At 49.2% G+C, this 60,948-nt stretch overlaps 2 protein-coding genes and 2 long non-coding RNA genes across 4 annotated transcripts; 3 read left to right on the top strand and 1 right to left on the bottom strand.

Annotated features, from left to right (window-relative positions):
• The first annotated feature begins 760 nt into the window (after positions 1 to 760).
• Positions 761 to 2,554, top strand: LOC136467994 (uncharacterized). Its single transcript, XR_010761663.1, has 3 exons — positions 761 to 1,360; positions 1,453 to 2,150; positions 2,304 to 2,554. It is a non-coding gene; the product is annotated as an uncharacterized lncRNA (long non-coding RNA).
• Positions 2,555 to 2,916: 362 nt separating this feature from the next.
• Positions 2,917 to 4,330, top strand: LOC136467995 (uncharacterized). The gene is made up of 3 exons (XR_010761664.1): positions 2,917 to 3,553; positions 3,705 to 3,790; positions 4,165 to 4,330. It is a non-coding gene; the product is annotated as an uncharacterized lncRNA (long non-coding RNA).
• A 9,190-nt stretch (positions 4,331 to 13,520) lies between these two features.
• LOC136466287 (methionine aminopeptidase 1A-like) lies at positions 13,521 to 32,850 on the top strand. Its single transcript, XM_066464679.1, has 10 exons — positions 13,521 to 13,603; positions 17,120 to 17,158; positions 30,486 to 30,641; positions 31,071 to 31,146; positions 31,277 to 31,324; positions 31,410 to 31,454; positions 31,550 to 31,649; positions 31,789 to 31,840; positions 32,391 to 32,448; positions 32,608 to 32,850. Exons 1-10 carry the CDS (start codon positions 13,521 to 13,523, stop codon positions 32,848 to 32,850), a joined length of 900 nt encoding a protein of 299 aa, XP_066320776.1.
• A 20,718-nt stretch (positions 32,851 to 53,568) lies between these two features.
• LOC136464812 (NAC domain-containing protein 92-like) lies at positions 53,569 to 57,111 on the bottom strand. The gene is made up of 2 exons (XM_066463763.1): positions 56,415 to 57,111; positions 53,569 to 54,694 (listed from the first exon to the last, which is right to left on the bottom strand). Exons 1-2 carry the CDS (start codon positions 56,587 to 56,589, stop codon positions 53,949 to 53,951), a joined length of 921 nt encoding a protein of 306 aa, XP_066319860.1. The 5' UTR covers positions 56,590 to 57,111; the 3' UTR covers positions 53,569 to 53,948.
• Positions 57,112 to 60,948: the final 3,837 nt, after the last annotated feature.

Below are 60,948 nucleotides of genomic sequence, written 5' to 3'. Positions count from 1 at the left end.
AAATTGTTTCACGCGTGATGAGACTCAAATTTCAAAAAATAGAAAACCCTTCAGTACGATGTCGGATGAAGATAATTTTTATATGTAAATTGTAGACCTCGATGAGATCTACAACTTTGTAGTTTTGAGTTTTTTCATTTGATGATAGTAAGATGCTCGAAAAAATAATATAAATTTCAGCACCATATTTTATCGCGTGATGAGACTTAAATTTCAAAAAATAGAAAACCCTTCAATACGATGTCGGATGAAGATAATTTTAAATGTAAATTGTAGACCTCGATGAGATCTACAACTTTGTAGTTTTGAGTTTTTTCATTTAAGGACGTTAAGATGCTCGAAAAAATAATATAAAATTTCGGCGCTCCTGAAAATATCAAAAGTTACTGTTCACCCACAAAATCGCCCAGAAGGTTGAAAGCTGAACTTTTTCGAGAGTTGGAGGGCCAAAGTTGTCCGGTTTTAAAGTTCGAGGTGAAATCTGAACTTTGCTGCAAGTTAGAGAGTGTAAATTGAACTTAATCCTCTATATATATATATATATATATATATATATATATATATATATATATATATATATATATATTGAAATCCTGCTTCCAAAAGCGGGCTAGGGCCGTGTCACCCGTGAGCCCCCTGGCCGTCCGATCCGGTGAATAAGCGATACTATCCGTCCGATTGTGGATTGGCTCGGGCGTCGACCCAGGAAGGCGCGCAAACCGCTCGACTTGGCCTCCGCGTCCGTGTTCGAGTACCGCCGCCTCTCGCCATCGCTCCGGCGGCCAGCGCACCCGCAGGTGCGCCTCCCGTCGCCCTACGGCAAGATGCCCGCGCCCAGTGTCGACGGGGCCCACCACGCTCGCTCGCTCTTCCAACAGCTCTTGGAGCCGGCCGCGCCCGCACTAGGGAGTAGCCACGCCGATGGCCAAGGGCGTCTCGCACTGCCATGGCCAGGGGCCTGTGCCACCGCGCCGCCGCGCCGGGGGTGGGTCTGCCCCGCCATGGCCGAGGCCTGTGCCACCTCGCCCCAGTACTACTCGCCAGGGCTGCCTCGCCTTTGTGCCAGAGCCTCCGCGCCGCCGCCGTGAGAGAGAGGGAGCGTGGCCCACCATTGAAACAGCACGGGCGAGCTGACCACTGGCATGGCCTTGGCCCTCGGCCCACCGAACGTCGTGCCACGCGCCGCCATGGCGGGGGCAACTGGTGCGAGCATTGCTGGGGGCCATCTCAGCACACGTCAGTGGCTCTCCGTTGTCGCCATCTACGCTTGCTGCAGCCGTTGGAAGAACGTCCCTAGGGTGTTCGATCAAATGTCAGTTCGGAACTCGGTCACACAATACCCCCAGGTGCCACTGCCCAGGTGTGCCTTCGTTCCTTCCTCGTTTGCTTGTCTACTAACTTGCTTCTGAAACAACATAGGTTGTAGTGTTATGAACATCTTCGTGTTTGCAGATCCTGGGAGATTCAAGGTTGTGCAAATGCTGCTTAACACTTGCATGCATATGCAGGTGCGTTTTTGGCCTAGGTTTGCTGCTTATAGACAATGCTTAAACCTTGCAGACTAATGTTACAGGTAGTGCAGCAAAATTAAATCTTATTCGTCTAAGATAACTGTGTTAGATGTAGAGAAGGCTTAGAAAATGAGCTTAGCATATTACTTTTCAACCATCTCGTGGAGTCCTCCAAGTTTCTTCAGAATCACCTTTTTCAATAACAACACATAGCATGACCAAATAAACAGCTGAAAAATAAAGTGAAGTAATGTTTTGCATAAAAAATACTGCATAACTCTCAGTCTGGTTGTTTTATCATTGCCTACCACTATATTTCTATCTGAGATTATGTCTCTGGACTGCATACAACTGTCCATGAGCAAAAAGTCGTTCCATTTGGAGCAGCTGGCCTCTGCCGATGCCATTCATGTTTCATGGGGCGTGTGCATGTTGTGCCACCGTGCACACCATGTGCTTTCGTCATTGCCTCACCCACCAGGACACAACCTAGGTTGGTCCATTCCTGTTTGGTTTATGTTGGTTAGTTTTTGGTGCATTCCAATGTTTTACCTTAATTTCGGTAGCAATGCAGGGTGGACGCTAAGTTACATTGCAATAATGAAATGGGCATTCAAAGGACCAGGGATTGCTTGAAAGGTAGATTAATATCCTTCAATCATAGTCTCTTATAAGTTATACCTACTTCTTTGTGAATTTTCTGATGCTCCTGCAACTTTTCTAGCATAGTTTCTCATATTATGGTGCTCATCTTTAGGTGCATGGTTTTAAATCTTCGGTATTTGTTACCAGGTGTCATGCCAATACAAGCATGTGCATACACATCAATTAGCAGCTTCTGTATGTTTCATGTAGTTATAAATTTGCCGGATGATCAAGGGAGCCTCCAAGGATGGCTTAAAGAACTTCATGATTGTATAAGTATTAACTTTCAGTATCATGCTTTGTACTTTCAGAATCTCAAACCTATTTTTTCATTTGAAATTAAATTTATAGGTACAATATTCTAATTCTACAATTGTACTGTTAGATTTGATATACAACAGCTGCTCGTTCACGTTGTCTGCGATCAGCACCGCCGCCGCGCCCGCGCGCTGCGTGTTCCACACATCGATCGGGGAGTAGCATTCTGAAAAATGTGACGGTAGCCAGGCGGACGTGCATCAAACGATGACCCAAACCCCAGAAGTCAGCTATGGGGTGGTCCGTGGTCGACAAATAAAATACTGCTAAGTCCTAACAAACAAAGCAATTCATCATTATATTTTAAACTCTTTGAAACCAACATAACATCAACAATGGCCTACTCAAAGATGGCGCGGCAACGCCGCGCCCTGGGTTTTCTAGTATATATACCATTTACGGCTCCCTCGTTGAGCCACGTCGACACATTCTCCCGGCTGCACGATCCCGCCTCCCTGCCATCCGACGAGTCCCTCCCGGGCCTACACGTCTACTCTGCCGTAGCCTCCACGCCCATCGGGACCAAACGGAAAAAAGCATCGCCGCCTCTACGCCTCTCTCTCTCTCTCCCCGAGCCGCTCTCTCGCTCTCTCCCGAACCTTCTCCTCCCGTCCCGCACCCTCGGGCCTCAGCCGCTCCGCCCCAGCCCGGGCAGCGCACCTGCCTCCGCCATCGCCCCTCCTCCGGCGCCGCCACCGGCAGTGACGCGCTGTCGGCCGCTGTTCGCTCGACTCCGACCTTCAGGGCCTCCTGCATGCATCGCTCGCTGCCTCCGGTCAGCGCCGCGCCCGGCGCGGACCTAGAAGAAGCCCCCGGCGCGACAACCCTGGGTAGGGCGGACCGGTGCCCCTGCCCCCGCCCGACGCGGAAGCCCCAGCATCGGCGAGGCTCTGCCTCCATCGAATCAATCCGTTGGCGACGTCGGCGAGCGCAGGAGACGCAACAAGGTACGCACGCTCCTCACCTTTTCTCGATTCCTCTTCCTCTTCAGCCTCCCCCCTGCGCAGAAGCCACGCAGAAGGTACGCATGGATTTGGAGGTCCTGTTGTTTCCAGTTGCTACACATTTCCTTCTTCGAGGCAAGTTCTTCAGCTACGGTTCCAGATCAATTTTGTTCTACCTTTGTGTGTTCCATTACTCCCTACTTTTTGTTTGTTATTAGATTTTTAAGCTGCTTCTCAATTTGCTTACACCAATTGTCTGATCGTGCTTGACTTTGAATGAATCCAGAGTTGCATACCATGTGCTCGATGGATTGCCCCTATGAGATATGGTCAGCGCCAATTGTTTTGCTAACTTGCGTTTCGACTGCAAAGGTACCTGCGTTTCTTGGCAGTTTCTCTCCTCAATCCATCGGTATGCTGAACCTGAGGTTACTAGACTCCCTAATGCAGATGTGTGTTCATGACAACCATTCCTTCACCTCCCTAAAATATTAATGATAGCCCTTTAATCACTTGCTAAGCTGTATATCCACGCAATTCGTGGGTTCTGTATGTATTTCCTACTTTTAGCCCTGCTTGGTAGCTCTAAATCATTTGTTTGCCCTTCTATCCCTGTGTACCGTTATATGATTCCGGCAATAAACCAACATCCAATAGCACTTCCTTTTGTTTTTATGATCCCATTCTGAGTACAATTAAATATTGACTCCAGGTTCTTTTCTGGTTGTGTTTTGCTTATTTTGCAGCATATGTTGTTGATATGCTGAAGTGCTATACTACTATTGGTTATGTGTGTTCAAGACAAGCTAAGCTGCTAAGGAGCTTGGAAAGAAAGCTATATATCTTGCTGTTCCGTTTATTGCTGAATGGTCCACAAACAAAGGACATTTTATTAAATCCCAACTAACAGTTGCAACAGGTAAACTTATTTTGTTCACTAAATTCTTTGATGCTAGCATAGATCTGTAATTTTCTCATGAGATTTGATTTTCTTATGTATCCACACGTGCAATAGCTCTTATGCAGCTGCTGGAAGACTTGAGAAACCATCTCATTGCTGAGTGCCACTAAAGAGAAGGTGAACCGGAAGATTTGAGAAACCATCTCCACTAAAGCGAAGATGAACTGGAGGCTTACATGGTGACACGTAAGGCTATCTCCAACAACAACACCCAAAATACAAGACTCATTCGTCCTTTGGGTAGCGCTACAGGCAAAAAGTTCAATACCTATTCGACATCTTCTTCAACAACAAGACCAAAAAGAGAACCCTTTCTGTAAATGGGATTCCAGGAGAGAGGATACTCATATTTGGGTTGTGTCTCTCAGGCAACCTAAAATAGGTCTCCCGCATAGGTAGTATGTTGGAGGCTGATTTTAGATATCTCGCTACCCATTTTGGATTTGATTTTAGATACCTCGCTACCCATTTTGGGTTTAGGTCTCCTTATTGGAGACAGTCTAAGAGTGTTATGTTGGATTCCTTATGGAAGCTTAATGTTGCTGATATAGAGGCGACCCTGTCACATGTTTTAAAATGGTCTGTTTTCATATCGTGTCTATATTTCCAGGTTTTCCAAAAGATATCTTACATCTGATATTTCGGCGTTGTTAGTCTGACACTGGTTTTAATTGTCTTTATCAATATCAGGTGCTTCAAGACAGCAGTGTCAGGAAAGACGAACTGCGAGCCCGAGCTAAAGGATTGAAATTTTTTGACAAAATATTGCAGGTACCATTCTCCATATATTTTTCTATGCATTTTTTAAGTTAAACAATGTATTCCATGATCTAATTATACCTACGCACGCACCAGCAACTGACAAGAGATATTCATCCACAAGACGTTGCCTGACAAGAGATTGGGATGGATTTCATTACCTCCTGATTTCTCTGTTGCCAAAAGGAACATGTATCAAGTTCTTTGTTCTAACTTTCAAATGGAATTAAATTGTCTAATTCTATGTTTAAATTGTTTCAGCACGTGGATTGACAGTCAAAAGATGAGTGCCACAGTATTAGTGGTGTTGGATCGAACATGTACTGTCCCTTTGGCAGGATTCGCAAATAAAAGTGCTAAGGTCTTTACCATCTTTTTCTTATATACAGATATAAATCCTACATGATCCAAATATCGAGCAGATGGCATAGAGCAACCTTTGGGGGTTAATATCATGACATTACTTGAACAGTATGATAGTTTAATGTCTTTTCCTGATCCAATACATATGTGTGCTTCGAAATTACTTTGCCTCTATAATGTCAGGTGTAACACCCTAGGTGTTTAGGCTTCCACTAAATTGCATGTCATTTCATAAACATGTGCATTATCCATGTCATCATGCCATTATCATTGAAACATACATATGCAACATTTTAAATTGTATGTGTTTCATGCTTGATTGCTTAGAGTGGTAGTAGTGCAACATGTGAATGCAACATGAAACTCTCATACCTTGAAACATGGCAATATGGTAGTAATGTGCCAAGTATGAAATAATCACAAAGTCATGAAACATGCGAAACATTTCATTGCAACATTGGGTAAATTGCTTGTTTTGATTGTTTCATCACAGGTGATCAATTGAAATGGTATAACAATTGTGTAAAGTGGTTGATCATGATCTAATACACCTTAACTACACTTAGAGTAATTGTTTGGACATTGTTCATGTAGGTCAAAATGACAAAATTGCCCTTGAATGGAGGTTTGACTTGAAATGAACCCTAGAGTGCCACTGTTTGACTGATTCAAAAGTCCAACTTAGAGACTTTGCATGGCTGTGCACTCTTTACAAAAGTTGTAGCTAATTTATCAAGGAACAAAAGTTGTTTTATGACCAACCCATGAAAATGTGTGGAACATGGTCAAACATGGCCCACAAGTCAGAATTTCAGACTGATTTCATACTTAGAAATTTTCCTAAGTCTTTATGTGTTGTGCAGTTTCGTGTACCCAACTGTTTCACCTTGTATCTCCCTAACAGAGCCAAACCAGCTCAAGCTCCAATAACAAGAGTTGTAGTTCACATATAGATGATCAACTTTGTTAACTATGGCATAGTCTAGAACGTCACGGTTTAGGAGCAATTAGCCGTCCAACTCGCTCTGTCAGTCACCTTCGATGATCACTGAATCGCTGTTTTCAGAAATCGGTCAGTGACTGTCATGGCCGACCGGCTCAGGCGACGTTCGCCGCGTGGCGTTCATGCACTGCCAAGGTCACCACGTCGCGTGTCCATGCTCCAGAAGAGGGCCAGCGCCTGCTGAACGCGCTCGCCGCTCCATTTCTCCCTCTCGCCTTCCCCGTGCGCAGCGCCGTGTTCACAGCAGCCGCCCGCCATTGCTGACCAAGCATCGCCGCCACCGTGCGCGCACGCCACCGCGAAAACGCGTTACCCCGTCCGCCTGTAGCCTCACCGTGGTCTCCTCTACCTTCTCCACCCCACCGTCGGTTCAATCGAGCCTCGGTAAGGGCGAATCGCCGATTTCCTTCCACCGCCGCCGTGGTTGTTCTCGCCGGAGATGACGCTCCGCGCGGCCAGCTCTCCTCGCGCCATTGCTATCCCTCCTCTGCCTTGAGCTAGGTCCGGTGAACCCTACTAAAGCCCGTAGAGCCACCCGTTAGGGCTGCGACGCCGTAGCGTCGTCGGAGCCGGCCGTGCCGTGGCCGAGCGCCGCCGTGGCCATCGCCACCCCCCTAGTTGCGTCAATAGCTGCGAATAAGGGTTCCCCTAGGTCCGCTAGGATGAGGCGAGCATGTAGACACCCTTGCCTTCGCCGGAGAAGCTACCGGCGATGAGCTTCGCCGCCGTCTCCTTCTCCTCCCCTGCCTGTCTCGCTATCACGCGGGACCCGGCTGTCAGCCGCCGAGGCTGAGGCAGGAGCCCAGCGTGGGCCGCGCTGCGTCTTGGGCCACGCCTGTACGCTTCGTGGGCCGCTGTTCCTTTGGGCCGGCCCAACTGTGGCTGAGTTTTGTTTCCTTATTTGTTTTGTTTTATTATTTCACATATTTGTATTGATATTCAAAAATCTGTATTTCTTAGTATATAGATCCAAATGCTATGGTTCTAATTTTGTTGAGTTCCTAGTATTGTCTAGTATTTAATAAAAATATTATATGAGCACATGTTTTAGAAATTCGGGATGAATTAAATAGGACTTTGAAATGTGTTTTTGGATACATGCAAACTTGTTTGAATTTTATCTTGAGTTTCTTTTGTCAAAAAATTATGAAATTTTGTGGGTAATCTGTTATTGCTTAGTAGAAGCTCTGGTTAAAATTTCAGAGCTAGTGCATGTGTAGTTTTTAAGTTATAGAAATTCCTTTTATTAATGGATGGATCTTGTGTGAATTTTCATAATTTTTCTATAGATCCAGTACAGGTAAAATTTGGTGAGTAAGGTTCTTATGCTAGAATGATGCTAGGAAAAATGTGAAATCTGTTGCTTGACACTTTTCATTAGGGTTTCCTAATTATGCTCAAATTAGACATGTCATCTGTTATTTTGGATACAGCAAGTTATGTTTGCCCAATGGCTTTGAAATTTTTATGGTAGTCTATGTGCAGCATGAGATAGCTACTGTAAATTTTGTAGATTTTTATGAATAGTTTTACTATATATTGCTTAAATCACCTAATTAAATAAATAAATTGGAAAAGGATATTAAATAATTTATTTAGAAGTTGGCACTATACTTTCTGATGTTTCTTAGGTATGAAAAACAAGTTGGTAAACTTGGTTTGATCAAAGTATGCTTTTGCACAATCATTAAATAATTAAGTTAGTAACCCTGTCATTCTGGACAGATTCTAGGTTTGCTGGAAATTGATTTGGTTAACATTAGAATTATGCTTTGTTGTTTACCATTGATTTGTAGAACATTTCATAAGCTTTCCAGAATGTCCTCATACAAGTCATTTGGATTTGTATAACTCTTGTTGTGATTTAATTACGGGAATACTTGTATGCATATGAAACTTTAAATGTTAAATTATGTATACCGTTACTATTTCTAAGTTGTGGTAATGTTCCTAGGTGTTAGGCCTTTAACCGAAGATGAGCATCTTTATCTTAGGTTATGCAAGTTAGGTAAGTTGATCTTGTTCTTTAAGTTAAGTTAGATACATGCTTAAAGTGATTTAAATAGGGCTAGTCTTACTCGGTAAACGAGTGTCCAGTGATGTTTTCGGTAAACACTTACTGTGATTCATTCATCATGAGCATCATGTCATTCCTTATGCATCCATGGTATTTATCTTTTGCATCGGCATGCAATAGGTGTACCGGAAGGAGTGACCCTGCTGGAATTCGAGGAACTGAGCGAGCAGCAGCAGCCGGCACCGGAGATTCAGAAGGAGCAGCCTTCAGGAGAAGTGCCAGACGAGGTCGCCGTTGAGTGCCCAGATCACCGTCCTTGCAACTTTGTGAAAGGCAAGCCCCGGAGCATATTAAGCCTCCTAATTTCTGAAATGCAGTTACATTATTATTATTATATATCTATATCTATATTGTTGCATTAAGTTTAGGTGTTGGATGCAAACAATTGCTGCATTGGTTACCCAATCCTTGTCCAGATATTGTTACCCTGACTCCTATGTAGCTCAGGCTCGTATAGTGCTTAGCCCTGCTTAAACACGGTAGAAGTCGGGTGATTTCATGTCACCTGCGAGATATAGGAAGATGCATGTGGCACGGTTGGCTATATTTGCTATCGTGGAAAAGAACCAGTCTTAATTTGAAATGAAGACCGGACAGAGGCTTGCCGGTTTGCAGTGACTCTGTTTGTGTCGCTTAAGGACTGATTCTTGGAGCCTTTCCTGTTCATGTTGAACGCATGCCTCTCTCTTAGTTGGCCATGTCCGATGACCGACCGCGAAGCCGAGTAGCTCAACTCAGGCCGGGAGTCGATAAGTATAAAGTACGCCTCGGAAGGGAGCCATAGGCGTGAGTCCAAGGGCAGGTGATTTAAAAGTCCTGATCGTCCTGGCAGAAGGGTAATCCCTGAGAGCGCTGGCGCTGATCGAACCCGCGAATTTGGTTCCTGAGTTGTACCAAAGGTAACCCACGGCTACCCTTGCTAAGTATGCCAGGGTGAGAGTTAGGAATACCCCCTCAGCTAAGTTGTAATTCGATTCGAGTCGCCGTCTCTCCCGGTTAGTGAGAACTTGACGGGCTTATCTCCAATGTAGATACACTCAATAACATAATGGTTCGGAAATGATGATGACAACCTTATTATACCTGCTATGGTTAATATTGTTTGCTCCTAATAAGTGAGTGCTCTAGTACAGGTGCTAATCTAGTGGACAGGTAAATAACGATAAGCTTGATGCTAAGTTTAAATTGGTTACTATAATCATAAGCTCTTTTATGCAACTGTGTCGAGCTAGCCCACCTGAAAAGCCTTGCATGATCCTTGGTGTTCTTTATTTCTGATTTTGTCGGGTAAGTCTAGCTGAGTACCTTCTCGTACTCAGGGTTTATCTCCCACCTGTTGCAGATGACCAGTTCTACTTTGGTTGCTGCAAGTACTGCCTTCTCCCAGCTGGGGATGAAGACTAGACCGTTGGGCACGGTCTCTACTAGTTCTCGTACCTGATAATGCTTTTGTGGGACATGACTCAGACTTGGCAATGTAATTGAAAACTATGATGTTTGTACCAAACTATGTTGCTTCCGCACACTCAAACTTGGTTTGTAATATTCTATTTCAACTCTGATGGATGTAATCCGAATGCTACTTGTGAAATGTTGTAACGGATGATGTGTTGTGTTGAATCACTACGATCTTGGTTTGTATGTCGAAAGTTGGTTGAAATCCTTCGCGATTTCCGGACTACCGGGATTATGGGAGCTTAAGTACAGGAATTTGATCGCTTCGGTGATTGTTTTTGTACTTACGTTCTTATGATTTGGTCGGTTCTGTTACATCAGGTTTCAGAAATAACTTTAATGTTCCCAACTTATTGGTCTCAGGTCCCAGTGCCCAATCTTGCTGCTATATTATATCTGTTGATTGGACACTACCATGTTTGAATCAGATTGTTGATACGTGATGCAATTTACAGTTCTACCATATAACTTGTAATTTTTTTATCTTCCTCTGTTGTGCCCGCAGCAACGCACAGGGTTCCTGCTAGTTATATATGTTTGCCTCCTTCGAGCTTAGGGCCTCTTTGGCACGGTTTATGCCGGCTTCGGCTTCATCTATTTTGCGCAAATCGAGACATTGTAGCGTGAAGCCGTTTTGTAAGTCGGGGTTAAAATGAACTAGAAGCCAGGAAAAGCCAGTTTTTCTGGCTTCACCGGCTTTGGCTTCACCGGTGAAACCGTTTTGGATGAGCCGTGCCAAAGGGGGCTTTAGTCGTGCTGATTGTTGCGTTACATGTACTAGTACTACCTAAAGCATTTGCGTGTACGGTTATGTTTGATCCCATGGACTAACAAATTAGCAGCTGTTTTTCAGCCATTTGAAGATCCACATGGATAAGCTAAAAGTAGAGTTAAAATTAGCTATCACAGAACCAACCATCAAAACAACTCCAAGGGTCTCTTTATATCCTTGTTAATTGATAGGAATAGAGACTTTAAGAAAACATATTCACCAATAACTTCTTTTAATTAGATTTCTAAATATTGTTATTCATATCATGGATTTCTCGCTGGCGAAAGATGGAGAGCGGAAGTGGCTCTCTAGAGTACAAACAAGATAAAGAAAATGGACCAGACAAGCCCACGCACCCATCGTTAATTGTAATGTTCTGCCTTCGACTCGTCTACCCTAGTCATGGATCTAACCTGCAGTCGGCTCGGCCGTCGATCCAGCGATGCCTCTGCCTCCTTATCCTAACCAATCTCTGTCTAGCCCATGTATTTTAGGTCTAACCCCGCAATGCACACCTTACACTAGGTAGGGTCCAAACGTCTATGTACATCTCTTCTGACAACCTAAGGCGTTGTTAAGGCAGACTTCTTCCCCCTTCCCTTATACGCAAAAGATCGAGAGGGGCCCGAACCAAACCGAGAACGTAAACAGAATTCGATTCACTCTCGTATGGCTCGCCCTCGAGCTCTGGGTTGCATTAAACTTTCCCTCTATCTTAATACAAGGACGCGTAAACCTTTTGCGTAATTCGAAAAAAAATGCACACCTTACTAAATAGGGCCTGAACTAGCAATGCACGAGCCCAAAAGAACTTCCTAGGCCAAGCCTAGCCCATGTATTAATTTAATGTTTTTTATATTAAAAATTTGCGAACGGTCCATCCTGAAAACAAGTTACCCATGAAACGCTACTAGGAATAAATTTTGGGAGTGACTAAACAACATTCGGTTGTTTCTGTTTCATTCTATCAACCAGATTTCCAACCAATCAAAAACTGACACGTCACAACCCAAACTGATTTAAAAACTGGAAGATACTAAGGAATAAAACAACCAGATTTTATTAAGCAAAGGATAATAAAAAAATGACTGAAAAACTAAAACTGCCAACAACCAGATCTCAACAAATCAGTAGACCACACCGGTTAATAAATCAGACATAGATGTGAAATCTTTCTTCTGTATTTCATCAACATCAAAAAAATTACTACATTGACTGGGTCATTAATTTGAAACAATATACCTGCTGGTCAACACATGTGAGAAATTACTCGTTCAGGCTTAATCCTCTTGTTCATAGGGTTAATAGGTTCTGTATACAAGAGAAATTATTAAATACAAAGATCAACAGAAACTTGTATTCTAAAAGGAACAAAAATGAAAATAAAACAAATGAAAGAAAACACAACCTGGCTGGGATAGAGTCAGTTCTATAACAAGAATTATTGTTCATAACCGGTGGAGTGTCCAAAACTAGTATGAGGTTTCTCAACTTGGACTAAGAAATTAATCCTAGTAGTAAAGAAAACTAACTTATAACCCGACACCTCAACCTATACAAGATGTGTCAGGATATATTTCGGTATGGAGTTAATGAACGAATAACCAATACAGCTTGCGTCCTCCAAAATGGCAGCTCACAAAAATTCAGCGGCAAGGAGCAGATTCAAAAAGCGGCCGCCACCCCACCACGCCTTACAGAATTGATGCTAGCAGTAGCTCACGCTCACTGTAAGCTGACGGAGGCACGAGATGGGGCTACGTGAATCACATTACTACATTACAAAACACACACACTAGTGCTCAGTGATGGAAATTGAAGAAAAAAAAGAAATACTAAAACTGAAACTACCAACAACCGGATCTCTAATAGGAACATTTATACTGAAAAAATAAAATTACTACTGACAATAAAAAAACTGAAGAAAAAAAGCAATACTAAAACTGAACCACAGACAAAACAAACAAATCCAACTGACCCTATTGTATATCAAGCTCATGCTTATCCAAAGTAAGAAAAACACAAAGTCCGTGATGCTTGCTAATATAGTTATGGTTTACTAATATATATTTGTCAAGTATAAGAACTAGATAATTAATATAAACTACCTATCACTAGTAGAGAAACGACTTTTGATCCACTTCGAAATTTGGCTTTAGTCCCGGTATTTTTCGCGTCCGGAACTAGAGAAACCTTTAGTCCCGATTGGAGCTACCAACCGGAACTAAAGGTTAACTTTTACTCCCGGTTGGTCCCTCCAACCGGGATTAAAAGTCTACTCCCGGCTGGAGGCTCCGTCCGGGACTAGAAAGGGACCTTTAGTCCCGGTTGCTGTCTCCAACCGGGACTAAAGGTCCCCTCCTATATACTCCTTCTTCCTCCCCGAGCCCGAGCCACTTCGAGCTCAGTGTTCTTGCTTCATCGCCGGCCTCTCTTCTTTCTCATCGCCCATGTCTGACAGGACACAGCCGCGCGCACGGCCCGGATCGACTCTCAGCACGTAGGCAGCGAGCAAACCCTCTCGGCTGACTCGTCCACCTCCTTTTTCCTCTTTTCCCCTCGTGTCCGCCGCCCGCGCCATCGGAACCCTAGCCTCTGCCGCCACAGGTGAGCCGGACGGGACTCTTCTCTGCTGTTCTCCACGCCCTTCCTGCCCGGGTCCAGCAGTCTACTAATCCGCCTGATCCAATTGGCGTGGTGTAGGCAGCCAGGATGGAGAAAGGAGCCCCGGAGGTGTCGCCCCCCTGCGCTCGCTGCGGCAAGTCCGCTCAGCTCCAGTGCACATATCGCTTCATGTCTCCACTAGTGATCTGCTGTCGAGTTTTACCCGCTGCGTTTTGCTTCGACGCCCTACACCTATCCATCTAGTAATAGGAATCGATGCTTGACGCGGCTTTGTTGTGACGATATTTATTTTAAGTTATAGAAATTGGGTCTTTAGCTCTCATTTGCTTGTAGTTAGAACATTGAAGCAAAACCTAGGTGGCTCTAATTGGTCATTGCTGTGGTATATTGGTTGGAAAAATTGTAGTTAGAACATTGAAGCAGAACCTGGGTGGATCTAATTGTTCATTGCTGTGATATATGGCTGGAAAAGCAGAGTTATACTTTGGAAAGTAGCACATAGTAGACATGTTGGTTTCTTCAAGTCATTGCTTATGCTCTGGTGTGTTGATTTTCATATGCACGTTTTAAAGGCATGTATCATTGCTTATGCATGTTTTAAAACCTTCTGCATATTTTAAAGGCATGTATCATTTAGTTATGGCCTTATGTGGAAACTTCATCACAGTATGTAGTTAGTAGTATCTGTAGATACCTCTATTAGTGGAAATGGTATTTTTTTCATATCCTTGTGTCGGATACCGTGAGAAGGGGTACCCTAAGCCAGAACCAAAAAACGACTGCTTAGACTTCATGAAAATCGAAACCAGCTAAACACCGCAGGCCTCGGCCAATTCTCCGACTCGCCCGAGGCCCCCTCACCGCTAACCTCGGGCGATCCCCCACCGAAGGCCTCGGCCGACCCCCTCTCGTCGCAGGCCTCGGCCGGGCCACCGACCCTCCGTCTCGCGCGAGGCGGGCTCGGCAGCACTCCGCTGCCTCTTCCTTCTCCCGTCCCTCTGACAAAACGTCGTGTCGCATCAACTCAGCCAATTGCTGCCCCTGACATCGGCCGCATGCTCGGCACAGTACAGCAGAATGACTGACGGGACAGGAGGCAGGACTGGGCAGGGGTTACCCGCCACTGTGCTAACCACCATGCACATGGTTGACGCCCGTACCTCACTGTGCTGCCAACTCCTGCTCCGAGGACAACGCAGCGTGGGGAGCCACGTCTGGGCTACTGTGGCCTCGGAATCAGTACCCAGGACCAATAATTCTCTCCAGGGCCTCGGCAGTTTGCTGCAGGGGCTCGGCAGCCTGAGGATCCATGTCCGCCGGGCCCCACGACGGCTCGGCCTCGGCATCTGCTGAGCCACGGCTCCCTACGACGTCATCGCACGATGACCAGCACGTCACCCGCCATGTCCTGCATCAAGCTGTACGGGAGCCCCACGACGCACAAGACCAAGTATGACCGGCGCGTCACTTCTGCACGACAAGGACAGGGCCACTCCATCGACCATACCACAACAGCGGCCGGCTACAGGACTCGGACACGCCACCCCTATTTACAGAAGCGCTATGTAGCAACATATGTACGTTCCCGGTTCTCCCTTAGAGTATAAAAGGGAGGGACCGGGGCCATTTCGGGGGGAGGAGGCAGAAAGACGAACACCCCGATAGAACTACACACTTCTACACTGCACGCTGCTTGGGAACAACGTCTCAAGCAGCCTGTACCACCCTCGCCGAGACCTGGGGCTAGCTCCCTCTCTCACCTAGCTTGTAACCCCTACTACGAGCACTCCGGTGCAAGGAATACAAGATCGATCTCTCAGACTGGACGTAGGGCCTCGATTGCCTGAACCAGTATAAACCTTATGTCTCTTTGCATCACCATCCGGGATTAGGGGCACGCAGCACAAATTCACTCGTTGGTTGAGGGACCCCCGGTTCCAAAACACCGACAGTTGGCGCGCCAGGTAGGGGCCTCTGCGTGTCAGCTTCGTCATCCTAGCAAGTTCCGGATGGCAGACCCCATACGACCATTGCGTCTCGGCACCGTAGTTTGGTTCGGGAGCCTGGAGTTCATGTCTCTAGGGCATGAGTATGACATGGTGCTCCTCACTCCTCGAGCCCCACCGTCCGACGATGAAGTCACGCCCCGGCAGCCCAGGCGCAGGCGGCGCCCGGGCGGCCGCTCTCGCCACGCTCGCTAGGCACGACGCGAGCAATGCCACCCCGACGCTACGCAAACCCGGGGCGGCACGCCACTCCCCGCCGATACCCTATGACCAGCTGTTGGTACGGGGTCCCTGGCTGGGGACCTGTCTGGCCTGAGCATGGACGAAGGAAAATCGCCGGTGGCTCGCGCCGATGCCCAGTCATCTAGCTCCGCTCCACCACTCCCTGAAGAGTCGACCCCGGCGGGGCAGAATATGGAGACGGCACCGTCCCCATACCCCTTTGGGTTGAGGAATGCCGCCACCTCTTATGCCTACGCCTACACTGCCGCTCACGAGCACCCCTCGGAACGCGGCCAGCGCTTCGCTCTCGACCTGAGCACCCACTCCGACTCCTCGGACGAGGACGAGGCATGGCCCGGGGTGGATTTCTCCGAACTCCACAACCCTGGGGCTTTACGCCAATTCTTGGCCGCAAGCGACTACTGCCTCGGCTATTCCGACTCCGACGACGAAGGGACTTACGATCCATCCCGTGAGTGCTTCCACGTCGGGCTCGGGATGCCAAGGGCGGGTGAAGAGGAAGAGAGGACAGGCAACCATTCCCCGCCCCGGGCAGGGGCGGGTGATGCCACACCTCCGCGTCTCGAAGCCCCAACACCACGGAACGAGAATCCCATCCGCGGGGGGCATCGACGCCCAGACCTGGAGCAGCTCCGCGAGCTTCAAGCCAAGGTCGAACAAGACCGACTCCTTCTGCAACAGCTTCGAGACACTCTCGAGCAGGAGCAGCAAGGGTGCGGTGAGGGCGGAGGAGCCCGAGGGAGGGCCCGCGACGTCCATCACTGCATCAACGATAACGAAGGGGGAGAGCCACCCCCAATCTTTAATCGTGCTAGCCAGAATGTCGCAGCGGCTGCGATGCTAGTCCGAGCGATGCCCGAGCCCTCCACCACCGAGGGGCGACGGGTCCGCGGAGAGCTCCGCGACCTCCTCGAGACCGCAGTGGTGCAGCAGGCCGAAAGTTCCGCCTCCCGCCGGCGTGGAGGCACTTCGGAGCAACCCACGGCGCGACCTCGCCGGGGCCAGGATGCCTCGGTCCGTCCCGAGCCCGCTCGCGCACCGACGGCCAACGGAGCCCCCTCGGTGCACGATCGACCTAGGGACCAACGCGAGGCACAGGGCGACCACGAAGTAGTTGGCAGGCGACGGCGCCACGACGACGGAGCCGCCCGAGGCTACCACCCACACCGAGGCGGTCGCTACGACAGCGGTGAGGACCGCAGTCCTTCCCCTGAGCCGCCAGGACCTTGGGTCTTTAGCAGGGCCATCCGCGTTGCTCCTTTCCCCGCCCGGTTCAGACAGCCGACCAACCTCGCGAAGTACAGCGGCGAGACCAACCCGGAACTCTGGCTCGCCGATTACCGCCTGGCCTGCCAACTAGGTGGCGCGGACGATGATCTGCTCATCATCCGCAATCTCCCTTTGCTCTTGTCGGACTCGGCGCGAGCCTGGCTTGAGCATCTCCCTCCCTCGCAAATCCACGACTGGCGCGACTTGGTTAGGATCTTCGTCGGGAACTTCCAGGGCACTTACGTGCGCCCTGGGAATTCCTGGGATCTTAAGAGCTGCCGCCAGAAGCTGGACGAGTCTCTCCGAGACTTCGTCCGGCGCTTCTCCAAACAGTGCACCGAGCTACCCAGCGTCGGCGACTCGGAGATCATCCAGGCTTTCCTCTCCGGCACCACTTGTCGGGACTTGGTCCGAGAGTTAGGACGCAACGTCCCGCGCTCTGCCGCCGCGCTCCTCGACATCGCCACCAACTTCGCCTCGGGAAGCAGAAGGACGAGGCCCCCGAGGCCTCGCCCACCCGCGTCCCCAAGAGAAAGAAGAAGGGTCGCCCAGGGAAGTAGGAGGTCCTCGAAGCTGTCCATGTCGCCACAACAGATCGCAGGAATCCCCGAGGCCCCCGTGGCCCCGGGCTATTTGACGACATGCTGAAGAAGCCCTGCCCTTACCATCAAGGCCCGGTGAAGCATGCCCTCGAGGAGTGCACCATGCTCCGGCGTTACTACGCCAGGCTTGGGCTCCCCGACGACAATGAGGCCAGGAAAAGGGGCACCGGCGAAAGGGACGGTGATAAAGATGATGGGTTTCCCGAGGTACGCAACGCCTTCATGATCTTTGGCGGACCCTCGGCATGCCTCACGGCGCGCCAGCGAAAGAGGGAACGCCGGGAGGTCTTCTCGGTCTGGGTGGCCACCCCCCGGTACCTCGATTGGTCTCGGGAAGCAATCACCTTTGATCAGGATGACCACCCCGATTATGTTCCAAACCCCGGGCAGTACCCGCTTGTCGTCGACCCGATCGTCGGCAACACCCGGCTCACCAAAGTGCTCATGGACGGAGGCAGCGGCCTCAACATCCTCTACGTCAACACTCTGGAGCTCCTAGAGCTCGACCAATCACGGCTTCGAGGCGGTTCCGCGCCCTTCCATGGCGTCGTGCCAGGAAAGCGCACACGACCCCTCGGGCGCATCGACTTACCCGTCTGCTTTGGCACTCCCTCCAACTACCGTAAGGAGGTCCTCACCTTCGAGGTGGTTGAATTCAAGGGGGCTTACCACGCCATCTTGGGGCACCCGTGCTACGCCAAGTTCATGGCGATCCCCAACTACACCTACCTCAAGCTCAAGATGCCAGGCCCCAACGGCGTCATCACCGTTGAGTCCACGTACGAACATGCATACGACTGCGACGTCGAGTGCATCGAGTACACCGAGGCCATCGTGGAGGCCGAGACCCTCATCGCTGATCTCGACCAGCTTGGTAGCAAGGTTCTCGATGCCAAGCGGCGCGCCGGGACCTTCGAGCCCGCGGAGGCCGTCAAGCTCGTCCCAGTCGATCCCACCGTCCCCGACGGCCGAGGACTGAAGATCAGCGCCACCCTCGACAGCAAATAGGAGGCCGTGCTCGTCGACTTTCTCCGTGCGAACGTCGATATGTTCGTGTGGAGTCCCTCGGACATGCCGGGCATACCAAGGGAGGTCGCCGAGCACGCCTTAGATATCTGGGCAGGCTCCAGGCCGGCAAAACAGCGCCTGCGCCGATTTGACGAGGAGAAGCGCAGGGCCATCGGCGAAGAAGTGCAGAAGCTCATGGCAGCCGGGTTCATCAAGGAAGTATTCCATCCAGAGTGGTTGGCTAACCCTGTATTAGTCAGGAAGAAAAGTGGCAAGTGGAGGATGTACGTGGACTACACTGGTCTAAATAAAGCATGCCCGAAAGTCCCATTCCCACTACCACGAATTGACCAAATCGTCGACTCCACTGTAGGATGCGAAACCCTCTCCTTCCTTGATGCGTATTCCGGTTACCACCAAATCAAGATGAAAGAGTCCGACCAGCTCGCGACTTCTTTCATCACCCCATTCGGCATGTACTGCTACATAACCATGCCGTTCGGCCTTAGAAACGCAGGGGCTACTTACCAACGGTGCATGATCCAAGTCTTTGGCGAACACATCGGACGAACCGTTGAGGCCTACGTGGATGACATTGTAGTCAAGTCCAGGAAGGCCGGTGATCTCGTCGGCGACTTGGAGGTTGCCTTCACATGCCTCAGAAAGAAGGGCATCAGGCTCAACCCCGAGAAGTGTGTCTTCGGGGTTCCCCGAGGCATGCTCTTGGGATTCATAGTCTCAGAACATGGGATCGAGGCCAACCCAGAGAAGGTCTCGGCCGTGACCAACATGGGCCCGATCCGAGACCTCAAAGGGGTGCAGAGGGTCATGGGATGCCTCGCGGCCCTAAGCCGCTTCATCTCGCGCCTCGGCGAAAAAGGCCTGCCCCTGTACCGCCTCTTGAGGAAGTCCGAGCGCTTTTCTTGGACCACCGAGGCCGAGGAAGCCCTCGCCAGGCTCAAAGCACTGCTCACCAACCCCCCCGTCCTGGTTCCGCCCATCGAGGGTGAGCACCTCTTACTCTACGTCACTGCGACGACCCAAGTGGTCAGCGCGGCCGTAGTAGTCGAGAGGCAGGAGAAGGGACATGCTCTACCCGTCCAACGACCTGTTTACTTCATCAGCGAAGTGCTCTCCGAGACTAAGACGCATTATCCCCACATCCAGAAGCTGGTTTACACCGTAGTCTTGGCTCGACGCAAGCTGCGTCACTACTTCGAGTCCCACCCGGTGACTGTGGTGTCGTCTTTTCCTCTGGGAGAGATAATCCAAAACCGGGAGGCCTCGGGTAGAATAGCCAAGTGGGCTGTCGAACTCATGGGGGAAACCTTGTCTTTTGCGCCTCGGAAAGCGATCAAATCACAGGTCCTGTCCGACTTTGTAGCCGAATGGACCGACACACAGCTGCCACCCATTCAGATCCAATCAGAATGCTGGACCATGTACTTCGACGGGTCTCTGATGAAGACTGGGGCTGGCGCGGGCCTGCTCCTGGTCTCGCCCCTCGGAGTACACATGCGCTACATGATCCGGCTTCACTTCGCCGCCTCCAACAATGTCGCCGAATACGAGGCCCTCGTCAACGGCCTACAAATCGCCATCGAACTTGGAGTACGACGTCTCGACGTACGGGGTGATTCGCAGCTCGTCGTCGATCAGGTGATGAAAGAGTCAAGCTGCCATGACCCCAAAATGAAGGCGTACTACGCGATAGTACGTCGCCTGGAGAACAAGTTCGACGGTCTCGAACTCAACCACGTTGCACGAAAGTTCAACGAGGCCGCGGACGATCTGGCAAAGATGGTGTCGGCACGGACCCCGGTCCCCCCGAACGTCTTCGCCAGAGACCTCCACAAGCCATCCGTCGACTACGCCTCGGCGACGGAAGAGGGCCCATCAGCCGAGCCCACCGCAGGGCCCGAGGCCCCCTCTGCTGCCGAGCCCGAGGCCATGGCAATTGACGCAGAGCCTCCGAAGGCTGACCAAGGAACGGACTGGCGAGTCCCTTTCCTTGATCGCCTCGTTCGAGGAGAGCTTCCTGCTAACAGAACCGAAGCCCGACGGCTTGCGCGACGCGCCAAGACTTACGTCCTCTGCGACGGCGAGTTGTATAGGCGCAGCCCATCTGGTATTCTCCAACGATGCATCACCACCGAGGCTGGCCAATCCTTACTTTGGGACTTGCACGCGGGAGTCTGCGGGCACCACGCGGCGCCTCGGGCGCTCGTGGGTAACGCCTTCCGCCAAGGTTTCTATTGGCCAACGGCGGTGGCCGACGCCACGAAGCTAGTACGCTCCTGCGAGGGATGCCAGTATTACGCTCGACAGACGCACCTCCCGGCCCAAGCCCTCCAAACCATCCCCATCACATGGCCATTCGCTGTGTGGGGGCTGGACATGGTTGGGCCTCTGCAGAAGGCACCCGGGGGCTATACCCATCTGCTGGTAGCTATCGACAAATTCTCCAAATGGATCGAGGCTCGTCCGATCGCTCAGATCAAATCCGAGCAAGCGGTGCTGTTCTTTACGGATATCATCCACAGGTTCAGGGTTCCTAACACCATCATCACTGACAATGGGACACAATTCACCGGTCGCAAGTTCCTAACGTTCTGCGATGACCACCACATCCGGGTGGTCTGGTCGGCCGTAGGGCACCCAAGGACGAATGGCCAAGTAGAGCGTGCCAACGGCATGATCCTACAAGGCCTTAAGCCAAGAATATTCAATCAGTTGAAGAAGTTTGGCAAGAAATGGCTTGCCGAACTCCTGTCAGTCATCTGGAGCCTAAGGAATACCCCGAGCCGAGCTACAGGATTCACACCGTTCTTCCTGGTCTATGGAGCCGAGGCCATCCTCCCCACTGACTTAGAATACGGTTCCCCGAGGCTACAGGCGTACAACGAGCAAAGCAACCGCACTGCTCGCGAAGATGCCCTCGACCAGCTGGAGGAAGCCTGAGACGTCGCGCTGCTACACTCAGCCAGGTACCAGCAAGCCCTACGATGCTACCAAGCCCGGCGCATCCAAAGCCGAGACCTGAAGGTGGGCGACCTGGTGCTAAGACTGAGGCAGAGCAGCAAGGGCCGCCACAAGCTGACCCCACCCTGGGAAGGGCCGTACATCGTCGCTCAAGTGCTGAAGCCCGGGACCTACAAGTTAGCCAACGAGAAGGGCGAAATCTTCACCAACGCTTGGAACATAGAACAGCTACGTCGTTTCTACCCTTAAAATTCCAAACGTTGTTTACATTGTTTCTCGAAATACAATAAAGAAGCGTTCTTAGTTGTTATAATCTTTCGAGGAACTCCCCTTATAGACAAGTCGATTGTATAGAATCTAAGGACCGTACGATCGTCTCAAGGGCGAAAAGGCCGGCCGAGCCGTGAGAACGGCCTACGCCTCCGGGCTACGGCAGCTCCCTCACCACCTTTTTACCCAAGGGACAGCGTAGGCTCCGAGGAAGTTCTGTGCAGAGAGCTTGTCTATCAATAGGGGCTCGACGTCACAATAGCGCTATAAGGGAGACTCGGCTCTGCCTCTGCAAAGCCGAGCCTCCCTCGGGGGCTAGAAAGGGGGAACCCCCCTAAGTCCCGAACACCGCTTGTTAATGGTCTTTCAAAAAATTTCTACGCCAAACTCTCTCGCGCTCTGACGGGACCCTCACAAGAAACCCAAAGACCAAAAGCTTCTCTGGAGGCCAAAGGGCCGGTCGAGTCGTGAGAACGGCCTACGCCTCTGGGCTACGGCAGCTCCCTCACCACCCTTCGCCGAAGGACGACTTAGGTCCCGAGGGATTTCTTTGCGGGTTCCCAAGATCGAGACAGAGGGCACAGGCTCGGAAGTAGAATAGAAAACGGTTAAAAGACGCACATACGCAAATACTTTAAAGGCCTCGACGGCCACGAAGACGTCACGGTATGACAACTAACCCAATCCGGTTACATGGCCCCTTTTGGCCCAGGTCAAAGCTCAAGGATCGATGGCCGGCGCGGGAGGGACCACCTCTTCTTCAAATAGACTGGCCAGCGCTGTGCCAGGTGCCTCGGCCGCCTCCAACAGCTTCACGACCTCCGCATCAGCCTCCTCGTCATCTTCTGGCAACACGTAGCCGTCGCTGACAGCCTCGAGGTTGATGGCGTAGTGCGAGGAGACGACGGCCAGGGCGCGCTTGACACCCGTGTGCAACGCTCCCCGGAGCCTCTCGTGGACGCGGCCGCTCAACGCAATCAGGCGGCTCCCAAGGGAGCTGGCTGATTGGACCTCCTCAACGTCCAGGGCCTCGCAGGCGGTACGGACAGCGCTGCGCAGCGCCTCGTGCTCCCGGACCTCAACATCCAGCGCCGCTTGCGCTGCGACGGAGGCCTCAGCCGCCTAGGAAGCCTCTTTCTCCAGATCTACGTCGCAACGAGGGGTCAGGAGTCAAACGCGAACCGGAACAAATGAAACAAGGAACACGGTTCAGCGGAACTTACCCTCGGCCTTGCTCTTCCAGGCTAAGACCTCGACCCGAGAGGCCTTGGCCGCCTTGGTAGCCTCTGCCAAGGCGACTTTCGTCGCCTGATGCTCGCTCTGCTCCGCACCCAGCTGCCCGGCTATGGCCTTCGCAGAGGCCGTCGCTTCTTGGGCCCGAGACCTAAAGGAGTCTCGCTCCTCCTCCAGTTCCTTGATCTTTGCCACCAGAGGGGCAGACTGCTCTTTAGCTGTGGCCAACTCGGCCTGAATGTCAGCACAACGAAGGCGGAGGTCCTCCACTTCCGCACTCCGCGCCGACAAAAGCCCCTGGGCATCGGCGAGCAGGCCCTTCTGCCGCCGGAGCTGGTCCCAGATATCCCTCTCCCTTCGTAGGAATACCGATTTCCCAAGGGATCGGGTCTCGAGCTCCTAAAGAGGCAAAACAAAAAACGCACGTCAAACACAGCGAGGGGGCTCGGAGAGAAAACAACGCGGCATGAGAGAGGAAAGTACGGTACCTGGGTGACACCGGGCAAGTCCCGTCCCATAATAGTCATCGCTGTCTGCAGCGACCGCACTGCCAGCTGGCGGTACTGCTCGAGGGTATCCCATCGCCCCCCCTCTGCGGTATCTTCAAGGGCGAACACGGGCTCCCCCTCGGGGTCAGCCCGGTTCCACCAGAAAACACGCGGGAAGTTCCACCCACGGGGCTCGGGCCGTAGCCGGGCAAGGGCCGAACTCCCCTCGGCGGGATCTGGGACTGGTTGCTCCGCGGTACTGGCCACCTCGACGTCCGCCGCCTCCTTCCCCTGGGAGGAATCATCAGATGAAATTGTCTGAACCAGGGGCGGCGCCAAAACTTGCTCCGTCTCCACCTCCATCGCCTCGGCCTCGACGGACCCGGGGGCTCTAGCCTCCGCCATCTCTACCTCGGTGGCCCCGGCATCCACCGCCCTGACTTCGAAGGTCTTGGGGGCTCCGGCCTCACCCTCAATGGCCTCGGCAATGGAGGACGCCCCAGCCTCCTTAGCCCCAAGACCCACGACATCGCGGAGCGTGGGCTCCTCCTCCTCCACTCGCTCCGCGGCCGCCTCGGCACCCTTTTCTTGGGCAGCCGCCTCCTCCGAAATGGCCCCGCCCGACGCCGCGCCACGCTGCACGCCAGCCTGCGCCTCCGCTGCCTGATGGGCAGAGGAGCTAACGTTCACCTTGAGCGCCTTACGGGGCGCCAAGGCAGGATCTTCCACCAGATGCGTCTGGCTGGAAGCAAAGACACTCCCAAGGTCAGCATGCGACCAAGGGGCAAACAAGAAGTACTATGGACTCCACCAGAAAAGACGCTTACCGCGAACGTGGATGCAGCCGCTTCAACACCGCCAGCCTCCTCTGCAACGGCGGCGGTGGTGGCAGCAGCGCGGCCTCGGTGTCCACCGGTGCCAGCTGGCCTCCGTCGGACCCCGGCACCTCCTCGACCCTTCGCGGATACAATGGGGTCGCGCCCACCGTCGCTCACTCCACCTCCACCGTCGAACTCATCGGGCTGACGGCACGCTCCTTCGACACCCGCGCCTCGGGCGTGTCGGCCTCGGCCCCGGGACGGGCCGCCGCCGGCCCCGGGACACCTCCTCCTAGGGGCGTCGGGCTCCTTGCCGGCGCCCCGAGCACCAGCTCCCTAATGTCGGGGAGGTGTTCCAGGCAGGCCGTCCCCACCTCGCGCCCGCCGCCGTCGCCCGAAGAATCCGACACCGACGACGAGGGAGACGGCTCCAACGGGAGACCGTCGAGCCTCTGACACCGGCGACGAGCGTCCAGCTTTTCGCGTGCGAGGATCTTCTTCGTGCGCTTCGCCTCCTTGGCATCTTTCTTCTTCTTCCCCTCCTCGGCGCGCGCTCTGTTCACGGATCGCCGCCGGGCGTCCTCGGGAACGGGCGGCGGGGAGCCTCGCACATCTCTTATCCCCTGTGGGAACGACGAAGTAAGACGATAGACAAAAAAAAGGGCGAAAAACAAGAAGGCCGCGAAAGCCTCGGCAACATCCAACTAACCAGCGAGACATACCCCCGCGACGGGCGCATCGGGAACGGCATCAAATCGTCAATCTTCGGCTTTCCGTCTACCGCCTCTCTCACCCGACGCAGGGTCTCGTCGTCGGTAAGGGCGAAGACGGACATCTTGACACCGGCGATCGGATCGCCCGGGGTCATCTCGAACAGCCGCCGCCGCCGGGCCATCAGCGGCAACACCCTCCGGCGGTGAAAAGCCGCCACAACCACGGCCACCGAAAGGCCGTGGTCACACAGCTTCCCCAAGGCCCTCAAGAGCGGTTCCAGCCTAGGCTGATCGACCTTGATGACGCCGTATCCCCATTTCTCTGGTTGACTCTCTACAACCCGCCCGATATAAGGGGGAAGTCCTCCGCCGTCGTTGCGGAGGTAGAACCAGCCGTCGTACCAACGACGGTTGGACGATGACAGCTGGGCCGGGATGTAGAGGGACTGCCGGTCTTGGCGCACGTGAAGGGTGCAGCCGCCGGCCCTCTGCACCTTCTGGGCCCCCCTCGTTCCCCCCGGCTTGGTGGTGAACGTCGCCCGGAACAAGTGGAGCCACAACTCCCAGTGGGGAGCGATCCCCAAGTACCCCTCACAGACGGCGATGAAGATGGCCGCCTGCGCGATGGAGTTGGGGCTGAAATTGTGGAGCTCCACGCCATAGTAGTGCGGGAGCGCCCGCATGAAGTTATCCACCGGCGACCCGAGGCCTCGCTCGTGGAAGACGACGAAGCTCACCACGTAGCCGTCACGCGGCCTCGGCTCCGACTCGTTCCCCAGAGCAGTCCACTCCGGCTCGTCAGGGTCGGTGATCGGGCGAAGAAGACCGGCCTCCACGAGCGACTGCAGCTTCTCCTCGGTGACGTCAGACCGCTCCCAGGGATCCGCCGGGAGGATGACGGGACCACCTGCCATTGCGCGGTGGAGGACGCTGCTACGGCGGTAATCTCTCTCTCTCTCTTTCGTTCGGTCTCTCTCTCTCTCGCCCTTCTCCTCCCCGCTCTATGCTCTCAACGACGGCACGGAGGCAGCGAAAGCAAACGCGGAAAAGGTAAGGAGGGGGAGGGCGAGGCTGTTTGTGTATTTATGCAGGGACGAGTCGAAACCACCGGGCGACGAAATCGGGGAAGTTTTCCCAAAAAATCCGCTGCGATTACCCAGATCCGGTCTTACCTCCCACGCGCCCACTCCCTCATTAATTCCGCGTGCAGTTACGTCCCGTCGGCTGACGCCATGTCACGTCCAACCGCAGCAGCAGCAGGCGCCATTTCACCTCCCCGAAAAAGCCGCCTCAAAAGGCACGCCTGCCGTTGTTAGCCGTAGGGAGAGAAATAACCCCCACCTGATTCCTTTCGGGCAAAGGAACTGGGCACCGAGCCCACTACGGTCCAGGGGTTCGAAGGCTGGGCCCCTAGGGGTTTCGACAGCCGCCCCAGGGCAACAGAGTCAGGGGCGACTACGGGCGAGCCTATACGAGGCCGAGGCCCAAGCAAGCGAAACGCTTGGGACGCCCTGTGTCGTGTCCGAGACCGGCAGGGAGGTCTCCGAATGGGATCCCACCGTAGGGAGGCACCGAGCCACCGAGGCCCAGCGAACGGCCTCGGCACCCACTAGAGAAACCCTCCAGTACTCTTGGAGCACGTCTCCGGACCGCTAGCTGACCCCCAGCGAACGGGGTACGGGCCTCCACTCGGACTTACCCGATAACAGCTCACCGGAAATGCCATCGCTCGCGCCCACCGAGGGTAGCATGGCACATTCCACCCCTCCTTCCGAGCGAAAAGGAAGCGCGAGGGTCGAATAAAAAGACAGGAGAATCCCTGACGGCCCTCCTGCTCCGCGCAGAGGCTAAGGGAATCTTCCTGCAAAACATTGCCGAGGCCCAGCGACTTAGGCTCGCACACGAGGGGGCTCGGCAAAACAAACCCTCCTTCCGAGTGAAAAGGAAGCGCGAGGGTCGTTCAAAAAGCCAGAAGAACTCCTGACGGTCCTCTCGCTCCGTGCACAGGCTAGGGAGCTCCTTCCACAAAAAAACGCCAAGACCCCGCGACCTAGTCTCGCACCCGAGGGGGCCTCGGCCGACAGACCCTCACGCGCGAGGGGCGAACCAAAAGCCAGGGGGACCTCTGACCGCTCTCTCGCTCCGTGCGAGAGACTCGGGGGCTCCTCCTGCAACTTTGCCGAGACCTAGCGGCTCAGGCTCGCACACGAGTGGGCTCGGCAAACAGCCCCCGTCCGAGCGAAAAGGGCATGAGGGAGACGGACAAAAAAGCCGGGAAGACCCCTGACCGCCCTCTCGCTCCGTGCAGAGGCTCGGGGGCTCTTCCTGCACCCAAGATAAAGACAAGCGACCCGAGCCCGTTACGGTCCAGGGGTTCGAAGGCTGGGCCCCCAGGGGTTTCGACAGCCGCCCCAGGGCAAAAGAGTCAGGGACGACTACGGGCGAGCCTGTATGAGCGCGCCCTGTGTCGTGTCCGAGACCGGCAGGGAGGTCTCCGAATGGGATCCCACCGTAGGGAGGCACCGAGCCACCGAGGCCCAGCGAATGGCCTCGACACCCACTAGAGAAACCCTCCGGTACTCTTGGAGCGCGTCTCCGGACCGCTAGCCGACCCCCAGCGAACGGGGTACGGGCCTCCACTCGGACTTACCCGATAACAGCTCACCGGAAATGCCATCGCTCGCGCCCACCGAGGGTAGCATGGCACATTCCACCCCTCCTTCCGAGCGAAAAGGAAGCGCGAGGGTCGAATAAAAAGACAGGAGAATCCCTGACGGCCCTCCTGCTCCACGCAGAGACTAAGGGAATCTTCCTGCAAAACATTGCCGAGGCCCAGCGACTTAGGCTCGCACACGAGGGGGCTCGGCAAAACAAACCCTCCTTCCGAGCGAAAAGGAAGCGCGAGGGTCGTTCAAAAAGCCAGAAGAACTCCTGACGGTCCTCTCGCTCCGTGCAGAGGCTAGGGAGCTCCTTCCGCAAAAAAAACGCCGAGACCCCGCGACCTAGTCTCGCACCCGAGGGGGCCTCGGCCGACAGACCCTCACGCGCGAGGGGCGAACCAAAAGCTAGGGGGACCTCTGACCGCTCTCTCGCTCCATGCGAGAGACTTGGGGGCTCCTCCTGCAACTTTGCCGAGACCCAGCGGCTCAGGCTCGCACACGAGTGGGCTCGGCAAACAGCCCCCGTCCGAGCGAAAAGGGCGTGAGGGAGACGGACAAAAAAGCCGGGAAGACCCCTGACCGCCCTCTCGCTCCGTGCGGAGGCTCGGGGGCTCTTCCTGCACCCAAGATAAAGACAAGCGACCCGAGCCCGTTACGGTCCAGGGGTTCGAAGGCTGGGCCCCCAGGGGTTTCGACAGCCGCCCCAGGGCAAAAGAGTCAGGGATGACTACGGGCGAGCCTGTATGAGCGCGCCCTGTGTCGTGTCCGAGACCGGCAGGGAGGTCTCTGAATGGGATCCCACCGTAGGGAGGCACCGAGCCACCGAGGCCTAGCGAACGGCCTCGGCACCCACTAGAGAAACCCTCCGGTACTCTTGGAGCGCGTCTCTGGACCGCTAGCCGACCCCTAGCGAATGGGGTACGGGCCTCCACTCGGACTTACCCGATAACAGCTCACCGGAAATGCTGTCGCTCGCGCCCACCGAGGGTAGCATGGCATCTTCCACCCCTCCTTCCGAGCGAAAAGGAAGCACGAGGGTCGAACAAAAAGCCGGGGGAACCCCTGACGGCCCTCTCGCTCCAGGCGGAGGCTAAGGGGCTCTTCCCGCAGCATCGTCGAGGCCCTGCGATCCGAACTCGCACCCACAGGCCCGGCAAACACAATGTAAACCCCTCACTCGAAAGAGAAAAAAGCCCCTGGAGAAGTGAAATCACTCCTCCAGGGCCTCAGGGGCTACACCCGGTGGGTGCGCTCGCGCGCACCCACCAAAACCTCGAGTACGAAACACCATCCCGACAGGAACTATCAAGAGCCAATTCTCGTCAGAACCTCAGGGGGAGTGCCTCCACTCCCCCCAAGGCTCGGGGGCTACTGTCGGATACCGTGAGAAGGGGTACCCTAAGCCAGAACCAAAAAACGACTGCTTAGACTTCATGAAAATCGAAACCAGCTAAACACCGCAGGCCTCGGCCAATTCTCCGACTCACCCGAGGCCCCCTCACCGCTAACCTCGGGCGATCCCCCACCGAAGGCCTCGGCCGACCCCCTCTCGTCGCAGGCCTCGGCCGGGCCACCGACCCTCCGTCTCGCGCGAGGCGGGCTTGGCAGCACTCCGCTGCCTCTTCCTTCTCCCGTCCCTCTGACAAAACGTCGTGTCGCATCAACTCAGCCAATTGCTGCCCCTGACATCGGCCGCATGCTCGGCACAGTACAATAGAATGACTGACGGGACAGGAGGCAGGACTGGGCAGGGGTTACCCGCCACTGTGCTAACCACCATGCACATGGTTGACGCCCGTACCTCACTGTGCTGCCAACTCCTGCTCCGAGGACAACGCAGCGTGGGGAGCCACGTCTGGGCTACTGTGGCCTCGGAATCAGTACCCAGGACCAATAATTCTCTCCAGGGCCTCGGCAGTTTGCTGCAGGGGCTCGGCAGCCTGAGGATCCATGTCCGCCGGGCCCCCACGATGGCTCGGCCTCGGCATCTGCTGAGCCACGGCTCCCTACGACGTCATCGCACGATGACCAGCACGTCACCCGCCATGTCCTGCATCAAGCTGTACGGGAGCCCCACGACGCACAAGACCAAGTATGACCGGCGCGTCACTTCTGCACGACAAGGACAGGGCCACTCCATCGACCATACCACAACAGCGGCCGGCTACAGGACTCGGACACGCCACCCCTATTTACAGAAGCGCTATGTAGCAACATATGTACGTTCCCGGTTCTCCCTTAGAGTATAAAAGGGAGGGACCGGGGCCATTTCGGGGGGAGGAGGCAGAAAGACAAACACCCCGATAGAACTACACACTTCTACACTGCACGCTGCTTGGGAACAATGTCTCAAGCAGCCCGTACCACCCTCGCCGAGACCTGGGGCTAGCTCCCTCTCTCACCTAGCTTGTAACCCCCTACTACGAGCACTCCGGTGCAAGGAAAACAAGATCGATCTCTCAGACTGGACGTAGGGCCTCGATTGCCTGAACCAGTATAAACCTTATGTCTCTTTGCATCACCATCCGGGATTAGGGGCACGCAGCACAAATTCACTCGTTGGTTGAGGGACCCCCGGTTCCAAAACACCGACACCTTGATCTTTTGATTTTTTAAAGGAAACACATCTTTTTATATCAAAGTATCCATTGGAAGTGCTGGCACACCAGTGCAGGGTAGAATTATGTTTCATGTGTGCTCCTTCACCTTTTTGAACTAGTGAAAACGTTAAATTCTTTTGTGTCCACAAATCATTTGCAGCACACATGATTGTTTTAGGGCAGCATGGAGCTCTCACAAATCTGTTCACCCAAAGCCTGGTGCACTGGCATCCCAGCAGTCTCCAGAAGGTTGGAAATATTGTGTGAGAAAAGGGCGGGGACGTGCATTGAAACTTCCTCGTTTTGATTGGACAGGGTAAAATACTATTACCACATCCTCAATTCCTTTGTTCGATCTGTTGTTCAATATATGTAGCATTCCATTTGCCTCTGTTGTTCAAATTCAATCAAATACAAAAAGAACAAGAACAACAACAAAACTTTCTAGTTTCTAGTCCCAAACAAGTTTAGGTAGGCTAGGTCTGAAATCCAACATGAGCCACCACAAAAAATGGTAGTGACAACTCAAATTCGAATATTCCAAATTTATATTAATTTTTGGCTGGTTGATTTCCTACCTTAAATAAATGCTGGTACCTTCTGACACAACCTATGTGGAACACTAAGGATAACCCTGCCACAACCATGCAAAAGGTTTAGAGCAGCAAATGAGCTATTTGGGTGGGAGGAATGAGCTATTTGGGTAGTACCTTTCTCACATTTACTGAATGATTATGTCTTTCAGTCCATTGATACCATATCCAATATCAAAGATGCGTGTGGTGCCAGATGAAATTGAGAAGCCTAATTGGGCGCTTGATGTAAGTTCCTGTTGTTTTAAGGGTCTCTTCCTTCACAGTATGCATGCAGTGTCGTCTCACCATTCCACTTGAAGTGATATCTCTTGCAATATGCTCTTTCAAATCTCCCTGACATTGTAATACTTTTTAGGGAATTCCCAAGATAGAACCAGATAGTGATTTGCAGAAAAGAGTAGAGGTAAAATCCTTCAAAGGTTTTTGAGTATCACATATGTTCCATGAACAAATTTATGATGATCACTGCTTTCTTTGTGCCTCTGTAGATTAAGACCCCTGAACTCATAGAAAGGATGAGAGAAACATGTCGAGTAAGTTCCCAGCATGTGTAAATGAGTGCTTAGTTGTGACATTATAATTTCACTTTCCTAATCTTTTCTGCTTTATCTCGTATTATCATTTATAGATTGCAAGAGAGGTTTTAGATGCAGCTGCTCATGTAATTAAACCAGGAATTACAACAGATGAAATTGATAGAGTTGTCCATGAAGAGACAATTGCTAGAGGTGAGATCAACCTCCTTTAAGAATTAAATGCAACAAATTGAACTCTAGTTGATTGAATGATGAACTTGTGATCACTACAACTATTTTTAAGAAAAATACTATTTGTGTCTTGATCATAACTTTCATTCTTGATCCTCAGGTGGATACCCATCTCCATTGAATTACCATTTCTTCCCCAAGTCATGTTGCATGTATAAATATTATATTTCTATATTTACTTACATGCATAAAGATTTATTTTTATATTTACTCACATGTATTACAATTATTTATCTTTCTTGAGTTCTATTTGTATGGTTGCACCTGATAGAATTTGAAATAATATGTTCAAATACATTTGATAGACCCATTCAAATCTCAAAGTAATTACCAGGGAAAAAGTCAGGAGCTTTTGTTTGTTTATTAGTTAATAATATTTTCACTATCATTAACTTTTGTCCAAGTTGGTATATTTGATTACAAAAAAAGAAAAAAAAGAAAACCTTTAGTCCCGGTTGGTAATACCAACCGGGACTAAAGGGCCGGCCCACGTGGCCAGGCCGGGAGGCCTCTTTAGCCCCGGTTGGTATTACCAACCGGGACTAAAGGTGGACCTTTAGTACCGGGCGAGAAACCGGGACTAAAGGAGGAGCCCTTTAGTCCCGGATTTGTGCTCCCGGTTGGGAAACCAGGACTGAAGGGGTTTCCCAACCGGGAGTAAAGCTTGTTTTTGTACTAGTGTATATGATTTTCAATTGGCAGGTATGCATCTAACAGTTCGTGGTTCTCAATATCTCTCAATGCATCACTGTCAGAGGTGGTATCAGACTGCATAAACCCAAATGCACGTGCCTAAATGCATCAATCTGGCAGTATAAACCCAATCGTCATTTAGACTAACATTTGGCAGGGATGTATTTGCATTTATAATGCATAAAACCAGTATTTTAACTTATGATATTTTAGATGTGCATTGCAGTGCTGCTGCTGCAACATGGGCACAAGACAAAATATAAAACATGATGCTGCTCCTTCTATTCACTACCTCCGTTGCTTGCTTACAAATCATGCAGGCCTGCAATGTGAAGAGGTGGTCGTCGATCTGGACCTCCTTGGTGACGAAATCCGCGCTGATGGTGGCCTTCTACTGGATGCTGAACTTGTTGATGTAACTGCGCACACCAAACCAAGAAATCGGTCCCCGATCAGTACTAAAAATTGAATACTGAAATCTAGACTAAAAATTAAATTGAAATCTAAACAAAAAAAACATGCAAACAATAAATTAAATATTCTGGACTAAAAATTAAAATAAAATAAAATACTAAAATCTGAACCACTGAACATTGAAGGGACAACTGAAACATTGAACCTCAAACTCTAAACTAACATATATTGGAATCTAAAACACAGGCAATACAGAAAAAGGAGTTCACTAGCCTGCTCAACACACGTTATTAGTCTCCAGCATGGATTCCTGAAGCTACTACCTGATATAACCTACCACTAGTTTGAACAAGACCTTTGGATCTGAAGCTATTGCATGCGATAAAAACAAAAAATCAAGTGGCAGGAGTCGGAGTATTGCTCCATGAAACTCTCCTACAGCATGCGCTACAGCTACATTCAGGTAGCGTCCAGCAACGTAGACACACTCCTCCAATCCTTATGCTCAAAAACTAGCTGGCCACCAAATCAAACTCATCCACCTTCCGTTGGTACACCATTTGACCCGTGCATCCGCGCAAACACAAAATGTTGACGAACCAAAATGATTGAAATCCAAAATCACCTAGGAGGCAGATGGCAGCATGCACCTTCAGCTTTACAGCCTGTTTACTTGTTGGTTTGAGCCAGGACTTATTAGCCAGCCAACACTGTTTTACTCTCACAACAAACCAGCACAGTCGGACTTATCCGCCCAGAACCTTCGCTGTTAGTAATCGACAGAGACGATGAGAGAAGCACAATCCTTCGCCAACGGTGACGCCAGAGCAGGAGCTCACGTCGGCACCTCCGCGTCCGCGTTCGCCCCCACCCCCGCCCCTACCCCCGCCTCCGCCTCCACCTCCGGCGACGCCAGAGCTAGCGCTCGAGTGGGCACCTCTGTCTCCGTCTCCGGACAAAGCGCACTCTATCTCCTCCACCGAGTGTCTGAATCGACCAAAGGAATAAAAAAATGAAAGATGGACTGAAATGAGCCTAGTACATGGAAACAAGCCCGTCACATAGGGAAGTGACCCAGAAACAAAGACACACCTCAGAATGCACGAATCTCAACATAATCATAGCCATAGAAAACTGATTGATTAAGAAACAATAACATCCGACAGATGAATAGAAATTCTCTAAATCTTTTATCCAAAATAAATTGAGGTTTTTTGTCCGGCCTAAAAAATGCTCGGATCTAGTGTGCGTATTTGACTGGGAAGGGAAGGGAAAGATGCTGGTGCCAAGTGCCAAAGGTGGAGCGCTAAATAAAAAGTTTGTTGGGCTGGCTTGGAGGCTCATTTCAAAAATGTTCTGACTAAACTCTTTTTTAAAAACAATAAAAAAAATTGATTTCACTTGATTTCTGGCTTTGGCTTTGGCTCTGCTCGCTAATTAAGTTCGGCTTAAAGTTAAGTTTTAAACAATTCAGAAAACAATAATAAATACGATTATGTCAATTTTTAAGAAATCTCGAAAAAAAATTGTAAGTGGTTCGTTATCCATCCTAGATCCTAGCCAGGGACCCACGGTGGAGAGAGAGGAAGGAGTAGAGATAAACCAAGAGGAGAGAGGTAAAAAGACAAAGGACATTGTACAGTGACACACAGGAGGGCTAGGTGGCATTTACGCCGGCTGCCTTGGACCGACCACAAGACCAGCAGCGGCTTTTGATGACGTACTAACAATGGCGTCGTGCCGGTCAAAGTGGCAGCTTTACTAGGCCGGGGGAGGACGGTGGGCAAGCCAAGGTGAAAAGGCAGAACAGTACTAGGCTGCTGCAGGGAGTGCCAACAGTGTGTACCTTGAAGCATCAGTGTTACGTTTATTCGCTGGGTGACCACGCGCCTTTGGCCGTGGCAGTGCGCCGGTCCAAAAGGCAGGTAGCGCATGCACCATGCAGGGCCAAAAAACCCAAAAGGGCGGTGCGCTTTACTACAAGTCGCTGTGGTGTGCTGTGCATGCGCGCGCGCGAGTACGAGTACGTATACGTGTGGCCGGGGGCCCGGGGCCGGCCAGTCAAAGACGCCGGAGCTCGCGCGGCGCGCGGCGGCAGAGAAGAAAGAGAAACCGAAGGGGCTCCTGTACGTCCTGAAGCGACCTGTCCATCTATCCAAACCGGCCGGATCTTCCGAGATAGACGTGGTGTGATGTGATGTGAAGCACCAGCACGGTTTTCCGCGGAACGTGTTGCTGTTGTAATGTAATATTCGGTCGGTTCCGGAGCTGGCTTTATTTGCTACTGGATCGAGGAGTCAATAATCTAAGCCAGCCAGCTAGCGCTAGCTCTCATCCATCGTCGTCGTAGTCTCATCTCATGTCTCTCTCTGTCACTAGACGTCTAGACCGTACGTGTGTGTTCTCGTGTCGTGCTCTGCCTGGTAAAAATCTCGTGCCGCGCGGATTATAGGGCAGTGATCGATCGAGGTCGTTTCGTTCAAAGATTCTTACGTGCAAGGTAGGCGAACTGATAAGATCGATGCATGCATTTCTCTGTGCACGGTCAATCAAGGCGCGTACGTACGTGTGTGTCACTCATAAATCACAATCTCGGTCTCGGTCGCCAGATATGTTCATGGGGCCCGTGCATTATTTGTGTATGCGTGGCTGTCAGTACGTAGTGAGCATACAGACATGCACACGGCCGGCTACACGTTCGCATGAATATACATATATCTGTCATCAGAAAACTATATACTTGTATCATCGGTGCGAGGCTGCGAACTAGCAACACTACACATCAACAACGTTTGCTACGGTACTAGTATTAGTATATGAAAAACTGCCCATTTCAGGTACTGTCCATCTCTGGTAAGCAACAGCAGCCTATGGATAATCCATGCCTAAACAACTTCACAGACTTGCCGCCATTGCACAGTCTGATGAAAGCCATAGCAGAGATAGAAACAACACATAAAAAAAAGATAGTGAAGTTAAAAACAATGTGCAACTACTCAAATTTCCGACAACTCCAAATTTCCGACAAACTCAGATTCCAAATTTGGAGTTGTCGGAAAAATTCAACGAAACAAAAATAATTGAAGAAATATAGAACAAAAAGTCAAAATTGTCCCAAAATTTGAAGTTGAGATGTAGTTACTGTATTAAGGCCCCACAAAAAAATTGGGAAGAAAAATCAAAAAAAAATTACACTTTGCCGAGTGCTAGGGTTGGCACTCGGCAAAGAGGACTTTGCCGAGTGCCGGCCCACGTGGCACTCGGCAAAGGATTTTATTAAAAAAAATAAAAATACACCTTTGCCGAGTGCCGGGTCAGGAGCACTCGGCAAAGGCCCTTAATGAAAAAAGGCCCACCGGCCCAAACCGAAACCCTATCTCCTCACACCCGCCCGCGCCCACCTCTCCCCAAGCTCCCTACGCCGCCGCCGCCGCCCGAGCTCCTCCGCTGAAAGGTCCTAGTATGGCTAAAGGGGGGGTGAATAGCCTATTTAAAAAATCTACAAATCAACTAGAGCAATTTGATTAGTATGACAAATAGCGTAATGCAAACTTGCTCTAGCTCTACAAGGGTTGCAAGCCACCTATCCAACAATTCTAGTTGCAATGATTACTTAGGCACACAAACTTGCTATTCTCAAGAGCTCAACTAGATGAATGTAAACAACAAGGCAAGCTCTCAATTCTAATTACTCTAAAGAGCTTGTATCAACTAGTTTGCAAGAATATAATCAAGTAAGTAGGGTGATTATACCGCCGTGTAGGGGATGAACCAATCACAAGATGAAGATCAAACCAATCACCGGGAGAATGCAAATGACAAGAGACAATCAATTTTCTCCCGAGGTTCACGTGCTTGCCAACACGCTACGTCCCCGTTGTGTCGACCAACACTTGGTGGTTCGGCGGCTAAGAGGTGTTTCACAAACCTCGTCCACACGATAGGACACCGCAAGAACTGACCCACAAGTGAGGTAACTCAATGACACGAGCAATTTACTAGAGTTACCTTTCGGCACTCCGCCGGGGAAGGTACAACTCCCCTCACAATCACCGAAGGTGGCCACGAACAATCACCAACTCGTGCCGATCCTTCACCGCTGCTCCAACCGTCTAGGTGGTGGCAACCACCAAGAGAAACAAGCGAAATCCGCAGCGCAACACGAATACCAAGTGCCTCTAGATGCAATCACTCAAGCAATGCACTTAGATTCTCTCCCAATCTCACAATGATGATGGATCAATGATGGAGATGAGTGGGAGGGCTTTGGCTAAGCTCACAAGGTTGCTATGTCAATGAAAATGTGCAAGAGAGCTCCCTTGAGCCGGCCATGGGGCTATAAATAGAGCCCCCATCAAATAGAGCCGTTATACCCCTTCACTGGGCAAAACGCGCTCTGACCGGACGCTCCGGTCATACTGACCGGACGCTGGCCCTCAGCGTCCGGTCGCCCGATGGACGCCACACGTCACCAGCTTCAAACGTTGTTTGTCAGATTTCAACGGCTACGAAGCTGACCGGACGCTCCGGTAAAACTGACCGGACGCTGAAGCCCCAGCGTCCGCCCGTTTCCAGTAAGCTGCCCGAGGCATATTTTTTCGACCGGACGCGTCCAGTCCACCTTGACCGGACACAGACCAGTGTCCGGTGCAATACCCTCGGCATTGTGCAGACCCGTCAGTTTGACCGGACGCAGAAACCAGCGTCCGGTGCTTTCAGACCCAGCGTTCGGTCAGTTGACCGACGCCAGCGTCTTCGCGATCAACTCGTTTTCACTTCTAACTTCTTCACCCTTGATCCAATGTGCCAACCACAAGAATTTGCATCCGGCACAATAGAAAATAGGCATTTCATTTTCCCGAAAGCGCCGAATCCCGCCTGCAAACACCACCTCCTTTGTAGATGTGCCAACACCACCAAGTGTATCACCTTGTGCACAAGTGTTAGCATATTTTCACAAACATTTTCAAGGGTGTTAGCACTCCACTAGATCATAAATGCATATGCAATGAGTTAGAGCATCTAGTGGCACTTTGATAACCGCATTCCGATACGAGTTTCACTCCTCTTAATAGTACGGCTATCTATCCTAAATGTGATCACACTCACTAAGTGTCTTGATCACTAAAACAAAATGGCTCCTACATTTTATACCTTTGCCTTGAGCCTTTTGTTTTTCTCTTTCTTCTTTTCCAAGTTTAAGCATTTGACCATCACCATGCCATCTCCATTGTCATGATCTTCGCCATCCGCGCCCGCCACGCTCGCACGCGCGTGCCGCCGCCGTCCGCCGCCCCGTCCTCCCACCTCCAGCCCCGCCTCGCCGACCCCGCGCCCGAGCTCCGCCCCCGAGCAGCCGGCCGCCGTCCCCGAGGTCCCCGCCGCCCCGAGCTTCCCCGTGAGCTCGTGTACCGCGAGCTCCGCCCCCGGCTGCCGGCGTCCCGGGAGAGCGGTCGCGTGCGCCACCTTCCTCCTCGACAAGGTACTACGACGCGACGCACGCTTTTGCTCTCGGCTCGGTGCGGCTCTCGATTTTGCCGCACACACTCTTCTTTCTACTTATTTTAATATTTAACAAGCAGGGGGGAAACCCCTCCTGTATTTTCAAAAAAGATATCAGCGTGTATACCAATGAGTTAAAATGGTTATAGCTTGATCATCAAAGGCTCCAGAATTTCTAGTCTTTGTTATTGGCTGACTTATAAGTTCTAAATTACTGTATGTATATAACTGCTACATGGTTTATATCAGTAGAGATGCTATAATTTAGTGAGGCACTTAAATGGATAGATTTTTAGTTGTATTTACAAATTATGTAATGTAGAACCATACTTTCTTGAACAAGAAGTACAGCTACCCCTTGTCTGTGTTTTGTCTCTTATAAATATGGGAAGGTGGGCAGTGCTGATACTTGATCCTTGACATGACATTCAATAATCTTTCATGATTGTACATGACATATTAGTAATCAACTGCATAGTTGTGATAGAAAAAGAAAAATAATCTTGATTATTTAGATCTACATGCACTACTTTTTATTTGCATAACAGAAATTTATGTACCTGCAGAGGAACAAATTTATTGATGAATATATTCATCAAATAGTTGACTAGCACCATTTGGTGAACAGCCACAACTGCATACACAGCTCTTGCCTGATATTAGCAGTTTCATGGCGAGCACCTAATTTCTTGCCTAGCAGATATTGCTTGTAGTTGTAGTGCAAACTTTGTACTCCCTCCGTCCCAAAATAAGTGACGTTCTCGTTTCCCGAGAAATGACTGCCGGCAATTATATATTAAAATATATAAATATTTATGCTAAGTAATTTGTATCATCGAAAAGATCTTTTTGTCTAGTTTTTTAACAAATTTATTTGAAGATGTAAATATTGCACGTATTTTCTACAAATCGAGTCAAACTTGTGGCACGAAAACCCAAAACGTCGTTTATTTTGGGACAGAGGGAGTATGTGTTATTGAAAGAAATGAAATATCTAAAATAAGACATGACTTATTATATTGGATATATCCTATATGATAATTTAGCACATGACTTATTGTATTAGATATGTCCTATATGATAATTTAGTACATGACTTAGTATATTAGATATATCCTATATGATTATTTAGCAAGTTAAGAGAGAAATATTTCTGATTGAACTATATTACCACTTGATGATTGTTAATGAGCATCATGGGAATTAAGGAATTGCGTAGGCTTTGTTTGGGTCTAATAAACTTTTTATAAGCTGCAATAGCTAGAGGGAGCTAGCTAATAGCTTGTTATAAGCTTGGTTGTTTGGATCAGCTAGAGCTTTTTTTAGCTGCTAGCAACTTATATTAGTTGATCCTAAAGTCTTAGTGTGATAAAGGAGAAAAACATCCTAGCACATCATATATCATTACTAACAATAAGTCAAAAATCAATAGAAAATTTATCAGGATAGCTCTCATGTCCTGGAGTTAACAAGCTTGAAACACCTTTTGCTCTTGTTGTGTTATTTAAGCGAAGAGCTGCTTGCTCTGGGGAAAGCTGGCAAGATTTTAGAAGTGAGACTTAAAGATATATAAACTATAAGTCAAAAATCATAAATATAAACTCAGAAATTATCTACCTGCATCTCTAATGAGCCAAATCCACCTTCTGAATCTAGAATATTTTCTTGTTTTGCAGAGAAGAGCGGATCTGGAGTAGCCCCGCGTCGTGTCGGTCTGCCTGCATAGCGTCGCCTCACCACAGCACCGCCACCCTAGGTATAACCCCTGTACCCATACCTTGGTCGTAGATCTCGTCACCCAGTTAGGCGTCTCCCGTCCGAAAGAGATACGGTCGGAGGTATGCAGGTCTTTGCATATCTGCGACCGTATCTGTTTCGGATTGTCCACGTTTTTTGGACAGCCCGCGGATGCGTAGATGAGTTAGCTTCCATGTTCTGCTCCCGTCTGAGTCGGAGTTTCGGCAGCACCTCCCCGTGTTCTCCGGATACACACTCTCCCTGCGGGGACGTGTATCGGGAGAACAGCGGGGAGGTGCTGCCGAAATTCCGACTCGGACGGGGGCAGAACATGGAAGCTAACCCATGTACGCATCCACAGGTGGGATTAGGACCTATCCTTCACCTATTAGATGGTAGGAACGCCGTGTAGATGCAAATACTGGTTTTATTACCCGCTTACATTGGCGCATGACAGAGGATGGCTGACCGTGAGTGGATGTACACGGGTTTCGCAAGTAAGAGCTCTGAATGGGTTAGGTAAGTGCAGTTTCATTCGTCGTTCACTCGTTTCACACATGTACCTTGCTTTCACATACCATCAACTTTGCTGGTGTAATATTGCAGGCCCAGATCGCACAGTTGCAGACGAACCAGGAGAACATGGCGGTGGCCCATCAGCGGCAGCTGGCGGCTGTCACGCAGCACTACCAGCGTCAGATGCAGGACTTTGCCGCCTACTTTCGGGGCCTTCAGATCCTGGGAATGCAGTAGCACGAGCTCCCTGCCTCGATCTTTGCTCCACCACCTTTTCCTGTGCCTACTCCTATAGCGACTCCGGTGAGTATATTGCCTGTTGCTTTAGCTTGTGCGGCCATCCTGCAGGTACTAATGAGATCACTTGTCCTTTGTGCATGAACAGTCGGTGGGTTCGAACCCAACTCCTCCAGGTGCCAGCCCTCCACTGGGCCCTTCTCCACCGCACGGGTGGCCGGCTCACCCGACCTTCCCGACTCAGGGCTTCATGTGGCCAGGTACCGCTCCTCCTCCACCGACGCAGCAGGGGCACTCCGGGCCCTACTCGACGTTCCAGGCAGCGCCGTAGTCAGGGTGGTCTCCGTGGGAGCAAGGTGGGGGCTCTGGGGCCCCTGGGGACACCGGGTTGAGCTAGGTACCTCTACTGCCCGCTTGTGGACTTGTCGGCCTTCGTGCCGCTGTGATGTCAGCCTTCGTGCCGCTGTGGTTATCGGCCTTCGCGCCGTTGTTTTCTTGCAGGTTTTGGACATGTTATGAACTTGTTATGAACTTATATCGTGTTGAGACGTCATTTGATGATGAAATGTGATGTTTATGTGATATTCTAGTTTATTGTCATGAATATATGTGAAATTGCATGTCTGGAATGCAAGAAAACAGAAAAAAAAAACAAAAAAAAAATTTTCCAGCTTTGCCGGCACTCGGCAAAGCTAGGCATTTTTCCCAGCAGAGCCCAGCTTTGCCGAGTGCTGGCGTGGCACTCGGCAAAGTGACCAAACCCGCAAAGAATTTTTCAAAAAAAAAATGCCGAGTGCCTGACACGTCAGCACTCGGCGAAGAATTTTTCAAAAAAAAAAATTCCTTTGCCGAGTGCCTGACACGTCGGCACTCGGCAAAGGGTGCCGTCAAGTTGACGGCGCCCGTTACCTTTGCCGAGTGCTGGTGTGGCACTCGGCAAATCCTTTGCCGAGTGCCTGCCACGTGGCACTCGACAAAGATTCCTTTGCCGAGTGGGCTTTGCCAAGTGCGGCCGGCACTCGGCAAAGGCGGCGGATCCAGTAGTGTACATGCCCATGTTTTTTCCCCTCCCTTTTTAGGTGACAATCGACGAGCCATATGATCTGGAGTCTTCAACCCTTCTGCCAGAGGCACAACTTGCTCTTGGTCTCGCACGTCTTCAGGCGTGCTCGGCTGCTCGCCCCTACGTACCTTCTGTCCTCCTCTAGCTTTGGATTTCCCATGTCGAGTCTACTCTTGCCAACCATCCCACCCTACTACAACTCCATTTTCCAAATCCCTGTAATCCTCCACCGCTGAATCGTCATTCTCCACCGTCTGCCTCCGTGATTCCATCGACCTAAACCCTAACCAGTCACTACCATTGATGTTGATCACCCTGTTCGCTGATGCTGAAATTTGGCTTATGCTGATGCTTATGTTGAAATGTTGTGAGAGAAAAACATTGTTCTATGGCTGAAAAGTAGTTCTGAATAAGCTCAAGCGAACAGGGCGATTCCTCTATCTACTGAAATCTTCCTTTGACAATGGCACTTTGTCGATTGCTACCTTGAAATCTTGCCAGAACTTTCCCTTTAAGTCAAAGAAAAGTGTACATTAAAACCTCTAAGCTAATTGGGTAGATCGCTTCTAATGTATTTTATTTTGTCTCTTGGGCCTTGATCGTGCCTTTTGTGTACATCTTTTTTATATTTATTATTTAAGTGCAAGAAATATGCAGGGGACTCCCCAGCGGGCCTTCCTAAATATAAATCCTCAATTTCAGGCATATAATATTTATGAGGTGTGCAGTAGAAATAAAAATGACTACATATATACTTGCATTACTGTACTCCATGTCATGAAAGTAAATTAATTAGAAAATGGATATATATCCAGGTAGTTTATTTTTATTTTTGCGAATAATCATGCTGGTTTGTTGACCACATATATGTTTACTCAAAACAATAATCCTTCCATCACAATCTCCAAAGACTTCAGAGATTACAACAGCACACAAGAAACTGTTGTGTACATGCATGTAGGCTTCTGTCTAACAGCAGAATTATAGTCGTTCTCTCTGATGGCCTAAATATGTGTGATCAATCAGTATCCAAAATCAATCAGTGAAACAACAGTGGAGTCAACGTGGCCTGTTCGGCTGGTATTAAAGCCGTCTGATAAGCCGGCTGAAGCTGTTTTGTTGTGAGAGAAAAATACTGTAGATTCTAGCTGATAAACCGGCTGATAAGTTCAAACGAACAGGGACGTCAGGGACCAGTCTATGATGGTGAACAAACGTAAAGCTGCATGATAAGCCTGAAGATTCCATAGGAAATGAGTGTCTAATAATAATAAATATATGAAGCAAATTAAATAAACGAACTAACAAATAATCTTCCGAAGTGCAACATGTGCATAACAGTGGTCCTAATAATAGGACTTAAATGAAGAGCAGTGTGAGGCAAAAAAAAGGTGTACTCTGTTCTGATTGATCAATGGGAGAGCGAACGAGGGCAACGCGTGATGAAAAAAGGCAAGAAGCTAGCATCCATGCATGGCCCTGGCTCTAGCTACAGCAACGCAAATGATCACGGCAGTGCTACTGCTGGCTTACCAACTTCCAATTTTTTAGAAACAGTAACTTCAAAAAAAAATTGGTATATATAGTGCAAGACCTTTTCTTTTCACTTCTATGTATAGTTCAGGTGCCTGATTTTTGTTGTAAGGCAATATGTAATTGTGTCATCGTTTTTTGTTGTTCAGACAACATATAATTTTGTCATTGTTTAGCTATAGCAAAAAAAAATTGAATTATCTCTTATGAGTCATTCTTTTCAGTGTACTAGTTGATTGTGTAAGTTTGTTGCCTTAAAATTCCTAAAAGTTTAGACACTTGAAATATAGCAACAATTCCGATCTTGTTTTCCATCGGGTAAACGCAGGAATAATGTCATGGTAAAACTAATAATGGGGAATGCAGCTGAAAAAACACTGTTCACCCTAAAAAATTGATGCAGGTACTCGACAAAGAACACACGGCAAAAAATTGATCGGCAAAACACTCTTTGCCGAGTGTATTTTATCGGGCACTCGGTAAAGGCTTTGCCGAGTGCCCTGGGGACACTCGGCACAGAAAAGCGACCGTCACGGCGCCTGTCCCGTTGACGGTCACTTTGCCGAGTGCCAACCCTGCAGGCACTCGGCAAAGATTTTTTTAATTTTTTTTTAAAAAATTTCTTTGCCGAGTGCCAACCCGTGAGGCGCTCGGCAAAGATTTTTTATTTTTTTAATAAATTTCTTTGCCGAGTGCCAACCCAGAAGGCACTCGGCAAAGAGCTTTTATTTTTTTTGAAAATTTTCTTTGCCGAGTGCCAACCCGCCAGGCACTCGGCAAAGATTTTTTATTTTTTTAAAAAAAATTTCTTTGCCAAGTGCCAACCAGTAAGGCACTCGGCAAAGAGTTTTTATTTTTTTTTTTGAAAATTTTCTTTGCCGAGTGCCAACCCGCCAGGCACTCGGCAAAGATTTTTTATTTTTTTTAAAAAAATTCTTTGCCGAGTGCCAACCTGGAAGGCACTCGGCAAAGAGCTTTTATTTTTTTTTGAAAATTTTCTTTGCCGAGTGCCAACCTACCAGGCACTCGGCAAAGTTTAATTTTTTTTAATTTCTTTGCCGAGTGTTATAGTCACAGCACTCGGCAAAGCTGGAAAATCTGATTTCTGGTCGCCCATTTTGCCAGCTTTGCCGAGTGTTGTGACCATTGCACTCGGCAAAGGGTCCTTTGCCGAGTGCAACACTCGACAAAGTGACCCAAAACGGCAAATTTTTTTTTGCATTCCATCATGACAAATACATTCATACAAACATATATCACATATATATCTCATCCATCACATATATATCTCATCCATCGCATATATATCTCATCCATCACATATATATCTCATCCATCCACACATCCATCCGCCCATATCACATCCATCACAATATATAATAATAAGTGCTCAAGTCCATCCAAATAAGTCCACAAGTCCATCAAAGTCCACAAGTGCATCACAAGTATATCACAAGTCCATCACCAAGTGAACAACAAATGTAAAAAATACAACATGCACTCATCTCGGCCACTGCGACTGTGGTGAAGGCCCAGATGCATCATTCGTAGGTGCATGAGGTGGATTATTCGAACCACCGTCAGATAGAGACTGCACAAAGGAGAAAAGATTGCATGTGAGATAAGATTATTTTGATAGCTAATCTAGGACGATAGAGGCCATATAAGCAAAGCACAAGCGAAAGTAAAAAACTTTGATACTCACAGGAGTAGCTGCAGCTGCAAGACGTGGAGGCAGAGGTGGAACCAACAGCCCAGGTGGTAGAGACAAGCCCATACGTTGCCTAAGCCCTTGTAGGAAATCCGTAATGTCCATCAGCCTCTGCGCCTGGGCCTGCCGCTCGGCCCGCTCGGCCTCCAGCTGGGCCCCCAGCTCCTGACGTTCCTTCATTTCTTGTTCCAGCCGGGCCTGCAATATTTCACTCCAATGTTTTAGTAATGCAAAGCTAATTAAGGTGTGTAAAGATCAATGTATGACGAGTAAAACAGGAATAACCTCGAGTGCGTCGACCTGGTGCTGTGCAGCGGTCGACCGTGTGCGAATGGCCGGGCTCTCGCTCGTGCTCCGTGCTCGGATCTGGGAGAGAGAGGGAGTAGAGGCCGTGTCGATGACGCCGTCGCCAAGCCAGAACCGCCCATGCTTCTTGCCTTGCCCCGCCCTCATGACGGCCTCTCCATCGAAGTCCTAGGTGCTCGGATCGTGGTCTGACCCATGGAGCGACCTCGCCACCTCAGTGTACTCACTGATGCGGGAGTGGACGCTCGGGTTCGTGTATGCCTCGGGCGGGTCCTCTAGGTTGAAGGAGACGTCGGACGTCGCCTTGCCCTTGTGGGCCATACACCATGCCTGAAAGTCCGAGCAAGACTGGTCACTATGTGACGCCGACTGCGAGAAAGACAGCACGATGATTAGAAATCAGACAAAACTGAGCGTGACAATAGATAAATCAATTCGCGTACCCATGCTTGTTTGTATCTGGCGAGGTTGCGGCTGCCTTGATGGTGTGCTGGACCTTGCATCAGCAAACAACGGTCCCGGGCATCCCTGTGCATCTTGAGGTACTCCTCCGTGAACCACCTGTCCACCATCATCGCCCAGCACTCGGGATATGCTTGGCACCACCAGGGAATCATCTACACGTCATCAAGTATTGGACATATAAGGAGATCAAATTAAACCAACTTAATCTCAAAATGAATCAATATTGATGTTCTTCATTTACCTCAAGGTACTGCTCCCGGGTCAGCCGCATCTCTCTTGCGTCTTTCTTGGTTTTCCTCTCTCCAAGCTTCGACCCGTAGTAGGTTACGATGGCCTGAATGCGCACCTCGTGATGCATGTCGGTGACAAGTTTTTTACAGGCTTTGGTAGTCGCCTGCTCCGCCCTGGCCTCAATCCCTCCTCGCATCTGTAATAAGTCTGCATACAAAAGCGATGTATCCATTCATTATTTCAAGAAAAGTTTAATGAATGCGATGTATTGAGCAATGTTGTGCAAGGGAGACTTACCCAAAACTCTGCCTTCACCCGCGCCGCCTTGTTGGGGTACTACGCATCGGAGGCGACGACGTAGTGGTCAAACGAGTAGGCTGGCTCCGTCTTCGATGCGTACGTGACAATGCCGGGGAAGTGTTGCCTGCACAGAAGACCCAGGATGCCGTTGACTAGCCGTGCGCTACCACCCGACACAACCACCCAGATCCTGCACAAGTGATTAAGAAAAAATATTAGTTTTTTCATCATATCCTATGAAGTAGTGGTGATAACATATACAGTTACTTACTTTTGTCCTTCGGGGCGAATCACTGGGCGTTGGTGAGGAAGCGGAACCTGTGGGAGGCTCACGGGACCTTGCAAGTAGACACTCGAAGAGGAGTTGGAGGAAGCGGAACCCATGCCTACCGCCTCCCCCCTCCTCCTCCTCCTCCTCCTCCGTCTGCCGAACCAGCTCCTCGTCTGACTCGTCCACGGGTGCCACCTCCTCCTGCGGCTGGCGGTCCTCCTCACGTGGCGTGGGAGGAGACGGCCCCCTCATGCAGCTAGCGGTCCTCCTCCTCCTGTTCGATCCCTCTGCCGCCCCCTCCGCCCCCTCCTGCGACCGGCGTGGTCTTTGGTAAATCGAGTTCACAGACCTATGACGGTCGCCCGCCATCTTTGTTCAATCACCTGCAATAAAAAAGAAAAACAAGACGTAATTAGAAATAGGTGCAAAAGTAAACAAAACATAATTACAAAAAACATAGTAATACATGTATTAGAAATATATGCAAAAATGAACAAAACATAATTACAAAAAACATAGTATTACATGTATTAGAAATAATCTTCATGATTGAAATTAGATGGATCATAGGTCTCGTCATCACTATCAACATTGTCCAACTCATCAACACTATCCGAAGGAGGAATGTTGTCTTCATTGTCATTGCCCAAATGTAATCGCTCAAGCATTTGTATGTCCTTCAGATTTCGCACCTCATCTCCAGCGTCCTCGTCATCATCCCTTTCATTGTCTACTTCCATTCCTATCTCTTCGGTTAAGTCTATGTCAAACCTCCCTTGTAGCCCCTCTTCTTGATAGAACTCTCCATCATATGTGTTTGGGTTGAAGTTGTAATCTTCATCGTTTGGGACAGGTAGTTTACCGTGTGGCGATACCTTGTGCACAATAGACCAACCCTTAAGATGCTCGGCGTCTTTGCATGCGTATGACGTATAATAAACCTGGACGGCCTGTTGAGCCACAATGTAGACATCTTTTCCTGGATAGACGGAATCCTGTCAAATCTCGACTAGCCCAAGCTTAGGGGTCCGTCTCGTTACACCGAAACCAGTGGCATTTGAATATGACAGGAGTAAGAGGTTTGGAACCATAAAATGATAGTTCATAGATTTCTTCAATTCTTCCATAATAGTCGAGTCCATCAGTGCCGGGCGTAACAACTCCGCTGTTTGTGGTTTGTTGATTGGGCCGACTCTGCTCGTAGCTTGCTGTGTGAAAACGATATCCATTCACGTCATAACCGGTAAATGACTTGACCCTAACGGCACAGCCGTTTGCAACCTGTCTCAACTCATCACTTATAGGCGCATCAGTTTGGGCTTTCTGTTTGAACCAACAAATGAAATCGGGGCTCCCTGGTCCCGCACCCCGTGAAAGAAGGGTATCATTTTCTTGCGGGGTAGGTTGCCTTGATCCATGCCAGGATTGACAAAGAAATTCCCTGTACCAACGAGAAACAAGGGGGTTGGACGACGAAACAAAGACATACGGCGAAATGAAACAAGTTCGTTCAGAACTTACCGAATGAACGGTTGCACCTCGACAAGGTTGGTCAACACATATAGCATGATACTGCGCCACTCTTCATTTTCAATTGCTTAGTGGTCGATGCACTTGCGCTTCTGAGTTGCCCTTAGAAAAGGCTGAGGTTCGATTCATTTTCGCCAGCATTGTAACGAGGGGGTGGATTATGAACGTTAGGAAGTTTCTCAGTGTAGTATTTCTCTATGAAGTTCGACACCTCCTCTAGAATGTATGCCTCTGCAATGGAAGCCTCAATTCTAACTTTATTTCTACATTTTTTGCGAAGAGTTTTTAGACATCTCTTGATTGGATAGCACCAACGGTTCTGCACGGGCCCCCCCATCCGTGCCTCATATGGGAGGTGCACAATCAAATGATGCATTGACAAGAAGCAGGCGGGTGGAAAGATCTTCTCCAACTTACAGAGTAACACGGGTGCCGCTTTTTCCAAGTCATCAATGATGGTCCGAGAGAGCTCCTTGGCACAAAGCTGGCGGAATAAGTAGCTCTACTCTGCCAGCACTTGCCAGACATGCTCTGGGACATAGCCTCGAACCATCACCTGAAGAAGTCGCTCAATCCATATGTGGTAGTCATGACTCTTCATCCCGTTGACTCGTAGAGTGCCTAAGTTAACTCCCCTCTTTAGATTCGCTGCATACCCATCAGGGAACATTAACTTCTTGATCCATTCAAGTACTTCCCTCCTTTGGTCCTTTTTCAAGACGAAATCGGCCTTAGGCCTTCTCCAGGTCTTGCCATGAGTAGGAGGTTGCATCTCTTGATTTGGTCTATCGCACAACGTTGCCAGGTCTACTCTAGCCTTTGGGTTGTCCTTAGACTTTTCAGTGTCCATGAGTGTTGCCCAAAGTGCCTCGGCAACATTCTTTTCAGTGTGCATTACATCAATGTTATGTGGTAGAAGAAGGTCATCGAAATAGGGGAGCCTCGTCATGCCCAAGATATGAGTCCACATATGCTGCTCACCATATCCCACAAAACCACCTTCTTCATTAGGCACGAGAGCACCTATCTGAGCATGAACCTCGGCACCATTCATCATCCGTGGTGTAGGGTTTGTCACTATGACACCTTTCGTAAAGTTCTTGATGTCTTGTCTGAATGGATGGTCAAGAGGTAGGAATTGACGATGTCTGTCGAACGACGAATACATGCCACCCTTCTGCAACCAAATAAACCTCACACCTTCCTTGCATATTGGGTATGGAAACTTCCCGTGAACACACCAGGCGTAGAATATCCCATACGCCAGGAAGTCATGCAGGGAGTAGTGGTACCAAACGTGCATTTTGAAGGTTGTCTTTGTAGCTCGATCGTATGTCCATACCCCTTCGTCCCAAGCACGGACCAATTCATCAAACACGGGCTCCATGAACACACCCATATTACTCCCTGGGTGTCCAGGAATTATCACCGACAAGAATACGTTATGTCGTTGAAAGGAGACACCGGGGGGAGATTAAGGGGATAACAAAGATGGGCCAACATGTGTATGGGGTAGCCATCATTCCATAAGGATTGAACCCATCTATTGCCAACACGACACGTACATTACGAGCCTCATCTGCTTTGTCACGATGTTTATCATTAAAGCGGATCCAAGCTTCACCGTCGGATGGATGTACCATCTTGTCAGGATTGTACCGTTTGCCATTTTTGTGCCATGTCATCTGTTTCGCGGATTCCTCGGTCATGTATAGCCGTTGGATCCTCGGTAGGAACGGAAGGTACCGTAGGATTTTTATGGGGATCGTAAGTTGCCTCTTCTGGCCATCATTAGAGTCTACCTCTAGGTACCTAGAGGATTTACACTTTGGACAGAACTTTGCATGCTCACGTTCTTTCCTAAATAGGACGCACCCTTTCGAACAAGCATATATCTGCTCATACGGCATCTTAAGTGCTCGAATGAGTTTCTGTGACTCGTACATGCTCTTTGGCAGAATGTGGCCCTCCGGAAGCAGGGTGCCAATCACGGCCAACATCTTATCGAAGCTAGGTCGACTCAAGTTTAACTCGGACTTCAACCCCATTAAGCGTCTAATGGCATCCAGTTGAGACACCATTGACCGATCGTGAAGGGGTTTCTGTGCCGAGTCCATCATATCGTAGAACGCCTATGCGGCTGCCTCCATCTCCTCCTTCTCACGTCCTTCATCGAACTGTCCTTGGTGAAAGTCATCTAACATGTCTGCTACCCTGGCATCAGCATCAAAAGCCTCCACCCGTGGTCTCACCACCTCCTCTCTCATACGATGGGCTTCACCATGGTGGACCCACCGGGTGTAGTCCGGCGTAAATCCATTCTTCACAAGATGTTTACCCATTTCCACCTTGTTTGCCCTTCTCCTGTTTCCACATTTGCTGCAGGGACACAAAACTAGGCAATGTCCTTTAGCAGCGTTGCCAAATGCACTGTTCAAGAAAGCATCGGTCTTGTTCATCCATTCCGTGGTGTAATCACTCTGACTTCTCCAGCCCGTGTACATCCACTGACGGTCATCCATCCTCTAACATATGTATCAGCGAGTAATGTAACCATCAATTGCATCTACATGGTGTTCCTACTGTCTAATAGGTGAGGATAGGTCCTAATCCTACCCGCAGATGCGTAGATGAGGTTAGTTTCCATGCTCTACTCCTATCCGAGACAGAATTTCGGCAGCACCTCCCCGCTGTTCTCCAGATACACGTCCTGCCAAAGAAGAGTGTGTATCCGGAGAACAACAGGGAGGTGATGCCGAAACTCTGTCTCGGACCAGAGCAGAACATGGGAACTAACCCATCTACGCATCTGCGGGCTGTCGAAAAAGCGTGGACAATCTGAAATAGATACGGTCATAGATATGCAAAGATCTGCATACCTCCAACCGTATCTCTTTCGAACGGGAGACGCCTAACTGGGTTACGCAATCTACGACAATGATACGAAAAGATGGGTTATACCTAGGGTGGCGGCGGAGTCAGGCTAGCGGGGCCGTGGCAGGTCGGTGCGATGGCGAGAACTCCGACTCAACTCCAACGGGCTCTTCTCTACAAAAATGGAATAAAATACTGTCATTTACAAAAAAAATTCGGCAGAACCTCCCCTGCACGGTGAGGTTTCCAAAACCTGCAAAAAACAACGGCACGATGGCCGACAAGCACATATAGCTCAACAGAAGCCATGTAGTTTGGATATCAATCCATGCAGAAGAATATATCCAAGTAGTACCACTACTTGTACTACTACTTTCACTATTGCTACTACTACTACCATTGGTTCTACTACAACTACCACTATTGCTACAACTACTACCATTAGTTGTACTACTACTACTACCACTACTTCTACTACTACTACCACTAATTCTACTACTAATACTACCACTAGTTGTACTACTACTACCACTAGTACAACTAATACTACTACAACTACCACTACCTCGACAATAATAAGTGAGAAGGCATACCTGACGGGCGACGGGGTAGGGGCGGGCGGCGTCGGGATCGGGCGGAGTCGGGGACATCTTAGGTTTGTAAGCATCGTACGTGACAACGTGCACAAAATCTTCTGAAATTTTTATCATAGCCTCCACATATGATATCACGACATCTCAACAGGTTTCATGATTTTCGGACTTCGTTTGCTTTTTATAGAATTAAAAAACACTTCACACGCAATTTCGCGGACATGTTTCGTGAACAAGATGTCCGAAATTTCGGGTCCGTTCCTGGATACGGCCTCTCACAACACTCACTAACATGACTATCAATTTTCGAATCATTAAACTCCATTATTCGTACCACGTGCAGTTCAAATTTCTAATTTCTGGAAAAATTCAAGTAAATGAAATAAAGTAACTAAATATATCAAAAAGCCACAAAAAATCCCCAAATTGTAACTAGGAGTTCCTGGTGCTTTAAAAGGACTGCACAAAAAAATTGGAGGCCAAAAACAAAAAAACAAAAAAAAATTTGCCGAGTGCCGGGCATGGCACTCGGCAAAGGGTGTCTTTGCCGAGTGCCAGCCATCAGGCACTCGGCAAAAAGTGTTTTAAATTTTTTTTTTAAAATTTCCTCTTTGTCGAGTGCATCCACAGGAGCACTCGGCAAAGAAATAATAAAAAAATTAAATCTTTGCCGAGTGCCGTCCCGGGGGCACTCGGCAAAGTATTTTTTTAAAAAAAAATTCTTTGCCGAGCGCCGGATCTGAGACGCTCGGCAAAGAATTTAAAAAAAAATTAAATCTTTGCCGAGTGCCAGATCTGGGGCACTCGGCAAAGAAATTAAAAAAAAATCAAATCTTTGCCGAGTGCCTAACTGTAGGCGCTCGGCAAAGAAGGCCGTGACCGAACGCCGTTTCACGGGCAGCTTATGCCGAGTGTAGAGATTTTGCCGAGAGTCTGGCACTCGGCAAAGAAGTCCTTTGCCGAGTGCCCGGCACTCGGCAAAGAAATCTTTGTCGAGTGCAATTCTTTGCCGAGTGCTCGATTTTTGACACTCAGCAAAGAATTTTGCACTCGGCAAAGTCTCTGTTTCCAGTAGTGGAGTCATATATAATTAAGTATCTGCACTCATGTTTGCAGCATCATACTTACATGCATGTCAGCATTATTGTGTGTGTGGAAGGAATGTTGTGTGATCAGGAATCCGGACACATAGACATAGCCATATACCACATTCTCATGGCCGAGACAATTATTAGTTATGCAACAGTGGCTAGTGTAAAAATATGACTGCAACGACTGCGGCAAAACAACTAAACAAGTTACTGCCCCTAATCTGGTTTTGGCAGATAGCTAGAGTACGTATCACCGTGTTTAACACTTTAACGTACGTAACCATCCTGCTTTAATTTGCATTATATTGCTCTGTCAGCTAGATTTTTACTCATGGTGACATCAAATCATTCATTCACGCGTGGACGACGCGTGCGTGCAAAACAGAAAAGTGTGCTAGCTGGTATCTTACAAGACAGTTACTTTTTTTAGGCATCGTCGTCACTTGTCACTGTCGTCTCAAACTGTTACTAGATGACAGATGCAAGGTGGTTGATCACATGTATGGTAACTATATACTGCATGCCCCTCTGAAAACAAATATAGGTCGTCGTTTAATTAATTATTATCAGGACACATCGGCACGGGGAGAGAATAACCTTCACTTGCATGCCCTTTGTATATATCTATATATTCGTAGTAACAACGATCTTTACATATATACCAAACTTTTTATATTTGATTGTATTGTCAAAGCTAAACATGCATGTTTGATTGGCAAGAATTTGGAGAGGACTTATAGTTAGTAATGGAGAAAGTAGTATATACAGTGTTAATTCTGAATGATATATATGGTTACAACAGGTAACAATAACATGTATATACCGAGATATGTAAAAACAACAACAAAAAGGTTCCAAACTTTCAGCTCCCCAGCAACAGAAACTGATCCACAAATACATATATGTACATTAGTCACAGCACCTCAACCACATCCTAATGATCAATCCAGCAAATTTAAATCGAACACTACACAAATTGACAGCACTACAGATATGTAGATTAACTACACGTACGAGTGCAGCACACATGCACAAGCAGTCAACCACAAACAGAATTGATCTGCGCAGAGAGAGATCACGAACGAATAATAAAATCAGATGACGAGATCGAAGCTACATGGCCATTAGCAACGTAACGCAAGGGAGCAGCTAGCTAGCTAGCTAGCTTGCAGCACTGATATATCCATATACTTTCACATCTGCAGCAGGCTGTTGTAGCTGTTGTAGGTGTAGTGCTCGTCGAGTCCTAGGTCCATGAGCACGCCGCTGCCACACTGGTCGCCGCCGTCTCTTGACCCCGGCACCGCCGCGGCAGCAGCCGGCCCAGCAAGGACGACGCTGTCGTGAAGGTGAGGCTGCACGACGTGGGGGTCGAACATGCCGTTGTGCTGCTGCAGCAGCGCCAAGCCGGGGAAGTCGTTGAGGGAGCCGCCGCCAGCGGCCGTGCCGTGGTGGTCTGCCAGAGGTGTCAGATGGTGGTGGAAGTGGCTGCCGCCGAGCGCGGGGAACGGAGGAGGCGAGTAGCTGCTCGGGTCAGCACCGTCGCCGCCGCCGCCACGAGGCATATGCATGCCGACGTCTTGCTCCCTGTCGGCCATGGCGTAGTCCATGGCGTCGGCCTTCTTCTTGTAGAAAACCCTGCACAGAACCCAGTCCTCCTTGGGCGGGGTGTGGGGATTCTCCATCCGGAATTCATGCATCACCCAGCTGGTCTTGATGCCGTTGGGGGCGCGGCCGCGGTGGAAGACGAGGGTCTTGCGCATGCCGACGATGGCGTGGTGGTGGCCGGCGGCGGCCCTGGGGTTGTGGATGACGCGGTCCTTGCCGGTGGCCTTCCAGTAGCCGGATTTGGTGGCGCGGTTGGTGCGCAGCCCCGTCGCGTACTTGCGGTCGCGGAAGCTGAAGAAGTACCACTCGTTCGTGCTCAGCTTCGCAACGTCTGCAATATAATTGCATGGATTCATCAGTAAAAACAACTTCAAATTCAAATATATAGAGCAATTTATCGGTTGTGAACCTAGCTTAAGAGGGGCTGGAAATTAATTTGTAATTTTGATGAGATGCAAACCAAATTAGAGAGGGGTGAAGTATATTGAAAAGGGGGAAAATGCTGATAGGGATTAGATGCAGCAGCCGTTTCTTCCTAGCTTCTCTTTTCCTCAAAGCTAAGAAACAATCACACACATGACAATTTTAGCATTCCGTGTATTTACCCTCGAATTGAACACGTGGATCCAATGACTGAATCCAATAGTAGTCGTATTAGGCTATTAGCCCCCCTCTGGATTATCGAAGTTGAAACTAGCTAGGATGAAGACTTGTATTAGAAGTAAGAAACACAGTTGGGATGAGATTAACGTAAGCTAGCTGCTACGTCGTCTCAGAGACGATCATAAATATGCGTGAAGAATTGATATGATCATGCATGAGCAGCATCTTATTCCAATAACTAATAAACAAACAAGAACAAAACAAACATCTCTACAACTAAAAATTAGCGATGGGGATCGTCGATGGACGTGCGAAAAAACGCACGCTCCTGCGCTCGCCCGCCGCATGCAGTGCACCGGCCCCGCGCATGCAGGAATCGCGCGTTTCCAGGAGACCACGCCTGGATGCCTCACCGTCTGTGTCCTGCGTGGGCTGAAGGGCTAAAAGCTTTATGAAAGAGACGTGAGGTACAATGAAGAAGCTATCAATCTGAAAATAAGATAGTGCATATATTTTTCTAGATCTTGTGAAATTCATATAGAAAATAAATATGCCTCCAAATGACGTGAGACTAACTTTGTTCAGTTGATGTTGTCATTAACATGTAAAAAATATGTTCACTGTCGCTTGCAATAATATTTCTGGATGGAACTAGGATATCTTCAAATTGAAATTCATCAGTAAAAAAAAACATTACTATATTTAACTATTACTAACTCAAAGTCACCATCGCTTGCAATAATAATACCTATGATTTAATTATCTATATATTGCTGATGCTCAATTTTGCCATAGACACTTGAGTGGATACTTTATTTTACAGCATATGTCTACGTGGAATAGACCTAAGCCACACATATTTATACGATGAGTATAACATACTTTGTTTTAATGTTTTATGAGAGATTTTTTAAGACACGCAATATTACTCATGTGACAGGCACTAATATTTACATATATACTATACAGGATGGTATGGAGATGTGGCAAAACTTATTCGTGGATTTATTTGGCGTAAAAAAAAAAGATTTCGGAGATTTCTTCTGCTGATATAAAATATTATTTTAGCCGCGTCATGGAAAGATCTATACAGTACAGTTTGCGAGCTTGCGACACTGCGCACTTCGTGACCTTTGCCTTTTGGATTAAATGTCACTATAACATCGGTATTTAATTTTACAGTATTGTTATCTTATCGTGCGATCCGTGTGTTTTTAGTAAAAAAAATTAGTTGTCTCGTAGCAACGTACGGGCACGAACCTAGTGTATATATATGGCTAGCGCTGAACCAATAAACCGAGGTTGCGTGCGTAATTACTCATTCCATGACACGGAATCGAGTTAAAATTAGCCAACCCAGCAGAAGGCAGCAGCAGCAGCTTGCTTGCTAGAGAGGGAGAGGGAGAGAGGGACTAACTAAATTAACCAATAAATTACCAAGTACGTACCAGGGAGCTCCCACGGTTCGTGGGTGTGCAGATCCACCTCCACCATGGCGGCGCCGGTGCCGGCGAGCCGCTCGTTGGCGACCTTGCCGTGCAGGTAGTGGCACACCAGCTCCTCGTCGCTGGGGTAGAACCGGAACCCCGGCGGCAGCGTCAGCTCGATGTCCCTCAGCCCCATGGCTAGCTACCTAGCTCCTGCTCCAGCTACTACTACGTACTCTACCTTATTTCCTGTCTACCTATATATATCTTCAATTCGTTCTCGTCCTAGCTAACTTGTCTATATCTGCACAGTAATCTTTATGTATGGAGCTGGAAGAACGACGAAAGAGACAAATGAACCTATATATGCAGGCTGCAGCACGAAGAGAAGAGGAGAGTGATGAGAGAGAGGGGACAGATGAGGAGTAAGAAAGAACTGGCTGCACTGCACACATATACTACTGCTATGGTTGCTTGCCGCTGTAGCCGGATGAGTTTGTGTGGCCGGCCTCTGGCTGGTAGGAAGGATGGGAGTATATATAGCTTGGTGCCGGGACTATTTAATCATTATATGTAGCTATTAGATATACAGAGAGGAAGAGAAGGAAATAAACAAGAAGTGTAGGGAAGCAAGCAACAACAAAGGGCCGGACGACGGAGATCGGAGGGTGGTGCTGGTACTGGTCTAGTACTACAGGGCCGGGCCGGGCCAAGGGCCGAGATGGAGGACGGAGAAGAGAGGAGGAGGCCGGGCGTGAAGCTAGCGATCAATAGCTTGGTACCTATGGCTACCCGCTGGCTAGCTCGATCGGCCGACGTACGCCGTCGGTGTGATCTCTAGGATCGAGTGATCGACCGATGTGTGCGTACGATGCAGGATGAGAAGCTAATAAGGGAGAAGACGACGCCGCCGGGTTCGACGGCGAGTGCTACATGGTTCCATCATATCGGTGTACAGCTATATACGGCGGAGAGGGAGGAGAGAGATCAGACGCGCGCACTGTTGTTCCTTGATTGACGTCGCTGTCGCCGCGCGACGGACGCAGGGGCAGCGGCCGGGCCGGAGATGGGTAGGGAGGGGAGAAGAGGGGAGCTGAGGGGACGCGTGCGTGCGTGCGCGCCTGTCGCATTCGCCGAGATTGGATGCTTGCGCAGCAAGAACTCGAGAGACAGCCGATAGGTGGGCGGGGAAGGAGGAGGAAGAAGTGGTGGAGCTCTAGAAGAGAAGGGACCGATCGAGGAGAGGAGAGGAGAGGAGGAGACCCAGGCTCGCAAGAAACTTGTTGTTGGCTGGAGAAAGAGAAACTAGCTGCCGCCCCCAGTCCCCCACCACTTGATGTGCACACGATGATAGATAGGATGTGCAGCCAACGGCAGCATATATTGCACTGTCACTAGAGAACACATTTGGCGTACATGGTTGCTGATCCTCCCCCCATCTGGCTACTCTCAATCTCCCATCATGCAAACAGGGTTGCTAATCCTCAAGGGCATATCGTTACTACAAAATTGATTTTTACTAACATGAGTTTTTTTTATAGAGGAGGTTCAATCTTCAGAACCCTCTACAGTGACGTGTGAACCCAACTATCTCCAGAAATGTATTTATAGAGACAGTTCTATTTTTTGCCGTCTCTACAAATCATTTTTTTAAAAGTGGCTCTCTAAAAACCAATCTATAGAGCTGGCTCTATTTTCAGCCGTCTCAAGAACTCGGTTTATAGAGGCAGCTCTATTTCCAGCCGTTTTTAGAAATAGAGCCGCCTCTAAAAATACGAGTTGCATTGTAAAAAAAAATTAAAACGACCTTGGATAGAGAAACGATAAAGCAAAATTTATAGACATCGAAGAGTTATGCAACTTTGTAGTTGATAATTTTTCATCTAAAATCATCTATGCGAGAAAAATTACATTTGAATTTCTCATATTTAAAATTCAAAATTTTTAAACGACCTCGGATGGAGAAACGACCACGGATGGAGAAACAACCAAAACCAAAGTTGTTGATCTCGAAAAGTTATAGAGCTTTGTATTTTACAACTTTTTTATTTAAATTCTTTTAGGTTCCCAAATACTCGAAAAGTTATAGAGCTTTGAAGATAAAATGAGGAGGAGAGATATCCCAATTGGACACATGTGTCTTTATAGTTGGAGTGGTTAAGGGAGGAACAGTGAGGCCTGAGTTTGTAGGTTTAAGCCCCCACGACCAAGAAGCACGCAAAAAGTTGTGACTTTGTGACTTACTAGTGGGGTCTCTTTGAGAGTTTTTTGCTATTTTTTGGGTCTAGATTTGTGATTTTTGGACAATGATTCATAGAGGTGGCTTGAAATATAGCCGCATCTACAAATCGATTTATAGAGGTGGCTCTTGTTCCCGGCCAACCCTAGAGATCTGATTTCTAGAGGCGGCCAGGCCGCAACCTCTATAGAGAGACATCCCAGCTACCTCTGCAAAGCTTTTCTGTAGTAGCATATGGCCCAAATACATCGTTGTTAGATATACATGGGGGTATGTGTACAGTATGTGTGTATAATGCACATGGAGGCATATGCCCTGCACCGTACGATCGGAGTTGGATGATGCTCTAGCCGGCTTCCTATCAGTTAAATACTTAAATCTGCTTAGCAGTAAGTGTGCTTGTTAGATTCACTCGGAGAGATACTATGCTACTAAACTAAGGGGCTATTTGGTACAACTCAACTTCACTACTAAATCAGCCTTTGTTGGTTGTAGCTCTAAAAGCAGTTTTACCGGTAGAGCTGAATCGATTTTTATAAATGTTTGGTAAAACAGCTTCTCAGGGAAAGTAGTAGAGAGAAAGCTAGGAGAGGCTAGTATTTTCAGCTCCATTAAACTTCAACTAGAGAACTGTGAATGTGAGAGGAGCTAAAAATCAGCTTCTAGTGAGAAGTTGTTTCATACAAACCTGTTTCGTATTAGGAGAAGCTGAAAACAGATTTGTGAAGCTGGGAGAGACGCTATACTAAATGATACACCCTAAAATGCTGGCAACACAAATTAAATTATGGTAATTATGCAAAGCCAACAAAAATATCAAGATGCGGTTGAAGTTACTTATTTTGGGAGGATAGATTTAAATCACACGGCATTACAGTTAGACGGTCAATTACTAGAAGTGTAACTTAAGCAAAGCATCTTTGTACTAGATTATATATATTGCTGAGTATTAATAAAATATCGATATGATAAGGTCCAGCTGCTGGTCACTGTCATTTCTACTCGCGTGTGTTTGGATATTCGTCTAGCTCCCCGTCTGTGATCCTCTCTCCACGTACATATCTATACTCTTGTTCTTTTCAAGATAGTCTGACTGACTGAATATACCGGAATTAAAGATCTACGGACTTGGCGTCTACCGATTATACTGCGGTTTTGGACGCATGTTCAAACGGGCGATGAAAAGGATAGGAAAGACTAATTAAATAAATAAAACAATCCTAGCTAGCTACCAGGAGGAATTTTCTTCTACTTCAAAGAGTATATATGGGAAACGATCGATCGATCGAGAAGATGATTAATTGGAATATATAACCTCTAAGAGGGCGCATGAACAAAGGAACCTAGCTAGCTTGTTGCAAGTGCAATATGCATGCTGTCAGCAGCCAGGGGCGGATCCAAAGAGGGGGCTGCCGGGGCTACAGCCCCCTAGTGAGTCTGATTTCTTCATTAAATCATGGTTACTTAGCCTCAATTCATTATTAATTTCTAGCCCTAGCCCTAAATCTTCATTATTTAGCCCTCATTTGTTCCCATCCTGCATCCGCCACTGTTAGCACCGGCAGCAATAATTCAGAATGTAGTACGTACCACCGATGGAGATATCCTCTTGGCTAGCTCTTGCTCCATAAGCTAATGTGTAATTCCGATTTGAAAAATTCAAATTCAACAAAAAACTGATAAAGTTTGCACTGGCGATATCCCCTAATTAATAACAGAAAGTTCGCATTTCTCTCGCCGGCGTGTTAGCACATGTGTGTTCTTGGTACTTCCTGCTAGTCGATCCATCACGCCGGCCCGCAGTTGGATTAATTGCACGCGGAATTGAAGTGCCATCATCAATGCAGCGGGTACGGTGCAGTACAAATAAAGGGATCGGAGAGGATTTAGGGCAGTTTGCTTTGCCGTTGCATGTTGCTATCCCACAACAGTGGCCCCCCGACATATCCGTCAGAATACAAGGAAGGGCGATCAGGTACAGTAGGTGTCCCAGTGATCAGTGTTCATCATAGTACGACCCGAGTACATGCATACATACAGCTTGGGAGCTTAACTGCCCCTGTTCGCTTGACTGATAAGTCATGGCTGAAAGTACTGTCGGTTGATTTGTTATGAGAGAAAAATATTGTTTGTTGACTGAAAAAGTACGGCTTATAACCCAAGCAAACATGGCGAACATCGTCCGATCCCCTCGAGAAAGGTTAATTAATTTGCAGTACTCGCTCAATTCCGGCCATCTATCTGTGCAGATAAATATCCAATTACGGGCAGCAAGAGAAAGAATTCAGTTGAAGCTACCTACCTGCAAGTTGATAT

This window comes from Miscanthus floridulus, chromosome 7 (genome assembly GCF_019320115.1).
Source record: "Miscanthus floridulus cultivar M001 chromosome 7, ASM1932011v1, whole genome shotgun sequence".
NCBI lineage: Eukaryota > Viridiplantae > Streptophyta > Magnoliopsida > Poales > Poaceae > Miscanthus > Miscanthus floridulus.
Note: the sequence above shows the minus strand (reverse complement) of the source record. Positions and strands in the feature narration are given on the sequence as shown.

Excerpts from the sequence above, each read along its gene's own strand:
- LOC136466287 (XM_066464679.1), top strand. The coding sequence starts at position 13,521 with ATGGAGAAAGGAGCCCCGGAGGTGTCGCCCCCCTGCGCTCGCTGCGGC. Across the intron at positions 13,604-17,119 it reads CAGTGCACATATCGCTTCAT|CATCTCCCTCCCTCGCAAAT; the intron begins GTCTCCACTAGT and ends GCCTGGCTTGAG. Across the intron at positions 31,841-32,390 it reads TTCCCCAAGTCATGTTGCAT|GTATGCATCTAACAGTTCGT; the intron begins GTATAAATATTA and ends TTCAATTGGCAG.
- LOC136464812 (XM_066463763.1), bottom strand. The coding sequence starts at position 56,589 with ATGGGGCTGAGGGACATCGAGCTGACGCTGCCGCCGGGGTTCCGGTTC. Across the intron at positions 54,695-56,414 it reads CGAACCGTGGGAGCTCCCTG|ACGTTGCGAAGCTGAGCACG; the intron begins GTACGTACTTGG and ends ATTATATTGCAG.